Here is a 72,089-nt window from a genome sequence, read left to right on the forward strand (position 1 = left end):
TCAATTGCTAGGAGACACTAATCTTTTGGCCTTCTAGGGTCAGAGCTAAATAAGCAAAATAACTCACAGAATACAGTACAGAGAACTGAGCACACTACTCAGTAAGAGGAAAATATTTTACTAATGATATTAAAAACAAGGGCTAGTCAATTCAGAGAGAACTATATAGTAATTTTAATTTTAATTATTATTTACCTATGGCCTGTATGATTTCTAAAAATTTTAAAGGGATACTTTGAGAATTAAAGGTTCAATGGGATAATGTATTATCTCCATATTATAAATAAAGAGCCTAATTTAAAGGTATAAAAGTAATAAACAAAATCACATTTTTTTAAAAAAGAATGTGCCACTTACTTAACTTCTCCAATTAGAAATGGATAAACTATTTCTTAACAATATGTAGTGGGCTATAACTATTACTAAAATAGTTCCTTTTGTTTCTTAAAATATTCTAAATATAGCCAAAACTAAAAAATGGGCTATTTAATCTAAAGTAGAATCATGTTTAGCAAATGAAAACTATTCTCTGAAGCAAATATATTTATTATAGTTAAAAATTATTCCAATGGAAAAAATTATTATGAAATGTAACCTTTTACATGCGGAAAGCCTTCAATGCCCTAGGCAGTGTTGCAAAGTGATTAGAGCCTTGGCTTACGCACTGAAGGATTGCTGGTTCAATTCCCAGTCAAGGGCACATACCTGGGTTGCAGGTTCAATCTCAAGGCCCAGTCAGGGTGCATGTTGGAGGAAAGCAACCCCTATGTCTCTCTCACATTGATATTTCTCTCTATATATCCCTCTCCCTCCTGTTTACTCTCTCTAAAAATCAATGAAAAAAATATCCTCAGGTGAAGATTAACAAAAAAAAAATTTCACTAAGCAGTCTAAATACATAAATTGAACTCAAAATCATAGAATTATATACAACTTCACTGATTTAGGTCAATTCTTCTTTTAACAAGGTATTATTTACTTCAAACAATAAAAAAAAAAGTATTCTTTTAAATGAGGACCTAAATAATTCAAGGTCAATGGCTGGCCAGTAGTTAAGTATCGATAAGAATAATTTACCTAGTGTAAAGTCTAATGGTAGTTTAGTTCCAGACTATCTTTTATTGATTCATTTATGAATTCACTCAGTAAATATTCATTGAGCAACCAATATCTGCTAGAGTCAGCTTTGGCACTAGAGTTGCTACAATCTCTATATATAAAAGCCAAGCAACTGGAACTATAGGAAGACTGGAACAACCGGAATGACTGGAATGACCGGTCACTATGACATGCACTGTGGCAGCCAACCAGCCTGATTGGGGTCCTGATTGGCCCCCCAAACCTCCTGTAGCCCCTTCCCCTGGCCGGCCCTGCCCCTGATTGGCCCCCACCCTGGTCGAGGGCAGGGCTGGCCGGGGGAAGGGGGGGAGCCACGGGAGTTGGCCAGCTGCCTCCCCTTTGATAAGATCCCCTGGATGGCCTGGCCCCATCAGGCCCTGATCAGGGACGGGGCTGGCCAGCCAACCGCCCACAGCTCCCCTGCCAGCCCCGCCCCCAGTCACCCCCTCCCCGGGTGGCCAACCTCCTAGTCCCTCCCCCTGGCCAGCAGGCCCCAATCACCCAATCGCAGCCAGGCCCCAGGCTGGGACGAGGAACCAGGGGTGGCTGGCAGCGGATGCCGGCGGTGAGGGAAGGAGGAGGTGGAGAGGTAGGGAACCGCGCAGTGGCAGCATGTGGGCGGTGAGGGAAGGAGGAAGGGGGCAGACGGGGAACCTGATTGGCCCTGATCGCCCACCTAGGGACCCTACCCATGGACGAATTTTGTGCACTGGGCCTCTAGTAATGAAAAATCAGGCCCAGCCCTGACTTCAAGTAATTTTTAATTTAGTGGGAAGACAGGTACTGAACAGGTTCTTTTAGTACTTGGCTTCCTTAGTTAAGGCTGTGTTTATAAGTTTCATCCACATTTTAAATAGCAGTAATTCATTGATTACTAGTCTTAAATTGTATAATGTAGCACTATTTAATTGTTCAATCTAATATTGATAGAAATTGGATTGTTCTCAGTTTTTACTATCTATAAAAATAAAAGTGTAATATGCTAATTAGACTGGATGTCCTTCCGGATGAAGCCAAGGCTGCAAGGGAAGCCCGGGTTCCAGGTGCCTGCTGGCGGTCAGAGGGAAGCCCAGGTCCCAAGTGCCAGAGGAAAGCCAGTGCCAGCAGCCAGGGGAAGGAAAGCCTTTTCTCATATGAATTTTGTGCATCAGGCCTCTAGTTCTGAATAATGTCTCTGTGACCATCCTTGTTCATGTCCTGTGGTGGACATATACATGGATTTCCATTGAGTATAAAGATGGCAGTTGGAATATTGGGCCATTGATTATGCACATGTTTAGTAGAAATAGCAAAAAAAAAATTTTGCAGTAATTGCATTGATTCACTCACCAACAACAGAATTCTAGTATCCCTACCTCTTTGCCAACAATTGGTATTACCAATACTTTTAATTTCAGCCATGTTGGAAAGTATATAGAGGTATCTCATTGTGGTTTTAATTTCATTTGGCAGGTGACTAAAGAGATTGAGCAACTTTTTAGATATTTATTGAAATTCAAACTAACCCTCACAAAAAAGGTCAATTGAATTAAAAATAACCCATGAAAATAAAACAAAGATTGAAAATAATATTCATAAAGCATGACAGAAAACTAAGAAAATGGTAAAAATAAATAAAGGTCTTCATCAGTTACACTTCAAAAGAAAAAAAAAAGATTTCATTCTACGACAAGAACTTTGCAAAAAAAAAAATCAAATCATCAAGAAGATTATCTGAAATAGTGATTTACTTACTATTTTAATGATGACCCTACTTTAGTGTATAGTGTGTCATTAGATATTAACTAAGTCTTGTAAATCATATAGATATTGCATAAATAAAAGTATATGGGACTCAGGTGGGGTTTTTTGCCTTTACTATTAGAGATAACATTAAAAAAGATTTAGAGATCTTTGCATTCTGGTCCTGTTGAACGCCGTAGGAAATAGATGAGGCTACCTCTGTTATCAGACTTCTTTGATGCTGATCAGAATGCTGTCTGGTTCCACCTTTGACTATTTCTTGCTTCCAGGATCCTTGGTGTAATGCTTTGGCATAATCCCCTGACAACCTCCCTTCTTCTTTTTTATTTTTAAATATATTTTATTGATTTTTTTACAGAGAGGAAGGGAGAGGGATAAAGAGTTAGAAACATCGATGAGAGAGAAACATCGATCAGCTGCCTCCTGCACACCTCCCACTGGGGATGTGCACACAACCAAAGTACATGCCCTTGACTGAAATCGAACCTGGGACCTTCCAGTCCGCAGGCAGAAGCTCTATCCACTGAGCCAAACCAGTTAGGGCCAACCTTCCCTTCTTGTTAGGCTCTGCCACCAATTGTCTGTTAAGGCTACCGATCACTTCTAGACCTCTAGTGTTCACACTGCACTGGTATCACTGAAAGTCTACCCCAAACTTGCCTAGGACTTTGCCCCCACCATCTACAACTCTCACATGGACATGACAAATTCCCCAGGTTGGTGTTCTCTAGTCTAGCCTATCTAACTAAATTCTTCAAGCTCCTGTTCCAACAGCCTATAATACTTTAGTTGATATGTACAAAACATAGTGAAAATAGTTTATTGACTGGCAGATGATAAAGAACATGCCCATTTAAAATGTCTAGCTTTTTAATTTAACTTCAACTAAAATACTTATAAAACATGCTTCAAGGTTAATATTGATTTTTTTAGACAACTGAATTTGAAATTAGCATTCATCAGCAGTGGGGATATCCTTTGCATTTTCATGGGAAAGCACAGCAATAAAATAGAGTATAAATACACTCATCTAGATCTGTGAATAATATAGTAATTTCCCTGTTTTATGCGATACTCCAACTAGATGCATTTAATTTGCAACTTTGATTCACAATCATGGAAAACTTTCCTCCAAGACTATTCTTTTCCTCAAGTAGTTCTGGTTGTATTAGGGAAAAACTATGATGAATTTTAAATAAATCACTCCTAAAATTTTAAGGAATATACACTCAGATCTTTCTGAAATGTGTCTTTAGAAAGTCTTGCTGAAGTCTTCTTTTCTTTATAAATAAGAGATGAATGAGAGATTTTTTCTTTTATAAATTTCAGAAATATGCTGCAATTCACTAAATACATTTATAATATCTTCTTACACGCACCAAAAAGCTGAGATGTGCAGAGCTTAACTCCCTCCCTAGTCCATTATCCACAAATGATAGGATTGTTGAATTATGCTCCCTTTTTTGCCATAAACTCTTAGTTTTCAATTTGGGCACAATTAGGAGTGTTATAAAAGATTTTTATGATCTTTTCCTCCAGTGTCAGAGCCAATTACTGTGCTCTTTGTATATGCAGCAAATTATTCAAGTATTAGTCACTTTCCTTGTTTTTTGCTCCTTGCTCAAATGGTATTACATAAATTGTGGTTGCATTTGCAGTTAGAGTATTGAAATTCATTTTCCATAATGCAACTATAAGTAGTCAAGCTAAATTGCTTAATTGGTGGCAGTATAAGGGTGGAGTATTATTCCTGAGAGAGGAGGGGTTCTTTTTTAAATTTTTTATTGATTTTTTTATTATTTAAAATATTACATATAGTAGTACATATATCTTCTTTTTTCCCCCATTGACCTTCCCCCAGCCTCCTCTATTCCCTGTCACATGCCCTCATCCCACCCCACCCCCAGTGTCTTGTGTCCATTGGTTGTGCTTATATGCATGCATACAAGTCCTTTGGTTGATCTCTTTCCCCCATCCCCAACACTCCCCAGCCTTCCCGCTGTAATTTGACAGTTTGTTCGGTGCTTTACTGCCTCTGTATCTACCTTTTTGTTCATCAGGTTATAATGTTCTTTATTTTCCATAAATGAGTGAGATCATGTGGTATTTTTCTTTCATTGCCTGGCTTATTTCATTTAACATAATGCTCTCCAGTTCCATCCATGCTGCTAAAAATGGTAAGAATTCCTTCTTTTTTTATAGCAGTGTAGTATTCCATTGTGTAGATGTACCATAATTTTCTAATCCACTCATCTGCTGATGGGCACTTAGGCTGTTTCCAAATCTTAGCTATGGTGAATTGTGCTGCTATGAACATAGGGGTGCATATATCCTTTCTGATAGGTGTTTCTAGTTTCTTGGGATATATTCTTAGAAGTAGGTTTACTGGGTCAAATGGGAGTTTCATTTTTAGTTTTTTGAAAAAACTCCATACTGTTCTCCACAGTGGCTGCACCAGTCGGCATTCCCACCAGCAGTGCACGAGGGTTCCTTTTTCTCCGCATCCTCGCCAGCACTTGTCGTTTGTTGATTTGTTGATACTAGCCATTCTGACAGGTGTGAGATGGTACCGTATTGTTGTTTTGATTTGCATCTCTCGGATAATTAGTGACTTTGAGCATGTTTTCATATGTCTCTAGGCCTTCCTTCTGTCTTCTTTCGAAAAGTTTCTATTTAAGTCCGTTGCCCATTTTTTTATTGGATCATTTATCTTACTTTTATCAAGTTGTATAAGTTCCCTGTAGATGTTGGAGATTAAACCTTTATCAGTGATAATATTTGCAAATATGTTCTCCCATACAGTGGGCTTTCTTGTTTGTTGATGGTTGCTTTTGCTGTGCAAAAGCTTTTTATTTTGATGTAGTCCCATTTGTTTATTTTCTCTTTAGTTTCCATTGCCCTAGGAGCTGTATTGGTGAAGAAATTGCTTCAGTATATGTCTGAGATTTTTCTGCCTGTGGATTCCTCTAGTATTTCTATGGTTTCCTGTCTTATGTTTAAGTCCTTTATCCATTTTGAGTTTATTTTTGTGTGGTGTAAGTTGGTGGTCTAGTTTCATTTTTTGCATGTATCTTTCCAATTTTCCCAACACCATTTGTTGAATAGACTGTCTTGACTCCATCGTATGTTCATGCCTCCTTTGTCAAATATTAATTGAGCATAGAGGTTTGGGTCGATATCTGGGTTCTCTATTCTATTCCATTGGTCTATATGTCTGTTCTTGTGCCAGTACCAGGCTGTTTTGAGAACAGTGGCCTTGTAATACAGCTTGAAATCTGGTATTGAGATCCCACCTACTTTGTTCTTCTTTCTCAGGATTGCTGCAGCTATTCGGAGTCTTTTTTTATTCCAGATAAATTTTTGGAGAGTTCTTTCTAGGTCTGTGAAATATGCCATTGGCATTTTAATGGGGAGTGCATGGAATCTATATATTGTTTTGGGTAGTATGGACATTTTAATGATGTTGATTCTACCAATCCACGAACATGGTATGTTCTTCCATCTGTTTATGTCTTTCTCTGTCTCTCTTTTCAGTGTCCTATAGTTTTCTGCGTATAGGTCTTTTTCCTCCTTAGTTAAGTATATTCCTAGGTATCTTAATTTTTTTGGTGCGATGGTAAATGAGATTGCTTTTTTAGTCTCTCTTTCTGTAAATTTACTATTGGTGTATAGAAATGCCATAAATTTCTTGGCATTAATTTTGTATCCTGCTACATTGCCGAAATCATTTATTAAGTCTAATACATTTTTGATGGAGTCTTTCAGGTTTTTTATGTACAATATCATGTCATCTGCAAATAAAAACAGCTTTACTTCTTCTTTTCCAATTTGGATGCCTTTTATTTCTTTTTGTCCAATTGCAATGGCTGATACTTCCAGTACTATGTCAAATAGGAGTGGTGAGAGTGTGCATCACTGTCTTGTTCCTATTGTTAGGGGAAATGGTTTTAGTTTTTGCCCATTGAGTATGATGTTGGCTGTGGGTTTGTCAGATATGGCTTTTATTATGTTGAGGTATGATCCTTCTATTCCCACCTTGCTGAGAGTTTTTACCAAAAATGGGTGTTGGATTTTGTCAAATGCTTTTTCTGCATCAATTGATATGATTATGTGATTTTTATCTCTCAATTTGTTTATGTGATGTATCATGTTTATTGACTTGGAGATATTGTACCATCCTTGGTTCCCTGGGATAAGTCCTACTTGGTCATGGTGTATGATCTTTCTGATGTACTGCTGAATCCGATTTGCGAGAATTTTGTTGAGTATTTTGGCATCTATGTTCACGAGGGATATTGGCCTGTAATTCTCTTTCATTGTGTTGTCTTTATCTGGTTTTGGTATTAGGGTGATGCAGGCTTCAGAGAAGGAGCTTGGAAGTGTTCCTTCCTCTTGAAGTTTCTTAAATAGTCTGAGGAGGATAGGTTTAAGTTCTTCCTTGAATGTTTGGTAAAACTCGCCTGTGAAGCCGTCTGGCCCCGGGCTTTTGTTTGCTGGAAGCTTTTTGATGACTGCTTCGATTTCTTCCATAGTTATTGGCCTATTGAGATGTTTAGAATCTTCCTGATTGAGTTGTGGAAGGTTGTATTTTTATAGGAATATGTCCATTTCCTCCAGGTTGTCCAGTTTGTTGGAATAGAGTTGTTCATAGTATTTTTTAACAACCCTTGGCATTTCTGTGGGGTCTGTTGTTATTTCTCCTCTTTCATTTCTGATTTTGTTTATTTGGGTCCTCTCTCTTTGCTTCTTGGTGAGCCTGGCTAGAAGTTCATCAATCTTGTTTATCCTTTCAAAGAACCAGCTCTCGATTTTGTTGATCTTTTGTATTGTTTTTTTGGTCTCTGGGTCATTTATCTTTACTCTGATCTTTTTTATTTCATTCCTTCTGCTTACACTGGGCTTTTCTTGTTGCTCTCTTTCTAACTCTTTGAGTTGTAGGGTTATGTAATTTATTACCATTGTTTCTTGTTTTTTGCAGTAGGCTTGTAGAGCTATGAACTTCCCTCTCAAGACTGCTTTTGCTGTGTCCCATAGATTTTGGATTGTTGGATTTTCATTGTCATTTGTTGCTATGATGTTTTTTATTTCTTCTTTAATCGCTCTGGTAACCCTGTCATTGTTTAATAACTTGCTATTTAGTCTCCATGTGTTTGATTTTTTTGGATTGTTTTTATTGTAGTTGATTTCCAGTTTTATGCCACTGTGATCTGAGAAGATGCTTGATATGATTTCTATCTTCTTGAATTTGAAGACACTTTATCTGTGACCCAATATATGATCTATCTTTGAAAATGACCCATGTGCACTTGAGAAGAATGTATATTCTGTGGCTTTGGGGTGAAATGTTCTGAAGATGTCAATTAATTCCATCTGGTCTAATGAGCCATTTAGGATTGATGTTTCTTTGCTGATTTTTTGTTTAGAGGATTTGTCCAATGGTGATAGTGGGGTATTAAAGTCTACTACTATTGCCAAAACCAGTTTGGCTCAGTGGATAGAGCGTCAGCCTGCGGACTGGGGGGTCCCGGGTTCAATTCCGGTCAAGGGCATGTACCTTGGTTGCGGGCACATCCCCAGTGGGAGGTGTGCAGGAGGCAGCTGATCAATGTTTATCTGTCATCGATGTTTCTAACTCTCTATCCCTCTCCCTTCCTTTTTGTGAAAAATCAATAAAATATATTTAAAAAAATAAAAAAAATAAAGTCTACTACTATGATTGTATTTCTGTCAGTCTCTCCCTTGATATCCTCTGGGAGCTTTTTTATGTATTTGGGTGCTCCTGTATTGGGTGCATATGTGTTTACCAGAGTTATTTCTTCTTGCTGGATTGCTTCTTTTAGTATTATGAAGTGACCTTCCTTATCTCTTTTTATGTCCTTCACTTTGCGATCTAATTTGTCAGATATAAGTATTGCTACTCCAGCTCCTTTTTCATTTCCATTCGCCTGAAAAACCTTTTTCCATCCCTTCACCCTCAGTCTGTGTGCATCTTTTTTTCTGAGGTGGGTTTCTTGTAGACAGCAGAAATATGGGTTGTGTTTTCTTATCCAATCTGTTACCCTATGTCTTTTGATTGGGGCATTTAATCCATTTACATTTAAAGTTATTATTGATAGGTACTTGTTTGTCACAATTTTTATTTTTTACCCCTGTGTTCCTTCTTCGCTTTCTATTTCTTCTTTTTACAGTGGACCCGTTAGCATTTCTTGCATTGCTGGTTTGGTGGTAATAAACTCCCTTAGTCCTTTTTTGTAAGTGAAGCTCCTGATTTCACCTTCAATTTTGATTGATAGCCTTGCTGGGTACAGTATTCTTGTATTCAAACCCTTCCTTTGCATGACTTTGTATATTTCATTCCATTCCCTTCTGGTCTGATGTGTTTCTGTTGAGAAATCAGTCACTAGTCTGATGGGGAATCCTTTTATTTTTTTTATTATTATTTATTTATTTATTTTAAATAAATCTTTATTCAGATTATTACAATTGTTTCTCCTTTTTACCCCCATAGCTCCCCTCCACCCGGTTCCCACCCCACCTTCTGCCCTTACATCCCCCCCACTGTCCTCATCCATGGGTGTATGATTTTTGTCCAGTCTCTTCATGAACCCCCCCATACCCCTTTCCCCCTGAGAATTATCAGTCCACTCCCTTTCTATGCCCCTGATTCTATTATGTTCACCAGATTATTCTGTTCCTCAGGTTTTTAATTCACTTGATTTTTAGGTTCACTTGTTGATAGATATGTATTTGTTGTTCATAATTTTTATCTTTACTTTTTTCTTCTTCCTCTTCTTTAAGAATACCTTTCAGCATTTCATATAATACTGGTTTGGTGGTGATGAACTCCTTTAGCTTTTTCTTATCTGTGAAGCTCTTTATCTGCCCTTCAATTCTGAATGATAGCTTTGCTGGGTAGAGTAATCTTGGTTGTAGGATCTTGCTATTCATCACTTTGAATATTTCTTGCCACTCCCGTCTGGCCTGCATAGTTTGTGTTGAGAAATCAGCTGACAATCGTATGGGTGCTCCCTTGTAGGTAATTAACTGTTTTTCTCTTGCTGCTTTTAATATTCTCTCTTTGTCTTTTGCTCTTGGCATTTTAATTATGATGTGTCTTGGTGTGGTCCTCTTTGGATTCCTTATGTTTGGGGTTCTGTGCACTTCCTGGACTTGTAAGTCTATTTCTTTCACCAGGTGGGGGAAGTTTTCGGTCATTATTTCTTCAAATAGGTTTTCAGTGTCTTGCTCTCTCTCTTCTTCTGGCACCCCCATAATTCTGATGTTGGTACGCTTGAAGTAGTCCCAGATCTTCTTACACTATTTTCAACTTTTTGGATTTTTTTTGCTTTTTGCTTTTTCGGTTGAGTGTTTTTTGCTTCTTTGTATTTCAATTCTTTGACTTGATTCTTGTGTTCCTCTAGTCTGTTGTTAGGTCTCTGTATAATATTTTTTATTTCAGTCAGTGAATGTTTAATTTCTAGTTGGTCCTTTTTCATATCTTCGAGGGTCTCGTTATATTTATCGGCCTTTTCTAGGATATTCTTAAAAAGTCTTATAACCGTGGTTTTGAATTCTATATCCAGTCGTTTGTTTTCCTCCATTTCTTTCGTTTGTGATCTGATTCTTTGAAGCCGCATTTTCACTGATTCCCTGAGTTGGTAAGGTAGATATTTGTGCTAGGTTTCCAATATGGCCCAGTGGGTCTGCTTCCCCAGTTAACCTGAGGTGGACACTCTTGGTGCACCCCTTTGTGGACTGTGTGTACAGCCTTGTTGTAATTAAGTCTTTATTGTTGTTGGTATCACTGGGAAGAATTGACCTCCGGGCCAGTTGGCTGTAAGGATCAGCTGTGTCTATGCTGGGAGAAGTTCGGTGCTGGAGACAGCCTTATTGGATTAGACTTGCCAAATTGCAATAGCCTCTGTGCTCAGCTTGGATGGGGTGGAGTCTCAGAGCGGAGCAGAGAGTATTGGCTTCCAGTCAGCCTTGCCCTTGTGCGCGTACGCGCCTGCAGACCTCTGCCTTCCCCGGCTCCCGAGTCTCCGCCCGAGAGTCCAGTTTCCCCCCAGAAGAGCGTGGGTCCCCAGGGGCTCGCCTGGAACTGGGGTTCAGTGCAGTCAGGAGCCTCTGACTCCCTTCCACTAGGGAAAGCCTGTGGCAACCTCTGCAGCCTTTTTGCATACTGGCGCATGCACGCCTCCAGAACCCTGCCTGCCGGGGCTCCCCCAGGTCTCCCCCGGGTCTCCAGGTCTCCCCCGGGTCTCCAAGTCTCCGGGTGCCTTTCTCTCTACCTGACAGTCCAGACTCCCCCTGTATGAGCCTGGGTCCACGGGGTTTTGCCCGGGACTGGGGTTCAGTGCAGTCAGAACTGGGGTTCAGTGCGGTCGGTGGCTTCCTTCCCCCTTCCGCCAGAGAAAGTCAGCCAGGCTCTCAGCCACCCTTCCTCTCTGCGTGCACAAAGACCCTTTGCCGTACCTCCAATTCTCTGTGAGCTTTTCTCTTTCCTTCTAGTTGTAGAATTTTCACTCAGCCAGCTTTCCTGTGGTTCTGGATGGTGTCCGTTCTGTCTTTTAGTTGTAGTTTTGAAATTGTTGTGCGAGGCAACAGTTTAGGTGCTTACCTATGCCGCCATCTTGGTTTCTCTCCTGATGGGGAATCCTTTGTAGGTAACTTTCTGTCTCTCTCTGGCCGCTTTTAAGATTCTTACTTTGTCGTTGGTGTTTGCCAATTTAATTATAATGTGCCTTGGCATCGGTCTTTTCAGGTTCATTTTGCTTAGGACTTTGTGAGCTTCTTGGATTTGTGTGGGTTTTTTCTTCTCTATATCAGGGAAGTTTTCTGTCATTATTTCTTCAAACAGGTTTTCTATTCCTTGCTCAGTTTCCTTTCCTTCTGGCATCCCTATTATGAGGTTGTTGTTTTGTTTCATGTTGTCCCAAAGTTCCCTTAGGCTCTCCTCCTGCTTTTTAATTTTTTTTTTTCTAGAAACTGTTCTACTTGCGTATTTTTTCCTACCTTGTCTTCTAGCTCACTGATGCAGTCGTCTGCTTCTTCTAGTCTACTCTTGATGCTTTCTATTGAGTTCTTTACAGCAGCAATGTCATTTTTCATTTCTTCTTGGTTATTCTTCATTTTCTCTTGGTTCTTATACATATTGTCGAATTTGTCTTCCATTCTTTTCATCCACCTTATCATCATTTCTCTGAATTCTTTCTCTGACGGTTGCTTGCCTCCATTTTGTTTACTTCTTTTTCTGGTGATGCCTGCTTTTCTTTCATATGTGGGCTGTTTCTTTGTCTCCCCATGATCTCTCTTCTCCAGATGTCCGGTTATGTAGTTCTCTCTCTCCTTTTTCTGAGGGAGTGTAGAGCTCCTCTGAATCCGTGTGCTTCTGGCACTTGGGGACCGGTGTTCTCGGGTTCACAGCTATTCGGTGGGTGCCATAGTTGTAGATTCCACAGGCTTCTTAGGTGTCCGATAACATCTACTTTCCCCTTCAAGATGGCGCGGTCTCTGAGTCCAAGCAGGTCACTCTGGGAGGGGACCCAGCAGCAGTGGGGGCTACCTGGTCAGAGGAGCCCTGTCCGACAGTCCCCCACAGTCTCCTGGAGTATAGCTGTCCCTCAACTCACCAACAAACACTCCCCGTGTGACCACACACTCTCCCTTTGCTTTCTCACTCACTCACTATCTTGCAGTCTGCCTTCCTGTCAGCAGCCATCTTCGAACTCTGAGGAGGGGTTCTTTTGACATCATCTTTTTGATGTCAAAAGTGATCATAGTCAGGTCTGAATGTGGCAAAACATTGCTTTGAGGCAAGAATAGAAGACACAAAAAGTAAGTTGTGAAATTAGATTTTTGACAATCTTGAATTCCAAAGACATAAATACCAAAGGGCTTGGGTTATTAAAGTTGTCCCATAGTTGCAGAGTAGGTGGTAGGTGAGCTTGTGCAATGTAGGGAGGCAGAGTCCAATTCTGAATCTCTTTCAATTATCCTGGTTTAAAATATAGACTTGGGTACCAGGAGTTCAAATAAAAAAGGATAGATGTGAGAAATGTATTAAAAAATTTGTCACTTAAATTTATTAGAAACAGTGGTTACATTTGGCTCCCAGTTTTGGGGGTAGGGCCTGAAAAGTTATGACATTGTAAACTAAATGTCAGAGAAAGAGGGATTTAGTAAGGGTGGGGAATGGTAAATTTGCTTTAAAGGGAGTATTTACAGTGTCAATGAGATATGCATGTAGGGATATCAAATACTAAGGGAGGTGGAGAGGACAAAGAAATGTTAATGGCTGAGACAATTTCCTTTTCCATCTTAATATTCAGTATACAAAGAACAAGACTATAAAGTAGGAATATGTGTTTGCACACAGCTAAATTCCTTCTTCAATGCCTGAAACAGAGGCACAGCATTCTCCAATTCACTCACTCTTTGATTCAAGAAGCTTTTATTCATCGCATGTTATATACCAGGAATACGAATAGTAAAGAAGAAACATATTTGAGAAATATTTCAGAGGTAAAATCAACAGAATTTTGTTCTAAAGTAAGATTGTAGGAAAAGCTTTTCAGATTAAAATTTTTCTGAGATTAAAAACCTCAGACTTCCTAATGTATAGATAAAAATAACTCTAGCCCTGGCCCATGTCGCTCAGTGGATACAGCATTGGCCCAGGCACCAAAGGGTAGAGTGTTTGATTCCAGTCAAGGGAACATACCTGGGTTGCAGATTCAATTGAAGCATCCATCTTACATAAAAACTGTTGTTTGAAATTTTAACCCTGCTATTTGGCTTCTGTAAATGCTTGCTTGCTTAAATAATAAGGAAAATAAAACTACTCCCACTTCAGAGAGGCCATTAAACCTTCCCCAGACAAAATTATCAGTGCTGGCACCAGGCCAGGCCTTTGGTTGAGGTCTCAAGGCCCCAGCACATAGGGGCTCTTTAAGAACTTGCAAAAGGGGCCGGAAACACCCATATTTGGGAGACAAAGACAGTAAAAACATATAAATAGGGAAAGTTCCTCCATATTGGGGCCCAGAATTTGAGAGACATTTTCCTCTGGACCCACGTGTAATAAATGTAACTCCATCTCTCTAAGTATTGCTTGGTTCTTCTCCAGTTTTCTGTAACACAATCCCCAGCCTTAGTCGGGATTTGTGTGGGAGGCAACTAATCCATGTATCTCTTTCCCCTTCCCTCCTCCCTCTCTTCCTTCCACTCTCTCTAAATTCAATGGAAAAATATCCTCAGGTAAGGATTAACAAACAAACAAACAAACAAACAACTAAATCAATAATTTTAGTAGGTGACAGGCAAAATACATAGAGAAATTAGCATTCAAGTTCTTGGGGACAAACTGTCCAGAGCTATTACACCAACACTATGATACCCTGAGTGGGGCTGTTATCTATGGCAGTCCCATGCTTTCTCTGGAGACTAGGGAATTTCATCAGGTCAAGATAAAAGGACTCCACTCCAGGTCATTCACTCATTTATCCATTTATCCTAATATTTATTTCATGACCATTTGTGCCAGGTACTGTGCTAGGTGCTAGATGTGGATTGGTAGACCAACAGATGGGATCTCTCCTCAGTGGTGTTTACAGTTTTGTATATCCACCTGTAAAAGAGCAAACCCTCTCTCAAGAGTACTTCCAAACCCAGCTACTCACTGGACACTGCCTGTTACTCTTTCTGACTCCCTGTTTTCATCCCCATTATCCTAAAAATTATTTTGATATTTATAGATATATCAACATCTTATTAGTTGATAATATTAAGTTCTTCTGGGGCTGGGAATTCAAAATACCCACTTAAAGCACTGGAGATGGACTAATATACTCTGCTTGAGTTTCTTTGAAATAGAAAAGCACTGTAAGTTTTATATTGCTTATTTTTTTCTCAATAGTCCATTAGACACAGGTGCTATGACCTGAAAATTTTTTGATTAAAGCAGATATAATCTCTAACATTTCAAAGTATTAAGAAGGTAAAGACTTTGCAAAACATGCAATTTCATAGAAGGGAGCTTTGTTGCCTACCAAAATTGCTCAGATTGTGTATTCAAACTTCAAAATAAAACTGTTTTAGAAAGGGGCTTTTTTCCTTCCAGAAACTTATGTATCATTACAAATTGAAGGCACGTGCCCGCTGACATTTTGGACAATAACTCTTCTGTTTTGAGACTTGACTTAAAAATAACCAAAGACCCCCAGCTGGTTTTGCTCAGAGGATAGAGTGTTGGCCTACAGACTGAAGGGTCCCAGGTTTGATTCCGGTCAAGGGCACATGGTGGGGTTGTGGGCTCAATCCCCAATGGGGGGCCTGCAGGAGGCAGCCAATCAATGATTCTCTCTCATCATTGATGTTTCTATCTCTCTCTCCCTCTCCCTTCCTCTCTGAAATCAATAAAAAATATATTTAAAAAAATAACTAAAAAAATATAAAATAATTTTCTCATGGCTATAGGCAAAAGATCTTCCTGTTCAGGGAAAAGGAACACTGAGTAAAAGACTATCTTTTAATTGATTAAATTCCCAGCTGTTTTGATACGGTGTACCCTTTATAAAAGTTAGAACCTCCATCTGCCTATCCTTTCATTTGAGACTTAAGGAAGTCTCAGCTGCAGATGTGGCAGGCCCACGGCAAAAGGAAGGCAAGCTAAAGCTACTTCCTTTCCAGTCAAATAAGGTAGAGTTTTCTTTACAAAAGCATTTTTTTTTTCAGCCAGTCTCTCTCATAAGCAGCTCACTGGTTCCATAAATAAAGACCAGCACCCTCTATGGACTGGTCTTTCCCATAGGTTACCTTGTAAGAAGCCCTCACAACAACCCATTCTCTGATTTGTGTATCTCCTGGGACCAATGAAGATCCCTTCTCTTTCCCTTCAGTTTCTGTTTTAACAAAATTTAAAAATGAAGAAATAATTTGTAGATGACATCTGGATCATATCCCTGAAATATTTCTCTATTACTTCATTCTCAAACTTTAGAAATTGAGGAAGTTAATCCCTAGTCTGAAATTACAGAAAGCATAACTTCTAAATTCCAACAGGAGAGAAATGCTACTTGGTCGAGTTATGACATGACTAAGCCAGACCATGTGGCTCACAAATCTAGTTTAGACTTCCTCTTTGCTGAAGAGGAAAAGGATGTGATAGGGTTGATCCTGAGAAAAACTAATCATTTTAAATTTAGGAAGAAAACATATGAATAATTTCTATTGAAAACTTATAAGAATTATAGTAATAGGAACTGCAGTAGTTGTGGCATAATAAATATTAATGAAACAGCACAAGAAAAGGGAGGGAGAAGATTATAATTTCTCTTGTAATCTGGTGTAAATAAAAGACACCACCAGCTAAAGGACCATAGGTAACTATGTAACAATCTCATCATTGATGTTTCTATCTCTCTCTCCCGCTCCTTTCCTCTCTGAAATCAATTAAAATATATATTTTTAATTTTTTATTGTTTAAAGTATTACAAATAGTAGTACATATGTCTCCTTTTCCCCCCATTGATCTCCCCCGAGACTCCACTCTCTCTCCCCCGCCCCTGCACATGCCCTCACCCCTACAGTGTCTGTGTCCATTGGTTATGCTTATATGCATGCATACAAGTCCTTCAGTGGATCTCTTACCACCCCCAACCCTCCCCTGCCTTCCTGCTGTAGTTTTACAGTTTGTTCCATGCTTCTCTGTCTCTGTATCTATTTTTGTTCATCAGTTTACAATTTCATCATATTCCACAAATGAGTGAGATCATGTGATATTTATCTTTCTCTGACTGGCTTACTTTGCTTAGCATAATGCTCTCCAGTTCTATCCATGCTATTGCAAATGGTAAGAATTCCTTCTTTTTTACAGCAGCGTAGTATTCTACTGTGTAGATGTACCACAGTTTTCTAATCCACTCATCTGCTGATGGGCACTTTGGCTGTTTCCAAATCTTAGCTATGGTGAATTGTGCTGCTATGGACATAGGGGTGCATATAGCATTTCTGATTGGTGTTTCTGTTTTCCTGGGATACATACCTAGAAGTGGAATCACTGGGTCAAATGGGAGTTCCATTTTTAGTTTTTTGAGGAAACTCCATACTGTTCTCCACAGTGGCTGCACCAGTCTGCATTCCCACCAGCAGTGCAAGAGGGTTCCTTTTTCTCCGCATCCTCTCCAGCACTTGTCGTTTGTTGATTTGTTGATTATAGTCATTCTGACAGGTGTGAGATGGTACTGCATTGTTGTTTTGATTTGCGTCTCTCAGATGATTAGTGACTTTGAGCATGTTTTCATAAAGAGAAGCTATCCTTGGTAAGACCCAAACTCACTAGAAGCTAGTATTCTAACAATATGGATACATGTGATACTCCTGTTATAGTGAGTGCAGTTTCAATAAAAAATAATAAATTTTCTGTTGTTTAGACCAGTAGTTGCAATTCTTTTCTTTGTTTTCAGAAATGTTTAATAGGACAAATGACCCCACAGAGACTGGGAGGATCTAAATGTAATATCTTAGTAATCAGGTAGAAGTTAGAATAGGAGAGAGGTGCATTTGAATAAAAGCCACAGAGAAGTAAATGGTATCTTCATCCAGTGGTCTTGATAGTCTCATTAAAGTGATAATGGTGGTTTGAGAAAAATAGAAAATTTGGAGGAATTATATCAGATTCAATTTATTTGGAATCTAAATGGATAAAATATTTCTGGACATCAGTAGACCAGATGAAGTTAAATAGCATGAATATGTAGACATTCATTAAGAAAAATGTGACTTTTTCAAAGATATATAAGCTAAGAAATACAGGCTAAAAGAATGATGAGAGTAGGGATTGGAGGATTTCTAGGCACAGAGGAGTACAAGGGAGTCAGTGTTACTTGTGATCAAGCACATTAAGAGGATGGCTTACAAAAGAGAGTGAGGCAGTTGAATCCAGAGGAGTAATAGATTAAAACAATGATGAAAAAAAGTGTTGCGAATGTAGAATATGGCTATTCATTCATAGTGAATAAGTGGGAGACATGAAAGGCACAGAAGTGGTCATAAAAAGAATAACACATCTTAAAGGTTAAGTGATTCTAAGATCTGAAGAGTGTGTGTACACACATTGTTAGTGTCAAAATTTACTAAGTAATTACACAACATGCCAAGCTTTATGCTATGCTTTTAGCAGATAATTGCTCACTTGGTTCTAGAAACAACTACACTACAAAGATACTCTAAATAAGGTTTACAGAGGACAGCTTTCCTAAGACCACTTTCTAATTTAAGTCTAACTTCAACGTTGATACTCTTTGTCACTAAGCTTTGTTCCACTCTCTGTAGCAATGATAATAAGTTGCCAGATGAGAAGTAATGGATAATACTATTATCTCTTTTAGGAATTTTGTATAACTGTGAGTCTAAAGAGGTTTAAGGGTCATCCACATGAATGCAGGGGAAGGAAAAACAAAAAAAAAAATGTGAAAAGGGAAAGAGGAAAGAGACAAGTAGCGATTCCTCCCCACCTTAAAAAAAAAAAAAAATAGATGCCATGGGCAAAGAAATGACATTCAAAGGGTAACAGTTAAGCAGTCTGGCACAACAGTGACCAGAATTAGAGATAAAGCAAAATTACCATATGATACTCCAGAAGGCGTGGGACAAGTGATCTTCCCAGGAGAAGGAAACAAGGTAAAAGAGAAAGAGAGAACTTAGGGATTTCAAAGATTCTGTTCACCAGCAAAGGGGGCATCCACAGATCCAAGAAAGAAGCAATGGTTTGCTGAGAAAACTAAGGTTGAGTGGGTTGATGGTGAAATTGTGAGCTCAGAACTCAGAGAGACCTGTGGTATCTCGCCCTTCTACTTACCAGCTAACAGTAAAATGATAATCAACAATAGTACAATCCAACTGACTATGATCTCAGAACTCTCCTTATTCTATAACCACCACATTCTGAGAAAGACAGAACAAGGTAATATCAGAATCCATACCCTCAGCTTTTGGATTGCTTCAGGTCCCTCCATTCAAATGATAGTCCTCTTGCATCCTGTTTCAGCAGGAGGATGGCACATCAAGTTTATTATACTATCGTCTCTATATACATATGAACGTTCCCAAAATAAAAGGTTTAAAAATATATAATTCCCTAGCATCCCATAAATCAGCAACATCCTCTAGAAAAAGCTGCTGGCACAGATTTCTTCCCTCACAGAGAGACAAAACCTAGTTTTGTTTTTTTTTGTGTTTTTTTATCTTATGGTTTTCCAGGAAAGGTGGCTTTATAGATGCCCTAGTTAATGTGTTTGCTCTCAGTAGATCCCCCTGTATGAATTATAATGAAAGAAAAATGCTGGGTGTGCCAAAAACCTGAAACCAACTGTCCACAGCTGAGATGCTACGTAGGCAGGATTGCTATTCATTGTGCTGCCTTTGTCTTTCTAGAGGTCACCATTATAGGACACTCCGAAAGAGGTGATACCCAACAGTGAGTAGTGATTATTCAGCGTCATAGTGTGAAGGATCACATACACCATGTGAACATGAGCCAAAGGTGCTGATTATAGTGTGGTGTAAAAATAAAATAGGTCAGAGCCAGAAATATCTCAGCAACCTAAAGAATAAGACCGTGCTTTACTTTCATGGTCTGTTCTCTTAGTTCTTTCAAAATAAAAAGGTTCTTTTATTCATTCATTCACTGAGTCAGTTCAATAATCACTATGGGAGTGCCTTGACATTGTTCTGAGTGCTAGAAATAGTCTACTGAATTGCACTGACATGGTGACCGATATTAAAGGAAAATTTAGTTTTTAGACATAAAAACAGATATTAAACAATGTGGTACTGTGATTTGAAGGGGCTTAATCTATAATAATAAAGTATAATATGCTAATTAGACCGGACGGCCAAACAACCTTCCAGATGTCATTCCAGACATCCTTCTGGACGAAGCCTCCATGGCAGGGGCCAAGGCAGAGGCAGTTAGGGGCAAATAGGCAGGAAGACAAGTGGTTAGGGGCAATTGGGCAGGCAGGCTAGTAGTTAGAGGCAATCAGGCTGGCAGGCAGAGGGGTTAGGGGTGATCAGACAGGCAGGCAGGCGAGCAGTTAGGAGCCAGCAGTCCTGGATTGTGAGAGGGATATCCAACTGCTGGTTTAGGCCCAATCCCACAGGGATCCCTGAGGAATTGGGCCTAAACTGGCAGTCAAATTGCGAGAATGTATAGGCCGGGCTGACTCTGTGCATGAATTTCATGCACCAGGCCTCTAGTTAGTAACAATGCTTTTCCCAGCCCCTGTTCAGAAATAGTAGAGAAGTAGATATTGAATAAGGCAGATGAAGGTCAAAATATCAACTCTATTTCTGATATCCCTGATGCAGGGAAAGAGATGATTTTTTAATACGGTTTCCCAGAGATAGGCATGCACCTACCCAGGCATAGATATAACAGGGAACAATCACAGGTTTCCCTGGCTATCCTCCCTAGTTGCCTGCCCCTGAAAAATGTGTGGCATGGAGACACAGAACAGAGTCCCGGAGTTTACTATGTAATGCGAAATTAACTGCCAAGGTTAATTGCCAAGGTCCCACTTACATTACTGCCATCAGGGCAGGAGAGCTCCCACTACAATTAATTCTCCCGAACAGTCCGTGTGGCACACTGGCCACAGTCAGCACCTCTCCCGGCACTCATTTCTTTGCAATGTGGTTTGGAAGCTCCACTTACCCAGAGACTGTGTCTCTATTTCCTGAATCTAGGCTGGACAGGAGATTTACTTTAGCCGAAGAAATGCGGCAGAAGTGACAGGGTGCCATTTCCAAGTCTAGACTTTTAGAGGTCATATATGATTCTGCTTTCCCTTTTAGAAACCCCGATATGAGAAGAAGCCCAAGCCAGCCTGCTCAGGATGAGAGATGATGCAGAGCAGAGCGGAATTTGACCTGGTGACACCATCCCCTCCATCCAGCCTCAGCCCACTGACAAACCTAAGAGAAACTGCTCAGCTTGGGGCAGGTAAGCAGAATAGCTAAGCCAATCTGACAAAACCAGCATTAAGCTAACATTTTAAAGTGTTCTTTATACAGAAATAGTTCATTGATACCTTGCTATTATACTTATTTTCTTTGATTCATTAAGTGCAGTAGCTCAGAAAGGGCACACATACATGTTTTCCGGGAGACATAAATAGGAATGTTTGTACTATAATTGTTTTAAAATATCAAAAAAATAAATAAAAATCTAAATGTTAAAAACAAAATTAGAGATTAAAAAGTTGTATATTGACACATTTTGGGATAGTTTTATCATTAGAAATGAATAACTGCAGGTACAGTTATGAATAAATTTTCAAGTAAATATTTAGTAAGGGTGAAAGTCACAAAAAAATAAAAAGTTGGACCGCTTTTCAAAACAGGTAAAATGTAAAGATTATTTTTAAAGATCATATATGTGTGGCAAATGATTTTTTTAAAAAAGGAAAGGGGATGATTAAAATAAAATTCAGAATAGTAGTTACTTGTGGTGAGGAAAGGGAGAATATATAGGGCGGAAGATGCCAAGGTCTTCAAAGATCCTGAATGTTTTCTATGGTGTTATGGGGCTTATTGTATGGTTTTCATTAATATTATATCCTGGAGATAGATAATTTGTATGTATGTTTTATAATTAATAGTGTTTGAAGGTTTGGGGGTGAAGGGGCATAGTGGAGGAAAAAAAGGGGATATCTGTAATACTTTCAACAATAAATATAATTTTTAAAGGTGCATTTAAAGGGGCAAAAATGAAAACGAGGGAACCAGGATATCATGAGATATCAGCATTGTATATTAATGGTAGAAATGGGAAAGTGTAGATAAAGATATGCAGCTCTACCACTTACCTACTAGCTGTGTGACTTTGGACAAGCTACTTAACCTTTTTACTCTTCACTTTGTTAAAAATCTTTTAGGGAATTTTAATAATGACTTAGTAGATGTAGAGCTCTCAGAACAGTGCTTAGTACACTCGAGGCCTTCAATAAAGTTACCTATTCCTATTAAATAATGAATCATTTGGCATAGGCTCAAGCACCACATTTTAAGAATATTGAGAAGCTGGAACATGGACAAATAATGACCAGTGTCTCTACAGACCACGTCATTTGAGATAGAGTTGAGCAATTAGACTTATCTGTTTTAAATTTCTCCAAGTTCAGAAATAAATGACCATTTTTGTGTGATCCTAAGGGGTAGAACCATGAGCCAGAATTTGATTCCAAAGCGGAACTTTCAAACAAGAGGAGCTACAGATAGCTAACAGTTAATGGAGTGATTGCCTTATGAAATAATGAGCTTCTTGATACTGGAAGGATTCACAATAAAAGTGAATAAAAATTCAATCGTATACTATAGAAGGAAGAAGGGATATCTGCCCACATCCAGTAGAGTCCAATGCAGTGTTCCAGAGGTAGAACATGAAACTCAGGCTTAGAGAGATTCATAAGGAAAAGAGCCAGGGGCCTGGGCCTCCATCAGTGACCTAGAGCATAGAACTAGTCAATTAGGGAATGTAGTAAGAGGAAATGCAATGGATCAAAACTAAGGACTGGGAACCAAAAGAGAAGCCCCAACCCAATAATGGAAATAACATTTGAAAAAGGGAAAAAAGATACAAAGGAATATGTTTCTACAGACTGTAGTGGTACTCACGGTTTTGAAGACAGTGTCTTTAATCTGGTTTTGGAGAAGGAAATCTCGGTAGTCATCACAGGGTCCAGGAAATCTATTTAATCCCAAATGCCATGCCTGGGATAAATCAAAGAGGAACATAAATACTGGCTTTTAAATATGAACTATATCTACTCCAATTTACATAATAGATCAAGGTGGGGGAAATGCCCAATTCCATGGCAAAGAAATACATGCTTCAATTATCAGTAGCCACTGACTAGAAGTATATTTTTGGCTTAAGCCTCTCTGTAATCAATTACATAATTTTATGGTACACTGCTTTTGTGATATCCAAAGTTCAAATCATCAAGTATAAATGATCACCAAGCAGCTCATTGTGTCACTCAATAAACAAAACAAAACAAAACAAAAAAATGCTCAGGAATTGATTTTTCAGAATAAAATTTGTATTTCAATTTATTTGTTCATCCTATATAATAAAGACATAATATGTAAATTGACCATCATGCCCTCACAAGATGGCTGCCTACAACCAGGTCAGCAGAGGGGGTTAGTGAGGGATGACCAAATGACTGAACAAGCAGGTTGCATGGGGCGGCTAGGTTGGCAGGGGGGTTAGTGAGGGATGACCAAACGACTGAACAAGCAGGCTGCGTGGGGCGACCAGACCAGCAGGGGTTTAGTGAGGGACGACCAGGCCAGCTGGGGGGCAGTTGGGGGTGACCAGGCCAGCAGGGGGGCAGTTAGGAGTGACCAGGCCAGCAGAGGGGGGAAGTTGGGGGCAACAAGGCCAGCAGGGGGAGCAGTAAGAGGCGACCAGGCTGGCAGGGGTCAGTGAGGGGCAACCAGGCCGGCAGGGGGGGCAGTTAGGGGCAACCAGGCCAGCAGAGGGGGGCAGTTGGGGGCGACTAGGCCAGCAGGGGGGGGCAGTTAGGGGCAACCAGGCTGGCAGAGGGGGGCAGTTGGGGGCGATCAGGCTGGCATGCAAAGGCAGTGAGGGGTGATCAGGCTGGCAGGGCGGGGGGCATTTAGGGGTGACCAGGCAGGCAGGTGAGCGATTAGGAGCCAGTGGTCCAGGATTGTGAGAGGGGTGTCCAAAACCAGCAGTCGGACATCCCCAAAGGGGTCCTGGATTGGAGAGGGTGCAGGCTGGGCTGAGGGGACACCCCCCCCCCATGCACAAATTTCATGCACCGGGGCTCTAGTTTAAAATAAAATTATTTGTTTCTTAAAATAAAGAATTGTGGTATAATTTTACAAAGTAATAAATCCCTAAAACCTTTACATAACTAGTCTGCTCTATGCCTGAAGAATAGGCAGCCTCTATGAATCTTTTATACAGAACCCCATGAGTTTGGGGTTTGCATTTACTCTATGAGTAAAAGTGTATTTTGCTAAGATTATATAATGTTTTCTAATATTTTCAATATGTGATTGTAAATCTATTGTTTGTATCAGGTATAAATTAATTTTCTAGAATTTTAAAGTGTGAATTTTTCATTTTTTTATTTTTATCCAATTATATTAAATAAAAATGTATTGATTGCCAATTTTGCATCAAACACTGTATTAGGCATTAGGGATTGAGCAATAAACAACAGAGATGTAATCCCTGCCCTAAAGCTTATAGTCTGATGAATAATACAAAAAAAAAACCTAATAATCTAAATGTGAGATGAATATAATGAAGTCATGTTATTGAAATATATTACAAAGGATTCTAATTGGGGCTGCTTAGAGGAGTTACCACTTTCCATAACTAAGTGGTGAAGCAGGCGTTGTGTATCCAGTCCCATATTATAAACATAAACTAAGCTATTTAACTAATCAATATTCATGTTAATTATATACAATTTGGAAAATGCAGAGGTATAAAATCTCATGTTAGTCTTTTAATTTTGTAATTTTAAAACTATATTTTGTTTCTTTTTTAACTAGTTAATAAAGACTCATGATACAACAACCATTCTTTTTCATGGTTTGAAATAGTGTACAACAAAATATCCCCCTTCCCTCTCTTCCAGTCACCCGTCCCTGCCCAGAGGCACTTGCTGTACACATTTTCTTAAATACCCTTCCAGAAATATTCCATGCATGCTAAAATATCACTTCATACATATTTATTTTTATAAACACCAATAGTAAAAATACTTTATCCAGTACTTCACACTATGCCTTTTCATTTAATAATATATATATGAAATGGCATCATATCAGTAAATATATAGATGATAGATTCATAGAGAGAGATGATAGAGATAGAGATAGAGATAGACAGAGACAGAGGTAGAGATAGAGATAGAGATCTATACTAATAAAAGGGTAACATGCTAATTAGACCGGGAGACCTTCTGGGAGACCTTCCAAACGTCCTTCCAGACAAAGCCATGGTGGCGAGGCCGAGGCAGAGGTGGTTAGGGGTGATCAAGCCAGGAGGGGAGGGCAGTTGGGGGCCATCAGGCCAGCAGAGGGGGGCAGTTGGGGGCAAGCGGTCTGGCGGGGGGGGGGGACAAGGGGTGCAGTTGGGGCGAGCAGGCCAGCAGGGGGGGCAGTTGGGGGCGAGCAGGCCAGCAGGCAGAGTGGTTAGGGGTGATCAGGCAGGCAGGCAGGTGAATGGTTAGGAGCCAGCTGTCCTGGATTGCGAGAGGGATGTCCAACTGCTGGTTTAGGCAGGATCGGGCCTAAATGGGTAGTTGGACATCCCCTGAGGGGTCCCAGATTGGAGAGGGTGTAGGCTGGGCTGAGGGACACACCCTCCATGCACGAATTTTGTGCACTGGGCCACTAGTAGATATATAATTGTTATACATTGAATGTTTGTGTCCCTTACCCCCAAATTCACATGTTGGAATCCTAATCCCCAATGTGATGGTATTAGGAGGTGGGCCCTTTGGGAGGTGATGAGGTCCTGATAGTGGAACCTTCATGAATGGGATTAGTGCCCTTATAAAAAAGGTCCCAGACAGCTCCCTCACCCCTTCCAACCATGGGAGGTTGCTATGCAAAAACCCCTGTCAATTAATCAGGAAGCAGGCCTTTACCAGACACTAAATTTGCTGGCAGCTTGATCTTGGATTTCCTAACCTCCAGAACAGTAATAAATAAATGTCTATGGCTTATAAGCCTCCCAGTCTGTAGTATTTTGTTATTGCATTCCAAACAGACTATGAAAATAATTATTTTTGATAGCCTAGAATTGAATCTTCTTTTTCTTTCTTCTTTCTTTCTTTCTTTCTTCTTTCTTTCTTTCTTTCTTTATTTCTTTCTTTCTTTCTTTCTTTCTTTCTTTCTTTCTTTCTTCTTTCTTTCTTATAATTCCCACCTGAGGATATTTTCCCATTGATTTTTAGAGAGAGTGAAAGAGAAATATCGATGTGAGAGAAACACATTGATTGGTTGCCTCCAGCACATGGCCCAGGCTGGGAAGGAGCCTGCAACCAAGGTATATGCCCTTGACCAGAATCAAACCCAGGACTCTTTGGTCCACAGGCTGATACTCTATCCACTGAGCCAAACCAGCTAGGGCTAGAATTGAATCTTCTTTACAAGACTTCTATTGATGGACATTCAGGTTGTTTATAGACTTTTGGTCTTTAAAAAAATTCTACAATCAATATCCTGAACATGCATGTAAGCCTCAAGATTGCATACCTAGAAGGGGAATTGCCAATTCAAAGGGTATTTGAATGCACTTTGAATTTGAAAGAAAAGGCTAAATCAACTCCATATGCTTACATCAGTTAACACTTCCACTAGCAATTCATGAGGTTCCCTAATTCTCCATATCCTCACTAACTCAGCATGTTCTCAGGCTTTGTACTATTGCCAAATAGGTGAAAAATATTCTTATATTTCCAATATTATAGGTGATGTCAAACATCTTTTTATTTGTTTAAAATGTAATTTATTTATATTGGCTGTTAAATCCCAGGCCATTTGAATGTTAGCTGAAGTTTCCATAGCTCTTGATTTGAATGAGCTTGAGATATATTAAATAAATTAGCTTTTTGTCTATGATATTAAGTAGAAATATGCTTTCCCAGACTTTCTTTTGTCTTTGATAATGGTGGTTTATATAATTAGGAATTATTTTAAAATTTCTAAAATACAGTAGGTTTCATTTTCTGTGGTTTCAGTTACCTGCAATCTAAAAATATTAAATGGTAAATTCCAGAAAGAAACAATTCATAAGTTTTAAATTGCACACCTTACTGAGTATCTCACTTCATCTTATCACATAGACATGCATCTTCTCACATCACTAGAAGATGGATAAGTGCTGTGCAATAAAATATTTTGAGAGAGAGACCACATTCACATAACTTTTATTAAGGTATATTGTTACAATTATTCTATTTATTTGTTAGTTAATGTTAACCTCTTACTGTGCTTAGTTAATAATTAAACTTTATCATAGGTATATATGTATAGAGAAAACATAGTATATGCAGGGTTTGGTTTCAAACATCCTCTGGGGATCACGGAACATATTCCATGTGGATAAGATGGGGGGAACTACTGTATTCACTATTACCAATCTTTTCTTTTCTGGTCTTTGACTTTTATCTCTTAAATAAAACTTGCCAGCTATAAGAATATTAATAAAAATTCTCCCATGTTTTCTTCTAATATTTTTATAATTATTTTAAGTTTAAGTGTTTGGTCCATTGAATAGTTTATTTATGTAGAAGATGAAAAAAAAATCTTGTTGGTATTTAAATATAATTATATTAAATGTATAGATTCATAATGGGTATCTAAAATATGTTTCTCCACTAAATCATATATGTTCTGATGTTCTTCAATACAATTTTTACCCACACAGAGCTTCTAAGATATTTTTCAGGTATTTTATATGTTGGTTATTATTTATTAATGCAAATTTTTCTGTTATTTTAAAATAATTAAATAAATTTATTTTTACGTATTTATTTGATGTATTACTTGCTTAATGAACTTATTTCTAACAGTGTTCAGTTACCACTCTGTTTTTAAGAAGGCTTTTAGGGGGTGGGGGTGGGCTTAAAGGGTTAATGGGGGGAGAAGGGGACATATATAACACTTTCAACAATAAAGATTTAATTTTTTAAAAAGAAGGCTTTTATACTCTACATAAATACAGATATTTGTTTATTTTGCTTTTCAATAGTTGTAGCCTTTAATTTCTGTTTTATAACTGAATAAATTGGCTATGATCTTTTGAACAATAGTAAAATAACTGTGGTGAAAGAAAAATCTGTCTTTTTTTATGCTACAAGGGAAATATCTCTAGTGATTCCATATAAAGCATAGAATATATAAATATAAACATTATTATGTTTTAGGAGTACCCTTCTGTTACTAGACTGCTCACTTTAATTCAGGAAAGGACAGTCAAGGTTTTGGTTTTGTTGTGTTTTTGGACATCTCATAGAAGAGTTGCTTTTACTGCTTTTACATATTGATATAATAAAATTAAAAATCACTGTAAAAGAAGAAGAGGATTTATAAGTATTTTATGTTTATTTAGCTTGTTGCAATTAACAGATCATTCCCTCTACCAATATTTATTGCATGCATACCAGGTGTGTCTGTGTTCAGTAAGCATCCAATGATGTTTGTCAAGAAGAGAGAAATTATTTCAAATAATTCTGCATTATCCCCATTTTCCATCTATCTAACGCTCCCAAATACCTAGATGAAAACTGTCAAAAAAATATAGTGATTGGCATATTTGTTGACCTTGTGCATTTTTCAGTAGTAAATTCATATCTGTTGAATCTCTGTGCATGAAGGTATCGCAGTGGAAATAGCGGAAAGCTCTGAAAAAAAGACTGCCTAGATTCTAAATCCTAGTTCTCTTACTTCTTAGATATCATATCATTTTATCAATTAAAGGATTCACTTTTTGTTTACATTTTGGCATCTCTGAAATGGGTTTGCTTCTTGAAGTCAATGGCATAAGTCATAATTTAAATGCAGTGTTGCTTTTTCTTGTAGTGTTAACATAAAATAATGATGCATCTTATAAGGAATGGTACAATAGTCAATAAAATGTGTTGACCTTGGGTATGTTATTTAATTTCCATTGCCTGTAAAATATAATTAATACAACAGACACATATAGACTTATGGTTAAAAAAAATCTAATGTCTTCTTAAATATAAAGACATTTATAACTGGGCAAGGCATTTAATAAAGTTATCAATAATGTTACATGCTTTTTGTTGATTGAAGAAAGGTCATGTGTACAAAGTGCCTCATCCTGTATTTGAGCTACCCTATTAAGTGCCAAGCAAGAAGGAGCCAGATAATTTTCTATATTTTTTTAAAATAAAGAATGTAACATCTTTTTTTCTCTGTTTCTCTATTTTTGAATTATTATTATTATTATTATTATTATTATTATTATTGCTTTAAATATATTTTTATTGATTTCAAAGAGGAAGGGAGAGGGAGACAGAGATAGAAATATCAATGATAAGAGAGGACCATCAGTTGGCCCACAACCCAGGCATATGCCCCTGACCGGGAATCGAACCCGGGACCCTTCAGTCCCCAGGCCTACACTCTATTCATTGAGTCAAACTAGCTAGGGCAATTTTCTACATTTTTTTAAGTTTAACAAACACAACAGCATCATAAGACATATTATTATCCCCACATATTAGGTAAGAAAAGGTAAATATATAGAAAACCACTTTCTGAAAATCAAATAATGAATGTAGAAAAAGAATGATTCAATTGCATTTTTTTTTTCTGATTCCAACAGTTAGGCCATTTCACATCTTAAAAATATTGCTTAAAATATATAATGACTATAATAAAGGAATAAAATTAATCATATGTCTCATAATTGCATTCAAATTTATGAGAACAACAAACAATTAAAGTCCTAGATAGTGTACTAGTTTCATCCCTTCTTGCTTTAATACCATATTCCTAGCTGAAAAATTACTTCATTGGAGATAACCTATGACAAATTCCACTTAAATCCAAATGATTTCATTTTCTAAAACTTCACAACCTCAAAAAAGTTTTTAAATCATAAATGTATTTCAAAATATAAATATGTATGTGTGTGTATCATCTTCTAGTACATAACTGAATAACAAACTGCAGGCAACACAAATCTAAATGTTAAGGACAATTTCCTTTGATTTGGGCATAATCAATTTGGCCAATTACAAAGTTCATCATAGAAGAATGTTTACAGACTGCCTTTAATATATAAATCTTGATAAAAAATGGTATCCTACTGAATACATCAAGTTTACCTAAAATGCATTTGTCTGCTGACACGTTGTGAGGTAGACTGCTGGGATCAATAACAATAAGAACTGCTGAGAGGCTGAGTTCCTGAAGTCTCTGAAATATTCATCATCATTTTTTTTTAATCTGTTATCCAATAATCAAGCTCTTACATTGTGATGGCCAGACTGAATATGTAATTCATGGGAGAATGAAATGTCAAGGGAAAACTCAGTCAATGACTTGCTTATTTAAATAGTTTCATTAAAAAGTGACTCTTTAACACTTATTTATAGAATTCTAATAATGACTGTCCTAATTGTCTGTCAGCATCTTAATAGCCTTCTATTTGTTACCAAAAATTTAGCTTCTTCTAATAAATCAGTCTTCAAGAGCCCTAGCATCTAATTACATATTTGAACTTACTTAGTATGTCAACTTATAATGAAGGTGAAGTCCATTAAAGCAAGCAGTTCGTTACAAGCTCAAACATTTAGCAATCATAATTCATTAGTTTAGCAAGCAGAACTGATGCTCATAAAGGGGCAAAAAGCAATACCAATTCATGCCAATTCATGCCATCTTAATGACAACTTTGAATTTTCCCATTCAAGCACCAAATCCTGAGCCAAGGATTCAGTCTTTTTTAATTTCTGCTTTTATCCCCCTTATGCCAATAGGAATTCATTATCTACCTACTAAGTAAAAATAAATAATTGCACAAAATAAACAGGGAGATAATTAATTAGTATAATGAATGTGATTGCTGTAACACACTCAAACAGCAAGGGGCCCCTCTGTCCCTTTATTTATTATTGAAAGTTTCTTCCTAGAGACAGGAGAGAAATGTACTTGCAGTAACCTGAGCACAGACGGGCGTGTCTGTATGATGAAATTGGACTCACTCCTGAGATTCATGACCCACACCTCTCAGTGATATTTTGCTTCTGTTATTACTTTTCATTCCTAAGTAAACTCATGAAAAGACTCCTCACTTAGAAGGAGAAATACTCTAGACATAGAAATGAATTTGGGAAAGCTGGATTTTCTGACATTTACTCTAACCATTCCCCTAACCCAAGGTTTCACTGTCATTTTCTGTTAATGAGGTGATTGGAAATTAAAACTGTCAAAGCCCCTTCAATGCTAAAAAAAAAAAAAAAAAAAAAAAAAAAACAGTTTAAAGTTTTAAAGTTTTAGTCTAGGTTCTGGAGAAATGAGTGGTTGAAATAAAATGATCAAAAGGGAGAGGACATCAGAGATTAAATTTGGGTGATAAGTCCTTACTGCAACAAGGGAAAGATTTCCATTTTGAGTTTGTAACATTTTCAAGAAGGCTAAAGAGTAAAAAACATTTTAGATGACTCAAGAAGTATTCCCTTCGAAACCAAATGTTGCTGAGTGTGCCTGGGAAAAGGAAAGTCTCACACTGAGTCAGTGCTAATTTTATGTTCTGGACAAACAGCAACATAACTCATAGCTGTGTTATCAAAATCACCTCTAGCTTTTAGGAGTAGGTTATCTCTTATTCCTTAATAGTTTACTTAAATAACCCTGTAGAACAAAGAATAAAATATTTAATTTTGGTTTTCCTCCTAATACCATTAATGTTTATAACATTTTACAAAGACTTTTACAATCATATTAACGCAAAGATAAATATTTTCTCCACAAGAGACAGAGATAAGAAAAGAATTTGGCTACAGTGAGTATTAACTACATAAAGTCCAGGCTACAATTAAGGAAAGCCACCAAATTTCAATGAGGATATAGAAAAATTATTTAACTAGTTAACATGACATGTGCACAATGATTCATGAAAAGGGTACAATGAAATTGGCAGCTTTAATAAACAATCAGGAGATCTATGGGTTTGAAAACCTCTTTCTTTGTTTTATGTAATTGTCTACAGAACATTTTAGGAATGACAAGAATAACTTGTAACAGGAATAACTTCTCCCTTCACTACTCTTGAGACTGTCTGGTCTCAAAATTATTTGATAAAAGGTAATCTTGTATCTGTGGCAGTAAAAGGACAAATACTGAACATCAAAATTGAGAATGTGACAAATATTATGACACAATTGTACAATCACAGTGACATACACAATAAAGCAGTAGAAATAAAGAAAACCACTCTGACAAGGATGTCAAGTACAGACAATTTCATATATAAAAAAAAAAAGACAACCAAATACAATTACAGTATTGGAAGAACATTTTTTTTAAAGAAGAGAGAACAGAAAGGCCTCAGAATAAAATGCCAAGATTTCAAAGTGAATTTAACAAAAAGCAAGACTGAAGTGCTTTTAGCTGCAATGATGGCAGTGACGTAATTGATACACTCTTGGGAAAAGAAAAATAATTGGTTTGATCAAGCAGAGGAGGTTTAAAAATAAGTCCTATAGGAAGCAGCAACATAGATGCCCAGCCATGGAAAAGAGCCAGGGCCTGCTCCAGACCCTTCTGTGGGAAGGCAAGCATGTCATCATGTGTTCCTTGGAGCAAAGGACATACAAGACACCCAAAAAGCAATATCACCTAACATGTTTCCCGCTCTTTTCAGTTGAGAAACAGTTTGCTTATGTTGCTTTTATTCATGTTGATTCAGATTTCTAGGAATTAAGTATCAAGTTAGTTCTTAGTTGAAGCCCATGTCTAGATCGCAACAATAATGCTTACATTTTGGCTAAGGAGCTTTGTGTGACCTATCTACTAGTATATAGCAATCTACAACAAATTCATTTTTAGGAAAAAAGGACAGTTATTAGCAGTTGACAAATTGGAGGCAACATATTCAGGCATTGAACTTATTAGTCTAAATTATGTAAAAACTACTTACATTATAATCTGGTGCTGCTCTGACATACATTATATTCCCTCACTATAAAAAAAAATTGTCCAGCTATTGTTGGCATAGTGTCTGTATATTAGTTTAAGAAGGTAGGAGTAAAGGGGCTAAGGTTAAGGCATATCATTGAACATTTTTTTTTTTTTTGTTACTTCTCACCTGAGGATATTTTTTCATTGATTTTTAGAGAGAATAGAAGGGAGGGGAAGAGACACAGAGAGAGAAATATTGATGTGAGAGAGACACATCAATTGGTTGCCTTCCCCACATGCCCCAACCAGGGCTGGGGATAGAGCTTGCAACGAGGTTCGTGCCCTTGACCGGAATCAAATCTGGGACCCTTTAGTCCACAGGCCAATGCTCTAGCCACTGAGCCAAACTGGCTAGGGCTCATTGAACATTTTAACTATATTTGACTAATAATTTACAGATGATGGATCATCTCAATGTCACTGACCAGTATTATCCCAGTACATATTAAAATAAGCGCAACTGGTTATTAGAGAATCATTGAAAATGTATTTTTGTGCTAGAAAATAATGTGTCTTACACTTTGTTACCTTCCTTAGTAAAATAAAAACGTTGATTCCCAACTCGATTATGGCTAAACTAGTTTGAACTAGAGGGTTCTAAAGTGGAGAAAATTATAAACACAATGATCTAGCAACGTTTTAATGGGATATTTGAAGGGATAAAATTGAAAATATTTTAAATCACTGGAAACTCAAGCACAAAATACTTTCATTTACAAGATAATCATGATCATTATCAGAAAGGCAGCTAAAATCTATGGGAACTGAGTTTCTCTTCACCTCTGTTCTATTTAGATTCAAATCATAAATACTGTGGCTCCCTCTACAATATATGTATCCTGACTTTTTGCTTCTGAGTAAATGGGAAACCTCATTCTATCATCAGAAAGAATTCCACCTTCCTTGGAGCTAAGCAGGAAAGCCTGAAGTTGAGAGAAAGATAAATACGTTTCTTTATTCTACTCCTCAGATCCCCTCTCTGGCCAGAGACCAGCTGCATCTTGCAGTTGCCTCCCTGCTCCCTGGCAGACCCATTTTAACCTGGTCCTCACGTTCCTTAAAGGGATCACCTCTGTGGCAAACAGGCTTCTCTCCTGCTATTATTATTCATCAGTGAGCATGAAATTCCCTTTGCTATCTTCACACTATAAAGCACATGGAGTAAGATTCAGAAGAGACAAAGGAGTGAAAATACATACAACTTCATGTTTACTCTACCTACTTCCCACTGAGGGAGGTGGTGCTATGACTAAGGTAAAGGGGGTCACCTATACATGGTGAAAGAAGGACACTAGTCTTCAAGTGGTGAGCAAAGCTGTCCACCTGAAATTTATACAATGTCACTGACCAGTATTATCCCAATACATTTAATAAACCAATAAACAAACAAACATTTTTTTTAAAGATTATGTTCTCCGAAAGCAGACTTCCTGGGCTTTAATCCAGGCTCCACTCTATATTATTCGTGTGACTATTTATTTTTCATTATTTAACATTTATCAACCTCAGTTTCCTCATCTGTAAAATGGAGATGGCTCCAACTTCAATGGAGTTATTGTCAGAATTCATGAGAAATTACATTCAAAATGCCCAGTGCTGTGCCCAGCACATAAAGAGTCAGATTAAAATTAATGTGATAGTGTCACAGATGGTTTTTTCATGGAATTTGAACTGAGGTATAGAAGGCTGAGAACATTGTCCTATGTCCTCATGTCCTAAAATAAGGTACTAGATCTTCACAGAGCTGGATTGGATTGTGGCACTGGCTCTGCATGTGTAAACAGCCCACTGACAACCCCCAGGCTACATAAGGGAAGACAGAGGAGACTTCAAAAGTTAAAGTGAATTGCAGCTAGGATGTCTGTTGAGAGAGAGTTTGTGGAGGGCTGTGGTAGGAAAGAGGATGCTCATCCACACTGAGCCTCATAAGGAGACCTTCAAAGAAATATTTAGAGAGCTTGTCACATGCCCCTGGGCGTCATGGGGATCTGTTTGTACACAAGTTGTATCTGACTTATGACTAAAGAAGCCTAAAAGGTAAGAGATGGCCTGGAGCTGGCAGAAACAGGAGAGGGGGCCATGGAAGAATAAAGTATCCATTAACTGATGGCAGAGCCTAAAGTGCCACATGTGGACCCCACAGAATGGACATGACAGTGATCCATCTAGAATAATACTCCTGGCCAAGAGAGTGCTCCACTTGGGGTGAGGCGAGGTCCGCAGAAGGAGGCTGGAGGTGAAGCTGAGAATGTGGATTCGGAGGCAGAGGCCATGGCCAAGTGCCAGAGGAGGCACCACCTGTGCCACAAACTCCAGCAAGAGCTCCCTGGGGTCAGGGGGAGACGCTAATCTGAGAAGTCCTCAAGGGTGTTCCATGTAAAAAACAACCCCAGCAGGTGTGCATCTACCAAACTCAAGGCTCTAGCTAGTGCCAAGTTGCAATTGTACCCACCAAGTGAGACCCTTTCTGCTCCCACTCCCCTCTACCTCCCACTCCCTTCCCCTCCAACACACACACACATACTATTCCTGAGCCAGGAATAAACCAACTGTATACCCTGTCCTGGTATGCCAAGGCCAGTCCTACTTTATGCTTGTGGTGTAGGTGTAATTGCCAACAATGCCCCTTTCCTCACAAGAATGTGCCGGTATAAATGATTTGCAATACAGTTACTTTTCTTTGAAGGAGACAGAAAACATTCTGAGGGAGATGAGAGATGGTGAAGAGCAAAGAGTAAAGTAGGAGAAGATAAATATCATATCGCATGATCTCATTAATTTGTGGAATATAATGAACAACATAAACTGATGAATGAAAACAGATTCAGAAACAGAGAAGCATCAATCAGACCATCAAACCTCAGAGGGAAGGTAGGGGAGGGTGGGGGTAAGGGGAAGAGATCAACCAAAGGACTTGTATGCATGCACACAAGCCTAACCAATGGACACAGACACCAGGGGGGTGAGGGCATGAGCAGAGGTGGGGGTGGGGAGAAAAGGGGGAGATAAGGACACATATGCAATACCTTAATCAATAAAGAAAAAATTTTAAAAGTTACTAGAACTAAAAAACAAAAAACAGAATAAGGTAGAAAAACTGAACAGTCTACCAAGCCGCTCCTTTTGCCCTCTCCTACGGTAGTCTCCAAGGATGAATCACACCCACTAGGGTAGGAGAGACTTCTCCATTAGATGAGGGTCTAGAGTTTTAATATAAAATTAGCCTGAGGTTTTTAGTCCATGAAGGTGAAGGAGAAAGCTATTGAACCTGATGGAGATTTAACCCGGGGGGGGGGGGGGGAGGGGAGGAGAGAAGGGAGTGGGAAAGCGGAAAGTAATTCATACCACTGTTTCCAGGGCCTTCAATAAACAATTTTATATTATTTATATTATTCTGTATTTAACAAATATTTAGAGAGAAACGACTGCACGCCATTGAGAATACAGGTGTGCACCAGAGAGACAAGGTTCTTGCTCTCGCAGAGCATACATTAATTGGTAGGAGATAAACAATAAACAAAAATACAGTATATCCTATATAATAAAGAGGTAATATGCAAATTAACCCTCATGCCATGACAAGATGACTGCACCCACAGCGGAGGCGGGGTTCCTGTAACGAGCAATCAGCAGGTACCTGAGGCTGTGCCCCCGGCCCAGTGGGGCTTGCAACCTGAGGCTGTGCCCCCCGCCCAGCAGGGCTTGACTGGGGACCTTAGGCACGCCCACCGCCTGGCAGGGCTTGACGGGGGACCTGAGGCTGCGCCCCCCGCCTGGAACCAGGCCAGGGGACCTGAGGCTGCACCCCCTGCCCGGCACCAGGCCAAGAGACCTGAGGCTGCCCCCCCCCCCCACCCCGCACTAGGCTAGGGGACCTGAGTCTAGACCCGGCAGGACTTGACAGGAGTGGGGCCAGCCGGGTCTGGGTCTCACGCGATTTTGAGGCACACGCGGGTGGGCGGGGACTTGACTCTGAGTCCCGCAGCGTGCCCCAGACTCTGACAGGAGGAAGATTTTCATATATATTTTACTAACTTTCTTTCATCTCTGACACTTCTATTACAGAGAAAGGGCAAATAGCAATATTAAAATATTTCCTCTAATTCCCTTTTAATGTGCACAAATTTTGTGCACAGGGCCACTAGTTTACAAATAAATAAATATAAACAAAAAAATACTAGATAGTGATCATGGCCTTATACAGAATAAAATAAGGGGATATGATAAAGAATTAATGGGTTGGTACTTTATTTGCAACAGCAAGGAAGGTTTCTCTAAGACTGTAATTAGCTGAGTGTAAAAGGGAGTGAGTTATATGAAACTCCAGAAAGCAATACCAGCAAAAGGATAGTTATTCCTAGGGAGAAGCAAGCTTGGTGTTTTTAGGGATCTCAAAGCAGGCTGCTGTGGCTGGAGCATGTTGGACAAGGGAAGAGGGAGGGATAGTGTACGTTTTTGTAATCTCAGGTTCGTGGCTGCACTGACCACCAGGGGGCAGATGCTCAATGCAGGAGCTGCCCTCTGGTGGTCAGTACGCTCCCACAGGGGAAGTGCCACTCAGCTAGAAACCAAGCTCGCCGGGCTTGCAGCTGGCGAGGCAATGCTAAGGATGTCCAACTGCCAGCTTAGTCTCACTCCCCATGGGAAGCAGGCCTAAGCCATCAGTCGGACATCCCCTGAGGGCTCCTGGACTATGAGAGGGCGCAGGCCGGGCTGAGGGACCTTCCCTGAGTGTATGAATTTTATGCACTGAGCCTCTAGTTGTTAATGTTAAGGTTCCCATGCAACAGTCAAAGGTTTATATCCCATAGTTAGAAGACATAGGCCTCTCTCTCTAATTAAGACAGACATCTAAGTATCTGGGGAAAGTCTCTAACTTAAAGAATTTGAAAAAAAATAAATTAAATTTGGTATAAAAGCAGACTGTTAATAGAGAATAAAACATTAAAAATAAAATCACAATTAATGTCCCCAGAAAATTAAAATATGGCCTCCATGAACCAAGAACAGGATGCTAACACACACACACACACACACACACACACACACACACACACACAGTATTGTAAATTAAGATATGGTCGCCAAATTGAAAAATTAAAAAAAGAAGAGTTGGATGACAGATATAAGAAAATTTCCTAGAAAGTTAAACAAAAAGACAAAGGTTAAAAACATAGAAGACAAAAGATAAGAAACTTAGAGATCCTGCTCAGAAATAATAGGACTTCCAGACAGAATGAAGAAAAGAAGAGAAAATCTCCCAAATATATCATTCAAGGGAATTTTGCCTAAGTGAATTTAAAAAGCTGAGATTTATTAATAGCTCAGTATATGCCAGTCCCTGCTCTAAATGCTTAACTAAGAGTAATTTATTAAATCCTCACAGTAATTTTGTGTGATAAGCTGCTATCTTCGTCATCCTCACTTCTATACAAAGGATCAGGTTTCCAGATATAATACTTAAGGAGCATAGATGAAGACAATGAAGTCTATAAAAGGCAAAAGGAAGAGTATTTCTAATATAGACTTCTACATAATTAATATAAGAATAGAATAAAAATATTTCAGTCAGGCATGATCTTGAAAATTTTAACTTCTGTCATCTCCTTCTTCACAGCTCCTAGAGGTTGTGCTCCAACAAAATGAGAAAAGAAAGTCAGGGGAAGGAATAAATGGAAGATAGAAATAGGGGCCTTAGCAGAACAAAGGTGAGAAGAGGTTCTGCAATGCTGGTAAAAGGAGTTATCAGAATAATTACCCTGCACCTTGTGTCATGGCAAACAGAAGGTTGAAAAGCTTGGAAAATTTGAGACTGACAAACTTTTAAATAGTGAATATATTGAGGAGAGATTTAGACAATGCTAGAGGATTTCAGGTAGAATTAATGATAAATAGAAATTATTTTGTATGAAACCACTATCAATTTATAAGAGGAAAAAAGATGGGTAGGGCAGAAAAAAATAGTCCTAGAAAACACCATGGCTCAGCTATGACTAGTGCTTATTTAGTCAAATTACCATAAACATGGAATTGATCTGACTGGGATGATAACATAACATTGTGATAACAGGAAAGGAAAGGATTCTTTCGTGGGCAGCAGGGGCTGGTGTGGAGTGTGGAAAAAAGAGAAAGACTATATTCTCATCTTCTATAGTAGACAATAAAAATTTACCTAATTGAAAGATCAATATGTTCATATAAGCATATTATTTAGGGGGAAATATTTGTAAATATTTTAAATAAATTTAAGGACCAAACCTCAGCCAAAGTAAGTGAATGTTTTTGCCATGGGTGGGAGAAGTAGGGTAAATGGGAGAGGGGAAGAGGAAGCTAAGAGATTGAAGATTTTATAATAAGCCTTGTAAAATTAGTTGACAACTTAAAGAGGTTGTTTGTATAACTTCAGTGAAAACAGAAACCAGAAAGGATAGGAAGGATGAAAAGAATAAAAGAAGGCAGGGAGGGAGGGAAAGAGAGACGGCGGGAGATTCAAGAAGCTGGCTATTTGTGCTGTTAATTTTTCCAGAACACAATTTAGTACATTATAAAATCAATACATTAATATATGATTTAAATTTTAAAATGATAAAATATGCTGAATTACCCTCAAAAGCTAAAATGCATTATTTCGTTTTTTCCTATTTTCCTGGTGCTATTAAACATTACCTATGAGCAAACACCGTTCTTGAAAGTTAATTCTCTTTGTTCATTGTTTCTCTACCCATCTGCTACCTGTCAATTCAAGTTCATAGGACTTGCGCAACTAAAATCCCCCTCAGAAAATTCCTTCAGTAGGTGTTACCTGTGAAGTGCATGGCTTTCCCTCTGATGTCATTGAATCTGCCTCTCCCTCAAACTATGTGCCTCATAAGAGATTCCTTCACTCAAATCCAAGAGGCCCCTGAACTGAATAGCAAAAGAGCATTAACTAATGAAGACGCAGCACTTACATCCCCAGCTAAAGGCAAACACTAGCAAAAGGAGAAAATAAAATTGTGTGGGAGCTGCAGACCCTCCAAATAAGTATTTTAAAATCTAATGAATGAATGAAAAATATCTACTCTGGTTGTGGGGCACACATCCCATGGAAGAGCAAAGAACACGAAGAGCAAGAAAGCCAATGAATGCATGATCTTCTCCAAGCAGGCAGTACATATCCTAATTATTGCTCTTAAAGCTTCTATTTTCTAAGTTATTCATCTTGTGAGCTATATAGAAAAAGCTACAATCCTCAAGTTCACTTTCAGATGGGCTCAAATTCCAGGTGCACTGGTATAAAAATTACAAAGACAGCAGAGATGAAAGTGGAAACCAATCCATTACAAGAATTCTGCCCTGTCTTTAGGATATTTGGATCAAAAAGGAGACATGCACAGACTGTACACCATTTGTTTGCAACACAAACACCATCAATGTGGTTCAGTCACATCCACAGCATTCCATCTGCCAGCTGTGAGGAGGAAAAGGAAAGTAATGAACCACATTATTAATCAAGGCTTGAAGTGGCAGGTTCAAGCACCACATGATATATGATATACAAAGAAAAATTTAGATAATGTGGGGTTTTTTTCTTTAAGGGAAAAACAATAGAAAAATTTAGTATTTTTTAAACTTTCTATTTATTTATGGGGAAAAATGGATGTCCATTTGATTGAAGTATTACATGTGAAATGTATTGAACTCTGCTTTTTCCATTAGCACACATGCACACACACACACAATTAATACGTCTTCAACCATCTCCTTTATATGCCACCGCCTGAATACTTCCCCTCACCCACCAACCCTATTAGATGAAGCACCAAAAACAAGGACTAAATAAATAAAATTTTTTTCTTCTTATAATTACCAAGCCTAGACTGGTAAGTAGGTGACTACCTACTGGTATGATGTCAATATTGCTTCCTCTAAAATATTTACTCTTCTGCTCACATATCTAAATGGACAACAATTATATCTTAATTTGTTTGGCTGAAATAAAATATAGGCTCTGCTTCCTATTATAATACAACTAGAGGCCCAGTGCATGACATTCATGCACTGGGGGAGGGAGGTCTCCCTCAGCCCGGCCTGCACTCTCTCTCTCACAGTCCAGGACCCCCGAGGAGTCCTTAGCGCTGCCACAGAGGCATGAGAGACTCCCGCCACTGCCGCTGCACTGGCCAGCCATGAGCCCAGCTTCTGGCTGAGTGGCACTCCCTCTGTGGGAACACACTGACCACCAGAGGGCAGCTCCTACGTTGAGCATCTGTCCCCTGGTGGTTAGTCCACGTCACAGCAACAGGTAGTTCTGCCATTTGGTCGATTTGCATATTAGCCTTTTATTATATAGAAAGGGCAATATTATATTTTACTCAATCATTAGTGAAAAGATTGTTTTATTTCACAAGAGCTGATGTTGAGAGAAAACAGAGATAGAGGATGTAGAAACATCGAGGATTGATGGAGAGATACTATGGAAGAAAGATAGGACACAGAACAAAATTATGTGCTAAACACACATATTACCATGGTCCACAAGGCCCTGTGTTTTCTGGCCCCTTCCTTCATCTCCAATATTATCCCACTTTATATTCCTGCTTACTCACAATCCAGCCATTTGGACTTTCTTTCCAGCTCCTCAAAGTTTCCAACTTGTAAACTTTTATGGACTTGTTCATTTATTATCATTTTTTTGTTGTTATATATTTTATTGATTTTTTTCTTACAGAGAGGAAGGGAGAGGGAAAGAGAGTTAGAAACATCGATGAAAGAGAAACAACGATCAGCTGCTCCCTGCACACCTCCTACCGGGAATGTGCCCACAACCAAGATACATGCCCTTGACCAGAATCGAACCTGAGACCCTTCAGTCCGCAGGCCAATGCTCTATCCACTGAGCCAAACCGGTCAGGGACATTTGTTATCATTTTATTGAAAGTGCTACTCTTCACCTGTGAATCTCTTCTCTGGCCAACTCCCAATGATCCTGAACCTAAGCCTTAAATGTTGTCTTCTCAAGGAACACTTTTCAAATTTCCCCAAATTAAGTTAACTCCCTTTATTTTGCAATGTCATAATTCTGTCTGTCACCTCCAAATATGATGAAAACTATAATTAAAACTAGAGGCCCGGTGCATGAAATTCGTGCACGGGGGTGAGGGGGTCTGCCCAGCCTGCACCCTCTCCAATCTGGGACCCCTACTAGGACAGGGCCTAAACGGGAAGTAGGACATCCCTCTCACAATCCAGGACTGCTGCTTCCCAACTGCTCACCTGCCTGCCTTCCTGATTGCCCCTAACCGCTTCTGCCTGCCAACCTGATCACCCCCGAACCACTCCCCTGCCAGCCTGATTGATGCCTAACTGCTCCCCTGCCAGCCTATTTGCCCCTAACTGCCCTCCCCTGCAGGCCTGGTCACCCCTAAATGCCCTCCCCTGCAGGCATGGTCCCTCTCAACTGCCCTGCCTTGCTGGCCTGATCGCCCACAACTGCCCTCCCTTGCAGGCCTGGTCCCTCCCAACTGCTCTCCCCTGCTGGCCATCTTGTGTCCACATGGGGGCAGCCATCTTGTATGTTGGAGTGACGGTCAATTTGCATATTACTCTTTTATTAGATAGGATTATAGTAAGTATATTTTCAAATTCTTAATTACAATAAAATAAATAATTGCCTACTTTTGGTTTAATATCCATCTCCTCCAATGGGATAGCTATTTCCATCAAATGATTTTATTGCCTCCTTATTCCCAGTGATTGGCTCAATGTTCAACATGTAGTGTTTACTCAATAGATAAAATATCTTCAGAATTTTGTAGAGGTTTTTACTTCCTTAAACTTAAGAGAAAACTACCTAAACAACTACACCCCTAGTCTAATATTTCCTGAGGAAAAAAGCTGCTGGAAATATTACCCAGTGGGTTAGGTAGCAATGTGTTTTTGAGATTCTACTCTATGGACTGCATATTTCTAGATATGTGACTGACCTGTAGAGTTTCTGACCTCTTGGTTCTGCCAGTCAGATATAGTAGTGAATTGATCAAATGTAACTAAGACATAAAACCTCCAACAGAGGATTTGAGTACGACATTTGACTCTCTGTGACTCCTTTTCATTCTCAGTAAAATGACCATAAGTAAAGTATCTCTGCTATTGCTAAAATTTATTGAGTGCTTATCATACATATGAATGTATTTCTTAGCCCTATAGAACTTTATCTAAAACACTAAGGAAATGCTAAAGTGAATGGATTTACTGGAATCTGGAGGAATCAATCAGAAAAGGTGAATGAGAAGGTGAATTTGATGACAAATTGTGAATATGAATGGGGACACAACTTAGTAAGAAGAGTACATTTTTAAAAGGGAAAAAGAAGCCTGAAATCTAGGTGTGTTTAGATAAAAAGAAGAAGGTTTATACTATGTGAATATATGAACCATGGCCAGTAAAATGAGCAACAGGAGTTAAAGGCCCTGAGGCAGATGCTAGAGTTTGATTCAAGAGCTAATTAAGAGCTACAATGGTTTCCTGTGCAGAGAGCAATCTAATTAAAATAATTTAGGGAAATGATAATTGTTGCTTTAATTTGGATGGATTAGAAAGGAAGAGAAATTGTCCAACTATGATTTGATCAGTAGCAGGACTCAGAAAGAAGGCTGAAAATTGAGAAGGTACGTTTCTGGGAAGAGATACAACAGAATTGTATTATAGATTGCTAATGCATAATAACAGAAAGGATAGAATCTAACAAAAAGAATCAGGATATGCTTTTATGCTTATTTGTAGTATAAATATGTACCTCATTAATATTTAATGCAGTTTATAATTCAATGCTCTGATATTTTTGTTGAGAAAAGAAAAATCTCCTCAGACCAGTGTTACTCAGTAACAGGACACTCCCCCCGCCCCCCAGCCTTTTTTAGCCAAATAGCTAGAATAGCCCACAATAACTGGTGACAAATTAGACCTATCAGACAAATCCGCTACTTTGAAGACAGTAGCCATTAGGAGCTCAGCCGACTCACTGAATTCATTTTACATAGCTTACCAAACAGCTGTCAGGCTTCAATTTATGTTGTGTTACTTGAAAACCAAGAACTTAGAAGTTAAAAGAACCATATCACAAGGTTGACACCTTAATCTTACTTACCACTAGTTCTGTGACTGACATTATTAAGAGATTAATGAGCACTTGTTCAATGATATTTTTACGCCTTATGAACACTGTGTTCACTATCAATTCTACTTTATCATCTGTACATTTGGTCATTTTCAATCATCAAGTGACCTATATTCATAAAATACTGCATGCTTTGAATATCTTATCTATAAGATGGACAAGCTCCTATTCTTTTCGTGATAAATTATATCTAGAACCTCTCTGGAGGAAATAAGGAATAAAGTAACTTGCAATGCATACAAAGTATTGAGTTCCAAAATCTGTACAAGTTGCTTCACACCTTATTTTGTTTAATCGTTTATTAAATTCTATGAGGTTAAAAACAACTATTCTCTTTTTTTCAGGTGAAGACACAGAGGCTCAGAAAGGCTGAGGAACACATTCAAGGTCTCATGGCTAATAAATGTTGGAATTAAAGCATGAAGTCCACTTTGCAAGTCTTGGATGCTTTTACATCACATTGCCTCTCTCCTCTTCCCGTACAGTCCGCTTCCAACAGTCCCAGTCCTCAGAGCATGGTCCAATGTCACACAATACCATATTCACTACCCAACTTCAACAAGCTAGACAAGACAATCAGCCAAATGGTCAACTAGGAAACAATATAAGGTTTGAGTAAGTAGCCAGTGAGGCAGAGATGGACTGGCCTCTTGCTCTGGAGAGAAACGGAACTTGCTCTTTTCATAGGTTGTGTGACATTGTTACTATTTGCAACCCCTGATCCAGTGCTTGTCTGATGTCCATAGTCCAGGATCCTAAAAAGCTTACAATTTAGTGCATGAGACATACTACTAAATAGTGGATCCACACAAGAACAAATGAGAAAACTGCCATTCTGGAGAGTGAAAATGCTTTCTATAAGAGGTGCTTTGACGGAAGAAGATTTCATTAAAATAGCAATAGAGATAAGGGCTTAATAAGTAGAGAAAACAATAGAAAGAACTACCACAGAGGTACAAAATGACTTGACATGTTTGCAAAGAATGAACAAGCCAATCCAGAGGTAGTGTATAGTGTGTGTGTGTGTGTGTGTGTGTGTGTGTGTGTGTGTGTGTGATGTAAACTGGAAGTAACAAATTCCATGACCCTGAATCCACACTATTGAATTTTAGCTTTCGTGCCTGAGCAGAGTGAAGTCATTAAAAATTTTTATACTAGATAGTGACACAATAAGGACTATATTACTATTATTACTATTACCCATTGTAGTCATAGTAATAAATAATGGTAACTTTTGTTAAATGCTTATGAAGCACCAGTCATTTATGCATTTTTCATTGATTTCTTACACTGGTCTTATAAATAAGGAATAATTTTATTTCTGTTCAATGATGATGAAAACCAAGCCTCAGCGAGATTACCACTTGCTCAGGTTTTCACTGATAGCAAGAAGCAGCTCCTGGTGTCACACCCACAATCCGTCTTTCTCTGGCAATCTATGCTTAACTCCTTGGCTCTTCTGTCTCTGCATTCCACGTGAAAAATGAGGTACGTAGTGGGGCGAGCTAGATCTCAGTGAGAGCTGTCAGAAAGACTGGTTGTTCACCAATTGGTATTAGGTATTTTCATTTCTTTCCTGTCTTCATGAAAATGATTACAAAAGCAATCTGAGCATTTTCCTTCCTTTTTTGTAGTTTGATATTCATTTCCTTGGTTTTCTATGTACTGCAACACTGAGAAATACACTCCGTGGAGAAGAAAGAGGAAAATTGAGATTTTTGATATTTTGTTTTCCACTAGCATCTAAGTCTCTCAAAGCAATTTGCCACCGTTACCTCATTCATTCTTACCTCATCTCTGTTAGTGACACAAGGAGCAATTTCTCTGAGTAAAGGACGCTGTTTCTAACCACAGCATTTCAGTGGCTGGAAGAAGACATACACCGAGATTCTCTAAGGTATCAAGAAAATCAGTAGCCCTGCTGACTGTAAAACCCAGGGCTACAAATTACAAGTCAGAGCTTTTAACCGGTTTGATAATACATAGGAAAAAGAAATCTCTTGGTTGAAAAAGAACAACAGTGAAATCACATTCTGGTCAATTCCCACAGGGCATAGTTTTATTTTTTATGAGCTTTCACTTTGGTCCACATTTTTTCTTGACACATGATACTCAAGACAGTGGCAGGATGGGAATGGAAGTGGCCATGTGGACACCGGTGATATTCTTAAGAGTAGAAGAATAAAAGCCTCAGATTTTAGCCACAGATCTGCTACTTCTTGGCTATGTGATCTTAAGAAAATCATTTCCCTTTGCTGATGTTTTCTTAGGACACAACTATTCAATGAAAACATTCATGGAAGTCAACTATTTCAAAGTTCCTTTTTCAGTTCCAGTGTTTATTATATCCATTATGCTATAAATTGCTTTTCTGAAAGAACTATTAACAATCTTTTGTCCATTCATTTAAATTCAAGAAAGATGCATTGCAAATGTCAGTATTCTAAAACGTCTGGAGTAAATAAATAATAAGAGGGTATTCATTGTCCCCTCTCAGACTTTCAGGATCACATTTTTAAAAAGACCATAATGTGAGCAAAGCAAAGGATATCGACAGACTAAACCATGTTCAAGTTTTTTCTTCTGCAAAAGTCAGATATTTCTTTTGATCACTCAACTGCCACCTGCATCATGCCCCCAGCTTGCTACTTCATGTCTATCCTTTTGAGCCAAACTTTTCAAAGTAATCATTTAGCTCTCCAAATAAAAAGCATAGTTTTATTTTAGTTTAGACTTTAGACTGTTTTAAGTCAGGAATATATATATGTATTGCCTTTACTCGTGTATTTTCTTGCTAGTCCCTTCTGCTAGATTTGACACTAGTGATCTCTCTCTCCTTCTTAAAACCTGTCACCCTTTACTGTCCTACTCTGACTTCTAGTTTTCTCCTTCTTTCTTAGCAATCCTTAAGTAATTTTCCTCTGGTTCTTGTTTTAGCCCACTAACCTTTCTCTATATGCTCTTCATACAGGTCTCAAACACTCTTATGTGGATAACAACTATGCCTACATTCAAACCCTGAAATCTTTTTGAAAGATGTCTAAAGATTTGCTAAATATCAACATTAGTGTCTTATAGGCACCTTAATTCCAACATCCAAAACTATACTTGTCATCTATCTCATCTGTACTAGTTACAATTTATTCACCTCAGCTCCAAATCTACCCTTCTTTTCCTTGCTTTATGATACTGGATCTGGACTCTGTAAACATCTCCCCTTTGCCAGCTATACTTTTTAGTTGCTAGATGGAATGCCACTAGATTCATGAATCACCTAATAAAGCCAATTAGCTCTTCAAATTTACTCGACTGAATTTTGTTTACATACATAATTATAGAGTTTCATATTGCCATTGCACGTTTCCCTCACCTAGATTGTTCTCCTTGTGCCCTCATATACCAAGATGCTTCTTTCAAACTCATTCTATTCATTCTTTAAAATGAAATGTATCTGTCATCTTGACCCACAAGAAAACTAAGCTAGGATCCCTCCTCTTTGCCCACTATTACAACTACACTTGCAATATTGTATTAAAATCATCTGCCTACATGTTTATCTACTTATTTATACTCTAAACTTTTGGGGGGTAGAACCACATGTCACTCATGTGTATTCAACTACGTATCTCTAGCACCTACCATCATGTCTGGTTAATACTCAAAAAAATACTCCTTGAAGTAATAAATTACATAACCAAGCACTGCATTACATGCTGCCATACATTTAAACCTGAGTTTTATGATAAGATCCCATTTGTTAAATTAAGAATCCAAGGCTCTTAGCATCAAAGACTGTACCTGAAATCATGCCTTCTTTATTTTGTATTTAATTTTTTCAATTACAGTTTACTTTCAAGATTATTTTGGATCAGTTTCAGGTATACAACATAGTGGTTAGATAATCATATACTTTACAAAGTGTTTCCCCTGGTATTTCCGGTATCTAAACTATGCCTCCTTAAGGGGGGTGAGATGGCCTCCAAGGGGACAACAATTATTTCTTGGAGGAGAGGCAAAACCTTACTGATTGCAATGACTCCCTTCCTGGCAAAATCTCATTCTGTCATTGAGTTGACTTGGGTGTCACATGAGTACAAATGATATTGAGTTCATTGAGTTCAAATCTACCCTTATAATAAGAGATTTTAACATGCACAAAATGTATATAAGATTAGTGCTACAAAACAATGACAAGATGGCTGTGACTAGAGGACTTGCTCTAGATTGATTTTGCATGATCTTCAAGTCATATCATGAGGGCATGGACCTGTCTATTGGCTGTTATTGGCTGCCTTGAGGATGTTATTTGATATTCGGTGCTTTTGTGTGACTTGGGCTTTGAAAATGAAATAAGTAAGAGTATGAATTTTATTTTTTAATCTTACAAAAGTTATTCAACCAAACATTATTTTTCCTTTTACTAAAAAAAAAAAAAAAAAAAAAAAAAACAAAAAACAATATTGGAATAAATATCTAGCCACTAGTTAAAAGTTCTTTTCTCATATTAAGCAAAGTTAAAACTTATGTTCACTAAAATACTTCTAGGAATTATTTTTGATTATTTTACTTTTGTTAGAAAAGTAACTGGTTTGAATCATTTTCTAAAATTTGGTTACATTGGTATTATTATTATTTATTTACATAAATGGCTAATTTACTCCTATAATTTTAGACAATATAATTTATATAAGTAAATAAATTACATTAAGTTTCTAAACAAATCTAGTAATTAAGCTAACTATTAATAGCTTTTTAATTTTTAATTTTTTAACTTAAAAATTTTATTTAGCCATTCTTTACTCTGTACTGAATAAAGAAAGAGTAAGCCTTCTACTTGCTCTTCTCATGCATAAAGCACAGTGTACATACATACATACAGTATTTAAACACATACATACAGTATATAAACACATACAGCATTTCTGACATTATTAAATTTCATGGAGCAGAAATTAGAAAAAAAGGATTCTTAGTGCAATAATGAAGAGCAAAGTTGAGAAACATTGTTTTAAATCACACAGGAAGTGTAGAAGCCAGAATTCTCTTCTGTTTTGTAGCTGCAGATTTTTTTTTAATCCCAGCTGGCTCCAGGCAATGAGAAATCTGATGGAAAAGTCATTCTACCAAAAGAGCATGTTGATTTTCTTACCTCTGCCTGGGGCCCCCAGTGCCTTCTTAATGGCCCATGATTCTGTGCTCAGCACCAAAGCATTTTCTCCCCAGACATCCTGGGAAATGTTCTTCTGAAGACCAAATACATTGCAAATCACCACAGACCTAGAGCTTGACTTGATTTCTGTAATGTGCTCTCCTGCCATCTATGCCAAACAGAAGCTGGTTAAAAGGCAGTTTAAATAAGGTGAGTTCATATTAAAAGGGGGATCACCGACAGGTAGACCAATTTACTCTCCTAATGAGTATTTAGGCCTAGAAGGCTATCCACTGGACAGGCACCACAAGATATTCACCAACAATGAAGGTGAACATGGTTGAATCCCCCCCTCACAAAATCAATTAAACAAAAACCTTTATGCCTTATGTAGAGATCAGTGATGCCCTTCCATTTATCTTCCCCACTGCAAAACAAACAAACAAACAAAAAAACAAAACAAAAAACAAACTTTTAGTGTATAGAGATTCCTAATAGATTTTCAGAGAGAAGCCAACAAGTCATAGACCTCATTAAGTCACTCTACCATGACTTATACAATATCACACAAATCTCCCCTTTGCAAACTGAGTTACTAAAAATTACTAAACAATGAGGTATCATCTAGTTAACACAATGTGAAAGACTCACAAAATAGCAAATTGCACTCTTTGGCCATTCCAGAAAGCTAAAACTAAAACCAAGAGTGAAAAATAAGTGACTCTAGGCCAGCCGTGGGCAAACTACGGTCCGCGGGCCCATTCGGCTGTTCTATCCGGCCCGCGGAGCCGAAAGAGTGGAGGGTTCTCTTGCTCTCCCCTCTGCTCCTTTACTTTGAATTTATATTAGTTCACACAAACACTCCATCCATGCTTTTGTTCCGGCCCTCCGGTCCAGTTTAAGAACCCATTGTGGCCCTCAAGTCAAAAAGTTTGCCCACCCCTGCCTAGGCCAAGGGCTGGTATGGAGTATTTGGTCAATCTGGTCAAACATTACAGACTCACCATCATGTTCTGTTTGCAATTACACTGGCAAGTAAAGATTTGCAGTGACTGGTAAAGACACAGTGTTTTATTTATTTTTAAAAAATTATCTTTATTTATTTTTTAAAATTTATCTTTATTACAGACGTCCCCTTTCTCCCCCTTGACTCCTTCCACCCCACACCCACCCCCCCTCAGGCCTCCCATGGGTTATGCATATATTCATATAAATTATTTGCTTAATCTCTTACAGTACCCCTCCTCTTCCCTTTGAGATTAGTCATTCTGTTTCATGCTTCCAAGTCTCTGAATCTATTCTGTCCATCAGATTATTTTGTTCATTAGATTCCACATATAAGTGAGATCATGTGATACCTGTCTCTCTCTGACTGGCTTACAATTTGTATGTCTTGATTTCATGGAAGAAGTAAGGAAATAGACTTTGAAAAAGATAATTAAGAGTTGACGATATACAACCTCCACTGTACTAGGACTAATTAGGAAAACTGCACTACAAAGTGACTTTCTTTACAAGAATATTGGAAGAGATAAAAATTTAAATGTTTCAAGACAGTTCACAGCATCCTTTGGTTTGTTTTACTATTCATACAAATTAAATAGAAACTTTGGCTTTCGGGCATCCTTCTGGGCACAGAGTCTAGAAGCAGCCTTCCACATAAACAAAAATTTTCCAGTTCTTCAAAACTCATAGCTAAATGGGATATAGAGTCATAAAAGTTAATAAATACAATAAAGTAAGTCTATAAAAAGAGGTATATGCAGAGTATTTTCAGAACAAAGAGCAGTTAGAAACTGAACATGTAGGGAAGTTGCAGGAAGTGTCATAGAGGAAGTCACATTTGAACTTCATCCTTAAAATGAATAAATGAATGTTTCCATATCAAAAAGGCAAAGAATATTTCTGGCAGAAGTTTGCTAATATAAAATATTGTATGTGTGTGGAACAATTAGAAAACAGTTCATTCTGTCCGTACCAATGGCTATCTCTGTGGGTAACAGAAGAAACTGGAGAGGTAATTTAGGTCAGTTAGAGTACAAAAAACTGAAATGAAACAAATATAGGTACATAAGACCACACTTAAAATCTATTTTGATCCATAATCTATAATAATAAAAGTGTAATATGCTAATTAGACCCGACATCCTTCCGGATGACCTTTCAGATGAAGTCGAGGCTGCAAGGTTCCAAGGCAAGCCACTGCAGCTGCAAGGTCTGAGCCCTTTGCACGAATTTCATGCATCGGGCCACTAGTAACTTAAATAAATGGGGAAAAAGAGACAAATCTCCCATGCATAATTACAAAAACATTATATAAATATTCAACTCTCAAGAAGATGTAGTTTCACCCAGCACCAAAAAAAAAGGTTGCAGGTTTGATTCCGGGTCAGGGCACATACCTAGATTGTGGGTTCCTTCCCCAGTCAGGGCACATATAGGAGGCAACTGATCGATGATGTTTCAATGTTTCTTTCTCACTCACATCGATGTTTCTCTCTCTCTCTCTCTTTGATAAAGATTAAAAAAAGAAGAAGATATAATTTCACACCCAGTCCTTAAATTTGGGAGACATACAGTGACTTCCTTCCAAGAGCATAGTATGGAAAGGGTGAAAAGATAGTAACTTTAGTGAAGAAATCCCACAACTCTACCTCAGCCAGGCGATTAAGGTAAACATCAATAGTGATAAGTTTGAGAAATTTTCACACCCAAGAAGAAGTCTTAACGAGACATGACGCTCTAAATATAATTTGGTAATACACAGATGGGATCCTGAAACATAGAAAAAACCATTAGGTAAAAACAAGCAAATAACAAATTTTGAACTTTAGTTTATTTTTATGTGTCAACATTTATTCATTAATTGCAACAAGTATACCATACTAGTGATGTAAGATCTTAATGAAAAGGGAAAATGAGTGTGCGGTTTATGATAACTCTGTACTATCTTTTTAATTTTTTTAAATCTAAAAAATAAAGTTTACTTTTAAAGTGTGAATTGGGGAGGGAAAAATGGCAGCGGAATAGACAGACGTGTTCCGAGCCTTGTCCCGGAGCAGAAAGAAAGAACAGCTGAGGGTCGCACGAGGAGTGTTTGTTGGCAAGTTGGGGGACAGCTGAACTCCAGAAGAAGGTGGGGGGACTGCTAGACAGGGTTCCCCTGACCTGGCAGCCCCCACTGCGGCTGGGTCCCCTCCTGGAGCTGTGGGCTTGGATGCGGAGTCTGCGCCATCTTGAACCAGAAAGTGGAGCTTATCAGAAGCCTGAGAATCCACAACTGTGGCACCCATGGAACAGCTGCGAGCCCCAGAACAACGCTCCCCAATTGGTGCAAACACACGGGTTCAGAGGAGCTCTACACTCCACCATGGAAAGGTCAGATTTCGCCTGGGATAAGGTGAGGTCTCTGGTCCCGGCGGGAGAGAGGAACGCGCATTTTGGGAGCTGGAGGACCAGGGAAGTCTGTGCCTAGAAAAATCCGTGGCTGTTGGGGATGGTGTGCTCTGTGAATGTGGAAGGGGGTCCTCAGAGCTGCTAACAGAAGGGCTCTCTAAAAAGCAACCATTTTTATCTGACATGCAGGTTCACCCTAAGAATTTCAGGGGTGTGCCAGCTGCCTAGACTTACGCGCAGCCCCTGAGTTCACACACTTGGGCTTTTTCCTCTTCAAATCCTTGCTTCTGATTACTAAGCCCAATACATAGGATCACCCAGTTGGGGACATTCTGGGAGACTGCAGGGGAAAGTTGTTTTTCTGGAACCTGGGGATCAGAGCAGGGAGTGACCATCGGAGAGCCAGCTCTGAGGCAGCCCACTCCCACAAACCGGTAGTGAGTGCCACAGGGAAAGAAGGCTCTAACACTGCCTAGAGAGGCCATAGATAAACCCGGAAGTCAATCCAGAATCATTGCCACCCAGGGGCTGAATCACAAATTGACTCTTGTGTAATCAAAAATAAAGGAATACGAGAAATTAAGACACACCGCCTGCTTAAAATCAGGACTGGCTTACAACACTGAAGAGCAGTGGATCGCAGGGAACTGCAATACTGTCTGGACTGAGAAACAGGCGTGCCAAACAGAACAACAGAGGAAGTGAATGACCTTCACAACTCCACATTTTATTTTTATTATTTTTTTATTTTTTTATTTTCATTTTTTGCATCTTTTACTCAAGAAACTAATTTTTTCTTTTTTCCTCACTTGATTTTACCTTTTTAATTATTACATTTTTATTTTCAATCTGTATTATTACTACTGCTATGTTATCTTTTTTTTTTTTTAAAGTGTCATTTAATTTTCTCTTCATTTTATTTTGGGATTAGTGTTCTACATTCTATTTTTATCTTTCCTTTAGCATCATTTTACTCTATCTCAACTCTACCTTTATGCCATCACTCTCTTCCTAACTTTCCCCTTTTCGGTGTCCTGTTTATCTTACCCCTTTCCTACTTTAGATTTTCCCTATTCTTTCTGTTTACCCCTTGTTAAAATTTCACCGTACTTACATATCTAATCTCCAATCCCCTGCACCAAGTCCATACACACCTCTCTCTTCGCTGTCTTAACTATGCAAAAAATTGTTTTTCTCTCTGTCCTTTTGTTGTTGTTTGCTTGAATGTAGATTATATCGAATTTTTATGCTTTTTTGTGAGATTGTTTTGCTTATTCTTCTTTTGTTTATTTTTTTGTTTGTTTTGTGCTTCTGTTTTCCCTTGCCTCACTCAATATTAGTTGGTGTTGTAGTTTGTATTAATCCCCAGGTACTTGTTGCTGGCATTTGCTGGGATTAGTGATTGTTCTATTGGAGTTTTATCCCCAATATATATAGTATGTTCCCCTTTCTCTCTTAGTCTCTTTCTTATCTCTTACTTTTTTTTTCCCTTTTCCCAATTTTATTTTGACACTCCTTTTTTTTTCTTCTTTCTTTCTTTTTCCTCTTCTTCTTTCTCTCCTATCCCCTAATTTGCCTTTCTCTGGTGGTCACCTTAATTAGAGGTTATTAATATCGTGAATACATTTCTGTTCAGTGCCTTGTGTGTTGTACCTGGTAGTGCAGTATTTTGTGCCTTTAAATCAACGCAGGAGAGAAAGAACTACATAACCAGACACCCAGAGAAGAGAGACCATGGGGAGACAAAGAAACAGCCCGCATATGAAAGAAAAGCAGGCATCACCAGAAAAGGAAGTAAACGAAATGGAGGCAAGCAACCTTCCAACAAAGAATTTAGAGAAATGGTCATAAGGTGGCTGAAAAGAATGGAAGACAAATTCGACAATATGAGCAAAAACCAAGAGGAAATGAAGAAGAACCAAGAAGAAATGAAAAATGACATCGCTGCTGTAAAGAACTCAATAGAAAGCATCAAGAGTAGACTAGAAGAAGCAGAGGACCGCATCAGTGAGCTAGAAGACAAGATGGGAAAAAATACCCAAGTAGAGCAACTTCTAGAAAAAAAAATTAAAAGGCAGGAGGAGAGCCTAAGGGAACTTTGGGACAACACGAAACAAAACAACATCCGTATAATAGGGGTCCCAGAAGGAAAGGAAGCTGAGCAAGGAATAGAAAACCTCTTTGAAGAAATAATGACAGAAAATTTCCCTGATATAGGGAAAAAAAAACCCACACAAATCCAAGAAGCTCACAGAGTCCCAAGCAAAATGAACCCAAAAAGACCGACACCAAAGCACATTATAATTAAATTGGCAAACACCAACGACAAAGTAAGAATCTTAAAAGCGGCAAGAGAGAGACAGAAAGTTACATACAAAGGAACCCCCATCAGACTAGCAACTGATTTCTCAACAGAAACTCATCAGGCCAGAAGGGAATGGAATGAAATATACAAAGTCATGCAAAGGAAGGGTCTGAATCTAAGAATACTGTACCCAGCAAGGCTATCAATCAAAATTGAAGGTGAAATCAGGAGCTTCACAGACAAAAAAGGACTAAGGGAATTTATGACCACCAAACCAGCAATGCAAGAAATGCTAAAGGGTCTGCTGTAAAAAAAAAAAAAGAAATAGGAAGCAAAGAAGGAACACAGGGGTAAAGAATAGGAATGGCGACAAATAAGTACCTATCAATAATAACTTTAACTGTAAATGGATTAAATGACCCAATCAAAAGACATAGGGTAACGGATTGGATAACAAAACACGATCCATATATCTGCTGTCTACAAGAAACCCACCTCAGAAAAAAAGACGCACACAGACTGAGGGTGAAGGGATGGAAAAAGGTTTTCCAGGCAAATGGAACTGAAAAAAAAGCTGGGGTAGCAATACTTATATCTGACAAATTAGATCTCAAAGTGAAGGACATAACAAGAGATAAGGAAGGCCACTTCATAATACTAAAGGGAGAAATCCAACAAGAAGAAATAACTCTGGTAAACATATATGCACCCAATACAGGAGCACCCAAATACATAAAAAAAACTCCTGGAGGATATCAAGGGAGAGATTGACAGCAATACAATCATAGTAGGAGACTTTAATACCCCACTATCACCAGTGGACAAATCCTCTAAACAAAAAATCAGCAAAGAAACATCAATCCTAAATGACTCACTAGACCACATGGAATTAATTGACATCTTCAGAACATTTCACCCCAAAGCCACAGAATATACATTCTTCTCAAGTGCACATGTGTCATTTTCAAAGATAGACCATATGTTGGGACATAGGCAAAGTCTCTTCAAATTCAAGAAGATAGAAATCATATCAAGCATCTTCTCAGACCACAGTGGCATAAAACTGGAAATCAACTACAATAAAAACAACCCAAAGAAATCAAACACATGGAGACTAAATAGCATGCTATTAAACCATGACTAAGTTACCAGAGAGATCAAAGAAGAAATAAAAAACATCATGGCAACAAATGACAATGAAAACACTACAATCCAAAATCTATGGGACACAGTGAAAGCAGTCTTGAGAGGGAGGTTCATAGCTCTACAAGCCTACTGCAAAAAACAAGAAACAATGGTAATAAATTACATAACCCAACAACTCAAAGAGTTAGAAAAAGAGCAACAAGAGAAGCCCAGTGTAAGCAGAAGGAAGGAAATAATAAAGATCAGGGCAGAGATAAATGAAATAGAGACCAAAGAAACAATACAAAAGATCAACAAAAAAAAGAGCTGGTTCTTTGAAAGGATAAACAAGATTGATGAACCTCTAGCCAGGCTCACCAAGAAGCAAAGAGAGAGGACCCAAATAAACAAAATCAGAAATGAAAGAGGTGAAATAACAACAGATCCCGCCAAAATACAAAGGATTGTTAAAAAATACTATGGCCAAAACTGGTTTGGCTCAGTAGATAGAGCGTCAGCCTGCGGACTGAAAGGTCCCAGGTTCAATTCCGGTCAAGGGCATGTAACTTGGTTTTGGGCACATCACCAGAAGGAGATGTGCAAGAGGCAGCTGATCGATGTTTCTCTCTCATCGATGTTTCTGACTATCTATCACTCTCCCTTCCTCTCTGTAAAAAATCAATAAAATATATTTAAAAAAAATACTATGAACAACTCTATTCCAAAAAAATGGACAACCTGGAGGAAATGGACATATTCCTAGAAAAATATAACCTTCCAAAACTCAATCAGGAAGAATCTAAACAGCTCAATATGCCAGTAACTATGGAAGAAATTGAAGCAGTCATCAAAAAACTTCTGGCAAACAAAAGCCCGGGGCCAGATGGCTTCACAGGAGAGTTTTACCAAACATTCAAGGAAGAACTAAAACCTATCCTCCTCAAACTATTCCAAAAAATTCAAGAGGAAGGAACATTTCCAAGTTCCTTCTATGAAGCCAGCATCACCCTAATACCAAAACCAGATAAAGACAACACAATGAAGGAGAATTACAGGCCAATATCCCTCATGAATGTAGATGCCAAAATCCTCAACAAAATTCTAGAAAATCGGATCCAGCAGTTCATCAGAAAGATCATACACCATGACCAAGTAGGGTTTATCCCAGGAATGCAAGGATGGTACAATATCCACAAATCAATAAATGTAATACATCACATAAACAAATTGAGAGATAAAAATCACATAGTCATATCAATTGATGCAGAGAAAGCATTTGACAAAATCCAACACCCTTTCTTGATAAAAACTCTCAGCAAAGTGGGAATAGAAGGATCATACCTCAACATAATAAAAGCTATATATGATAAACCCACAGCTAACATCATACTCAATGGGCAAAAACTAAAACCATTTCCCCTAAGAACAGGAACAAGACAGGGATGCCCACTCTCACCACTCCTGTTTGACATAGTACTGGAAGTATTAGCCATTGCAATTAGACAAGAAGAAGAAATAAAAGGCATCCAAATTGGAAAAGAAGAAGTAAAGCTGTCCTTATTTGCAGATGACATGATATTGTACGTAAAAAACCCGAAAGACTCCATCAAAAAACTAACAGACTTAATAAATGAATTTGGCAATGTAGCAGGATACAAAATTAATGCCAAGAAATTTATGGCATTTCTATACACCAACAGTGAACTTACAGAAAGAGAGACTAAAAAAGAAATCCCATTTTCCATCGCAGCAAAAAATTAAGATATTTAGGAATAAACCTAACCAAGGAGGTAAAAGACCTATACACGGAAAACTACAGGACACTGAAAAAAGAGATAGAGGAAGATGTAAACAGATGGAAGAACATACCATGTTCATGGATTTGTAGAATCAACATCATTAAAATGTCCATACTACCCAAAGCAATCTATAGATTCAATGCACTCCCCATTAAAATACCAACGGCATATTTCACAGACCTAAAAAGAACTCTCCAAAAATTCATCTGGAATAAAAAAAGACCCCAAATAGCCACAGCAATCCTGAGAAAGAAGAATAAAGTAGGAGGGATCTCAATACCAGATTTCAAGCTGTATTACAAAGCCACTGTCCTCAAAACAGCCTGGTACTGGCACAAGAACAACATATAGATCAATGGAATATAATAGAGAATCCAGATATCGACCCAAACCAATATGTGCAATTAATATTTGACAAAGGAGGCATGAGCATACAATGGAGTTAAGACAGTCTCTTCTATAAATGGTGTTGGGAAAATTGGACAGATACATGCAAAAAAAAATGAAACTAGATCACCAACTTACACCATACACAAAAATAAACTCAAAATGGATACAGGACTTAAATATAAGACGGGAAACCATAAAAATACTAGAGGAATCCACAGGCAGCAAAATCTAAGACATATGCCAAAAGAACTTTTTCACTGATACTGCCCCTAGGGCAATGGAAGCCAAAGAGAAAATAAACAAATGGGACTACATCAAAATAAAAAGCTTTTGCACAGAAAAAAAAACAAACAAACAAAAAAAAAAAAACCATCAACAAAACAATAAGAAACCCCACTGTATGGGAGAACATATTTGCAAATGTTATCACTGATAAAGGTTTAATCTCCAACATCTACAGGCAGCTTATACAACTTAATAAAAGGAAGATAAATGATCCAATAAAAAAAATGGGCAACGGACCTAAATAGAATCTTTTCAAAACAAGACAGAAGAAAGGCCAAGAGACACATGAAAACATGCTCAAAGTCACTAATTATCCGAGAGATGCAAATCAAAATGACAATGCGGTACCATCTCACATCTGTCAGAATGGCTATCATCAACAAATCAACAAATGACAAGTGTTGGCGAGGATGCGGAGAAAAAGGAACCCTCGTGCACTGCTGGTGGGAATGCAGACTGGTGCAGCCACTGTGGAGAACAGTATGGAGTTTCCTCAAAAAACTGAAAATGGAACTCCCATTTGACCCAGTAATCCCACTCCTAGGAATATATCCTAAGAAACTAGAAACACCAATCAGAAAGGATATATGCACCCCTATGTTCATAGCAGCACAATTTACAATAGCTAATATTTGGAAACAGCCTAGGTGCCCGTCAGCAGATGACTGGATCAGAAAACTATGGTACATCTACACAATGGAATACTATGCTGCCATAAAAAAGAAGGAATTACTACCATTTGTAGGCACCTGGATGGAATTAGAGAACATTATGCTAAGTGAAATAAGCCAGTCAATGAAACAAAAATACCACATGATCTCACTCGTTTGGGGATAATGAAAAACATTATAAACTGATGAACAAAAAGATAGATACAGAGGCAGTAAAGCATCAAACAGACAGTCAAATTACAGCGGTAAGGTTAGGGAGTGGTGGGGGAAATAAGAGATCAACCGAAGGACTTATATGCATGCATATAAGAGTAACCAACGGATGCAAAACATTGGGGGGTGAGGGCATGTATGGGAGTGGGGTGGGGGCGGCAATGGTAAGATATGTACACATATAATACCTTAATAAAAAAAAATAACGTGTGAATTGAACAGTCTTTCACATATAACAACCAGGTGTTTTGTTTTGTTTGTTTTTTTAAAAAAGATTAATTCAGTAAAAATGGTTTGATCAGTCAGTTTCAGAGTCCTCTGAAATAGCACCCTGGGAAATTAGATGTTCCAGTCTAGTCTCACATTAAGTAAAAGTAGGACTTCATTATCTTCTGTGGTCACATTTTCCTCAGTTTCATTTTAAAAGTACAAATCCAGTCTCTGGGGCTCCCTAAAAGCTTTGGTAATGATGTGTAGATTTAGTCATTTTTCATAGCATCTTTTTTATTAGTGTAATTTCTAAGACAAGGCCAATTAGAACAGAGAAGCTAGCAAACTACATTCTAGCATCACACAGGTAAAATCTAGAAATGTAAAATCCTGAAGTCAGATTTTTTTTTGACAGTGGGTCCATAAATTCATGAGGGAGCAGGTGACTCATAATTGTGGCCATTTCCATAGGTGATATAGATTGGCCTACATAGAATAAAAGAGTGAGTAGTTGCAGTCAGAGAAAGATGCCACTCATTCTTCAGTTATATATGGATGACAAACATAATCTAGGTTTTGGGAGATAGTTCAAAATCAAATATTTTCTACTATTGTTTCTATAAAGAATTATAATATTCTAAAATTTAATATTTCAGCATGTTACTAATATCTTTCAGACTGGCATTTTTAGCTGCAGAAACATAAAATTCTTTGCTAGAGCATATATCCTGTTGATTTTTTATTATTATTTATTTTATTTATTTTTAAATACATATATCCTTTTTAAAAGATGTAAAGGAAGAGTCACTACTAGAATTGCACCCTTGAAATTTACTAAACTTTTGGCCTACTTTCCTTTAAGAAATAAAAAAGCCCAGAACATTTTACAGGAAAATAGTACACATACAGAAAACACATACAATGTATATGTTCACATTAATGAGTTATCATGATTGCCAATACAAAACCACCACCCAGGCGAGGAGATTTAGAACATCAACAGCATCACTGAAGTCCTAAGCATGCTTCTTCCCATGTACAAAAGCCACTTCTCCTCAAAAATAATCACTATTTTGAATTTATGTTTACTTGCTGTTTTTAACAGTATCAACTATCAGTGTGTGTCTCCAATGTTATAGATATTTTTACAGTATGTATTACACCTGATTTTTTCTTTTAATTCTTCTACTGAAAATAATGTCTGTGGAACTCATCCATATTGTTGTGTGCATCTGTAGCTTACACTTTAATTGCTGTATAGTATACCATCCTATGAAAATATCACAGTTTGTTTAATGATTCTACTGTTCAAGTACATAGGCATTACCAACTTGGTGGTTATTATTACTAATTTGTCTATTCTTTGCATATTTTAATGCATACAATTATGCACTTCTTTTTGTTATATACCTATAGGTGGAATGGCTGGATTTACAGACATGCTTATATTCAATTTTAATAGTTAATATCAAACTATTTTCCAAAGTGGTGGTCCTCATTTACAATGGCATCAATACCATTTGTGATCATTCCTGTTGATCCATATCTATATAAACATTTATTATTATCAGTCTTTTATTTTAGCCATTTTGGTAGTTGTGTACTAGTATCATAATGTGATTTTAATTTGCATTTCCCTAATAATTGCTGAGGTTGAACAAAATTTATTTTGGCTACTAGGACATCATATCCTCTTTGTGAATTGGCTGCTCATTCTTTCATACACTTTCGCTAGTTATTTACCAATCTTCTTCTCACTACTTTTGTAGGAATTCTAGATAAGAATCCTTTGACAGTTATATATGTTGCAATATTTTCTCCCATTACATGGTTTGCCTTTTCACTGGATGATTACACTTGGTAAACAGAAGTTCTCAATTTTTCTAGAGTCAAATTTAGCGATCCTCTAATTTAACAGTCTTCTATATGTTTAGTGTTCTGTATAAAAAATTGTTTTCCTGCCACAAGGTCATGGAGACATTCTTCATTCATCTTTGTTGTTTTGCCTTTAATAATTGGAATTGATTTTTTAACATAGTGGTAGATAAAAATGGAGTTTCATTCTCTTCCAGGTATAGGTCCATTATTCCAGCATTTTTACTGAAAAATAGTCCCTTTTATACTGCTCGGCATTCCAACCTAATCAGGTGTCTGTGTCAAGTGAGTCTAGTTCTGAGGGGTCTCTCTTCTGTTTTATTATTCCTTTTCCCCCCTCTCATTGTGAACATACCATTCTGTATTAATTTTTGTGGCTCTTTTAAAGGTTTAAAAGAGCCACAAAAATTAGAATGAACTTCCCACCTTTTTTTCCTTCTTCAAGTAGTGTCTTGCTATAAATGATATCTATATGAATATATAATAACTAGAAGCCCGGTGCACGAAATTCATGCATGGGGGGGGTGTCCCTCAGCCCAGTCTGCACCCCCTCCAATCGGGGACCCCGGGTAGGATCAGGCCTAATCGGGCAGTCGGACATCCCTCTCACAATCCAGGACTGCTGGCTCCCAACTGCTCGCCTGCTTGCCTTCCTGATTGCCCCTAACCACTTCTGCCTGCCAGCCTGGTCAGCCCCTAACCACTCCCCTGCCAGCCTGATTGATGCCTAACTGCTCCCCTGCCACCCCAATTGCCCCTAATTGCCCTCCCCTGCAGGCCTGGTCCCCCCCACCTACCCTCCTCTGTCAACCCAGTCACCCCTAACTGCCCTCCCCTGCCAGCCTCATTACCCCTAACTGTTCTCTCCTGCTTGTCTGCCACCCCCCACAACTGCCCTCTGCTGTAGGCCTGGGTCCCCCACAACTGTCCTTCCCTGCAGGCCCGGTTGCCCCCAACTTCCCTCCTCTGCCAGCCTGGTCACCCACAACTGCCCTCCCTTGCATAGCTGGTCCCCCCCAACTGCTCTCCCCTGCAGGCCTGCCCCCCCCCCACTGCCCTTCCCTGCAGGCCCAGTCGCCCCCAACTTCCCTCCCCTGCAGGCCTGGTCATTCACAACTTCCCTCCCCTGCAGGCCTGGTCCCCCCCAACTGCCCTCCCCTGCAGGCCTGGTTCCCCCCAACTGCTCTCCCCTGCAGGCTTGATAGCCCCCAACTTCCCTCCTCTGCCGGCCTGGTCACCCATAACTGCCCTCCCTTGCAGGCTTGATCGCCCCCAACTGCCCTCCCTTGCAGGCCTGGTCCCTCCCAGCTGCCCTCCCCTGCTGGCCATCTTGTGGTGGCCATCTTGTGTCCACATGGGGGCAGCCATCTTGTGTGTTGGAGTGACAGTCAATTTGCATATTACTCTTTTATTAAATAGGATTATTAGAATAATTCCATCATGTTCCCCTAAAAATTTGTACTGGGAATTTTATCAATGAGATCATTCTAGAGAAAACTAATGTCACTTAAGGTCTTCCAAGCCATGAAAATGCTATATCTCTCTTCTATTTAGGTTTTAATTTTATTTTTCTCAATAATTTTTTGAACTTCAAAGATAGTGGAGGAAAAAATACTAGAATCCTTCTAGTAGTAAAAACAATTTAGATATAAAAGGGCTTCATATTTGTCTTGAATAGTATAACACATACAAAGAAAACAGAACTATGTTTTAATAAAACATATTTTGACATAAAACTTTTACCTATGAAGTTGTTATTCATGTGGAAAAATTAGACATTCATGAACATTAAAGGCTCTAAAACAACCACTCATATCAACTAAGAAAATTTCTTGCAGATATATTCTAAGCTGATTGAAATAGAAATTAAAATCAAGAACTCAAGAAAAAAAGGCAAACATAAAAAGAAATAATATTGAGCATTGAAACCAAGTACTAGTAAATGTCATTTAGATGCAAATAATTACTAAAAATATTATTTAGAAAATAAAAATAATATCCTGAGAATAATTCTTGAAATCTATGGTAAAATTAATCATACTAATAAGAAGAATAAGTATGTCAGAAAGGAGGAAAGACATGGTAGGTAAAGAAATTTATTCTCTCAGTCCATAAGCCAAAGATTTTTAATATTTACTAACTATATTAAGAAACTAGAGACTTTAAAGTATCTTTAGTAAATTAAAAGCAGTATTAGTTTACTTCAAAATAATTTCAGAAATAAAATCTAACAAAATACAATCCCCTCCTATGTGATAAAGCCCAGAAGTTGGGCATATAGTGACAAATAGGATGTAGTTCCCTGCTCTTAAGTGTAATATAGTCTAATGATGAAAACAAATAATTAAGTGTTATCAATGTCCTTTTGTAATATTTTGTATTGTCTAAGAGAACAACCTAATATTTTCAAAACAAAACAGCATAATAATTGTTAGCCATTATTCCTCCTTGAATGTAAAGGGAATATCTCAGATTTCAATCTTAAAGCACAATACTGACATTTAACTTTAGATATAAATATGAACATATTTTGAAATATCACAAAATCATTTATTCTTGGTCTATCAAGATTTATTTTATTTGATGTATTAAATGTTAGCAAATAATTTTTTCACATAACTTTTCCAAACTTTTGATTAGTTAATATGGTCATTGCATTTGTAGGTATTCAAACACTGAACCATCCTTCATAGCAAAAACAAACTCACATTGGTTTTGGTGTTTTTTAATTGACTACAGATTTCAATTACTAATATTTTGAGATTTTAGTATTTTTTAGTATTTTCAATTATTAATATTTTGAGACTTTAGTAAATAACACATGTTATTATTTGTGTTTGATTTGTTACACATTTTTTAAAAAACACTATTAACTGGTGCTTACAAGATAATTAATTTTGTTGATCTAAAAAACAAGAATGGAACACAGAAAATGCTTTGGCTTGCCAGTTTAATAGAGAAGGGGGCTCTTTTAGATAACTTTCTCACTGTCTTACTAGCTATTTATCTTTCTAATTTTTCTCCATTTTCTTCAGTTAATTTTGATAATTTATAGTTTCTTGGGATCGTGTATACAGCATTAAAGAACAAGTGAGCTGATCGTGGTTAACAACATCGTAAGAGGAGAGCAGGAGCAGGTAGGTCCTCAGGAGATAATGCAGAGAAGGATGTGAACTGAGAAGTTAATAAATAGGGATAAAGACTTTTTATCACCAGGAAACACTGTATCATAATAGCCAATACTTTTAGATACTTAGAGCTACTTTTATGTGCCAGGTACTACTCTAACTAGGGTGGCTGCTTATGGTTGTTCAGGCATAAACCTGCACCATTCCAGGGTCACTATTTACACTGCAGTCAGTATGAATGGTGCTTCTAGAATTGCTAGTTTAAACCCTGAGGGCCAAACACAGCAGCCTTCTATTAAGCACTTTATATTAAAACACTAGAGCCCAGTGCACGAAATTTGTGCACTTGAGGAGGGTTCCCTCAGCCTGGATTGCGAGAGGGCACAGGCCAGGCTGAGGGACCCCACTGGTGCACGATCAGGGCCAGGGAGGGATGCGGGAGGTTGCCCAGCCAGGGAAGGACTGTGGGAGGGACCCAGGGTGTGTCTAGCTCATCTCCCTCAGTCCCGATCACCTGGACCCCAGCAGCAAGCTAACCTATCAGTCGGAGCATCTGCCACCTGGTGGTCAGTGCACATCATAGCAACTGGTCGACCGCTCGACTGTCTACCCCCTGGTAGTCAGTGTATGTCATAGCAAGAGGTTGAGTGGCCTTAGCATATCATTAGCATATTACGCTTTGATTGGTTGAATGGCTGACCAGACACTTAGCATATTAGGCTTTTATTATATAGGATATGTAATAACCCTAAGTACAACCCTTAGAAGTAAGTACTACTATTATCTCATTTTATAGTTAAGGAAATAGAGGGCAGAGAGAGTACCTTGCCCAGGATCCCACAGCTAAAAATGATAGAGCCAGGCTTTTATCCAGCTCCAAACACTACTACACAGAAAATAAATTTCTATTGAATTAAAGTAACCTGTATAGAATTACAACACATTTTTCTGTAGGCAAAGAGGAAAGGAAGACCTCAATTCAGAGCAGAGTGACAGGAACGAATCATTGAAAGAGATAATGTAAAACCGTCTTGAAAGAATGAGTGGAATTAGATGAAGAGACAGGGGATGGGCTCTCCAGCAGGCTCTAGCAGGCATCCTCAAACTGCGGCCCTCCGAGGACATTTATCCGGCCCGCCGGGTGCCTCTGCCTGTCCTGCTTAGCAGCCGACTCGTCCCGGGCCCGCAGTGTGCATAGGAATTTGTTCATAGTTTTTTTTTTTTAAACTATAGTCCGGCCCTCCAACGGTCTGAGGGACAGTGAACTGGCCCCCTGTTTAAAAAGTTTGAGGACCCCTGCGTGACTCATCACCAAAAGTGAAAGCTCAAACCTTATCAATGAACCAGCACAAATGCACCCAAAATAACCTTCATTGCTCAATCCATATTCATCATTCTCTGGCTTTTCTTTTTATGAAGTTTATTATATTAATAGGTATTTCAAAATATGTATGTATGTATATTGTGTTCAACTGTTTTTCTTGCTTTAACCATATTAACCATAATTAATTCCTAAAGTATGTATTGGTGTGTGTAAAAACATATTATGATTTATGTAACTTTTGGGTATTTATTGTTTCACTTAATATATTGCCATGATCCATTTTGCTGTAGTACCACTTTTGTCTATTTTTTGTCTGCTCCATAATATTCTATTGTCTAATGATATACTAGAATTTATTTACCAATATTTCTATTAAGGGATAACTGGATTGTTTACAGGTATTGTTAATGCAAACAGAGTTATTTTGAAAGTCCTTATACATAACCCTTGTACTCTTAAATTTGGTTCTGTATAAATTACCAAGAGTGGATTTCTTGGGTCACAGGTTTCTGAATGGTTAAATTTAGAAGGTAGTACCAAACTGATTTCTAAAATGATTGCTTCAATTTACACTTCCCTTAGTAATGGATTAGAAAGTCTTTGCATTGGCATCCTCATCAATGCTTGGTATCATCATATTTTTAGATATTTTGTTATTTGGATGAGTACAAACTAGATAGAGTTGTATTGTAGTCTTATTTGTGTTTCCCTGATCACCAAAACAATATATTTTTCTGGCTACTGTATAAAAATTACTTTATATTGTATTGCATTTTGATTTCAATCAAAGAGCTTTTTATGCCACTAGACAAGGATAGTAAAATTGACATGGATAGTAAATTTAAAAACAAAAGGAATTTATATTTTTCTATCTAAGAGTATTTAAAACATCCATCATGGCATCACTGAATTTCATTTTTATATATGAATGTGTCATAATTAGTGTTATCTCTGTGATGTACATGAAAACTTAATTTTAGAATAAATTTTCTATTTCATGAATCAAAATAATCAGTGAGATGACTGATACATCCATATATATCTTAATCACAAAGCTTTACATGCCTCAAAGATCCCACTGAAACTTAAAACCCAAGTTATTTTTGAGATGGTCACATTTCAAGTTGGTGCAAAACTGTAAAGTAGTAAAAATAACATCAATTATAAAATAAAAGCACATCTATACATGTGTATATACTTATTATATTAAGTATATAGACTTAAATATTACACATTTAAATGCTATTGAAATTATTTCATTATCTTGTGGAAAGAGCTCCTTGCTGCAGAGATTGTTATCTGACCACAGACAGCTAAGTCAGAAAATAAAATAAACTATATAAAATAGAATGACATCAAAATGCAATAGGTTTTAAAAAAGGAAAATTGCAGAGTTGAAGACCACAGGGAGAATAGACCTAATTCTTGGTGAACGTGAAACCATAACTTACAATAGCTCTCTCTTGCCTAAAAGGTAAAGTATAATTTCCATAGTCTTGACCACTCTCTTGCCTAAAAGGTAAAGTATAATTTCCATAGTCTTGACCACAAACATATCTCCAGCTATGTCCTCCATCAGACCTCTCACTCCAGTTTCTATTTCACTCAATATTCAGTGAATGCCTTTGTGGTTTCAGGTCTTCTTGGCTCTGCTCATTTTCACTGAATTAAAGATGAGATTCCATATAAGAATGATGTGTAAAGTCAGACCACAATTTTCCAGCAGATATTTGGTTCCATTTCTCTGCTATTCTGAATAATTCTACTTTGAACATATGTGTAAAGCTTTTGTGTGCACATATGTTTCATTTCTCTTGGGTATATATTTAGGTGTTGAATTTGGGGGGTCACATTATCTTCTGAAGCAGATGTACCTTTCTATATTCTCACCAGCAATGTACCACAGTTTCTATTTTTCTTCATCCTATCCAACACTTCTAACTATCCATCTTTTGATTATAGCCATCCCAGTGGGTATCAAGTGATATTAATGTAGTTTTAATTTGTGGACCAGGTGGGGAGGAGGAGTAACATTCTCAAGCAAAGGAGGTTTTCTAAACAGCATATGAACATTCATACACACATGTGCACATGTTAACACACACACACATACACACACACACGACTTGGAAATATAATTAGCAGTCTTTTTAGGGTTTGGACCAGCTATTGACTAAACACCTCCAGGCAAGAAACTCACTGTATCTTAAGGTAACACTTTCTTGTAAAAAATTTCTAATAGTTACTAAAATAGTTGTATTAAGCTGAAATATGCTCTTTTGCAGTGGCTACAATTAATACTATTTCTATACCATGAGTCTCATTGGAATGAGATCATTATTTCTTCCATTTTGCTTCACCAGTAATTTAAAGAGAACAGTTAGGCTTTAGGAATTGGCAACCCCATCCAGTTTTTTTAAAATATATCAAAGAACATCAAATTATTTCTCAAAAAAAGTATACATAGTAAATTTTGGGATATGTATCAGTCAGAGTTTGGTCAAAGACATAGCAGAAAAAGTTACTGTATAAGATCAAAAATGTATAAGGTCCAATACTGCTAATCAAAACACACACACATTTATGCATGCATGAGTATTGTGTGTGTGTGTGTCTGTGTGTGAGTGTGTGTGTGTGTGTGTGTGTGTGTGTATTAGCAGGATTGGACCTTATACAATTCTATAAACAGTCTCTGTGAGGCTTTTGCATCTGTGTCTAGTGGTGGAACCTGACATCTACAGATAAGATATTAAGGAAGAAAAGATATGAGGTAAGGAAAGCAAGAACAAGCTGAACCTGTGAGTATGTCCTGGAATCCACAAAGATGGAATGGAATTTCTAATGGTCTCACAACCTCAAAGCTCCAGCATCCATGATGGGTTAGTCTTCAGGGGAAAAGATACCTGTGCCATGGTGATAACCACAGATCTGAACTAAGAATAGAGGAACAGAAAGAGGAGGTCCAGCGGGAGTTGAAGGAGCTGTAGTCCTGCTGCTACCCAGGTCAACAAGGTGAGCCCTCAGATAAGCTGGTGCTTCACTTCCACCTGCCAAACCTCTCTCAAAATAGCTCTTGTGATCCATGCTAGCCAGGAGCTATGCGGGGAAGGCAATTGTGGAAATATAGTTCCAGCTGAGCAGGACATAATACAAATCTGCTGTAGTATTTATCCATTTTATTACTATGTGTTACATTCTATTGTAACACATAGTAATAAAACCATGTGTTACATTCTTCTATTGCTGTTTTATAGACCCAGCAAGGTTAAGTGAGTTGAGTACAGATACATAGTCTTTCTTAGTCAAGAGTCAGAACTAGAAGCTATGTATAATTTCTATCAGTCCAGTGTTTTTATTTTTTTTAAAATATGTTCTTATTGACTTCAGAAAGGAAGGGAGAGGGAGAGATAGAAAGAAACATTAATGATGACAGAGAATCACTGCTTGGCTAACTCCTGCACACCCCTCACTGGGGATCGAGCCCACAACTCAAGCATGTGCCCTGACCAGGAATCGAAACTGTCACCTTCTGGTTCATGGGTTGATGCTCAACCACTGAGCCACACCAGTGTTTTTATATGTACCTCATAGTTTTTGCAATTTATAAACTTGAAGTACAAAAATATAATATTATTACTTAGTATTGTTTTTATTATTTACACTGCCATTTTTGTTCTCCCCTCTCTTGGGGAAAAGCAGGGGTTGGATTTTATCATTGTCTCTACATAATCTTTCCAAACCTACTACAATTTTTAAAATTTCCTCTGTACTAATTTATTTCTCAAGGTTTCATAACTTATTTATGTGTGTTTAACTCGTATAGCTATTTAAATTGATCAACTAAATTGATTCCTGTGTTTCTGTTTTGAAATCTATGTTAAGAATAAATTAGAATCAAGAAAAAAAAAAAGATTCATGGACACAGATAACAGTATGCTGATTGCCAGGAGAGATGGGGAGGTGGAGAGAGGTGGAAGGTAAAGAGGTATAATGGTGATGGAAGAAGACTTGACTTGAGGTGGTAAACACACTCTACAATATACAGATGTTGTATTGTAGAATCGTATACCTGAAACCTATATAATTTTATCCAACCAATGTTACCCCCAATAAATTCAATAAAAAGCATACTGAGTTATTTAAAAAGAAAATTAGTATCAACAAAAGCAGTGTGCTTTCTTGTTTATCTATATCATGTCTGCCTTCCGATTGGGAAAGGAGCTCAGCTTGTATTGCTTTAGGAACAAAATTACATTGGAAAGGGAAACACACCTTAATTAAATCTGATCTAAAGCCATTCCCCTGCACAAACTATTTCAGCACCGACTGTTTTCTGCTGTATAAGCTGCATCACCATCCTGGTTCAATGCAGTCTTGATTGAAGTACTACCTAAGCATGGCAATTAGTGCAGAAAGACATGAAGGTGTGAGCAAATAAGATAACATTCAGGGGAGAAAACAAGTCCAATTTACAAAACAAAATATAAACAACATGCTCTTACTGTAATATAAGGAAATTCTTATTCATGCTTCCGATTTGTGTCAAATCCATTCTGTTTCTTGTCTACCAATATTTAAAAATAAGTTGATGTTGTGCTGTGATTGCGAAGGTGAAATGAATAGATTAGGAGTTGCACAGCTGTTTATGGTTTTGGTTTATAGCTCTGGGACATCCCGTTCTGGAGACATTTCGTTCCAGTTCATTTTAACAGTAATTAGAAGTACCCCCATAACCAGGAGTTTGCTGTTGAAACAACTTCATTAGTTTGGGTGATTTTATTGGTTTCCTTTAGAGTGAAGAACTAGAACTAATAGTTGTAATTTAATAGGAAAATTACTGAAGCAAGAAAGATTCCAGTGAATCTTAAATGAGGCATTAGACAGAAGGTTCCCTTCCAAATAATGAAATATAAGAGAACCATGTATACCTAGAAAAATTGTTATATGAATGCATATAGAGTAGCATGAAAGAGCCATTACTGTTAAATGTGTAAATATTGCTTAAATAAAACATGAAGTACCATACTGAAAAAACACAGGTAAATTGGCATAAATTTATCCATTTAAGGCATTTTTCTTCACACTTTATTTAAAGTGAGGTAAAGTCAACACAGTGGGCCTTTGGAATATTTGTCTTCCTTTAGATAAAGCAGCTAATTCATTTTTCTAAGCCTGTTTTTCCTCTCATTTCCATTCTATTATTATCTTCTCTTTTGTTCCTCACATATCAGCTCCCTAAGTAGCAACATTTCTTTGTCACTAAAAGGATGAATGGGTCAGTATTATATCACCTCTGGTACAAACATGATTTCCCATCTGCAGAATACTTCATAATCATTTAGGATTTTTCCTCCCACTTCCAATGCAATGTGGCCCAGCATTACTCTCAGTATTCTAGAAATGACAAAACAGATCCAGAGAGGAACTTACCCAAGGCTTCAAAGCAAATCAGTAATGTGAGCTGTAACCGTCTACACTTTTTCTTAGAATCTACATCATGACACTGCCATCCTTTGGAAATGATGCTCATTATAATAAAGGGAATGTGTTAAAATTTCAAAATGTGTAATTTCATTATGCCTGGGCCCTAAAAGAAAAAAAGAAGAAGCCAATATAGGAGAAAGGTTACATTTTGGCTTCAGCTCCAGGTACAAAACAATAATCTTCTATGACAGGTGGGCCTCAAAATCTATGTGTTGTAAACTCCATGGAGCAGGAACTATGTCTGTCATGCTGATATTTATAATCTACGTGCCTGACAATGGCTAATTTCTCATAAATATTGGTGGAATAAATATTGGACAACTAAACGAATTAATAAAACAAGTATGATCAATCCCACTAGCCTTCAGAAGCTAGAGTTGTTCTCAATTTGCTGAGCATTCTTCCCACTTCATTTCTACATTTTATATTCCAAATCATTCCTCCTACTGTAATGCAATATCCATGTCCTCCATCTCCCCTTTTCTTACCTTGCAGTGCTGAAGGATAAGAGACTCTCTCCCAGTTACCTTTTTTCAACTAGGTGATTTCCTACTTTGGAATTTCTCATGTGTTGGATCAATAAGCATTCCTCAGTTCTTGGACATTGGAAATCCACATTGCTATTCTAGTTTGAATGATTTCTATTTTTAAAATATGTATAAAAAAGGGTAGGCATTTGGGAAAACTGAATCCCTCCCTGTGGGTAAGAGTAGTGTTTCCTAAGGAAGTGGGTGAAAAGTTGGAATCATGTAAAAAAACTAAAAAAGAGAGGAATAGAAAGAAGGAATTGGGAACCACTCAGGAGAAGATATATTTTGTGAAGAGACCAGCTGTTTAGATGTTTTCCCTTTCAGGAATTGGGCAAAAGGTCATGTTTTCCAAATACTTAACTGTTCTGACGCCATGTTGTAACACCTTTTGAAATTATCACAGGTCTTCAGTA

This window comes from Plecotus auritus (genome assembly GCF_963455305.1).
Source record: "Plecotus auritus genome assembly, chromosome: 9".
NCBI lineage: Eukaryota > Metazoa > Chordata > Mammalia > Chiroptera > Vespertilionidae > Plecotus > Plecotus auritus.